At 36.4% G+C, this 72089-nt stretch overlaps 3 protein-coding genes and 1 long non-coding RNA gene across 6 annotated transcripts; 3 read left to right on the forward strand and 1 right to left on the reverse strand.

Moving 5' to 3' along the window:
- The first annotated feature begins 8408 nt into the window (after window positions 1–8408).
- Window positions 8409–13625, forward strand: LOC145124380 (E4 SUMO-protein ligase PIAL2-like). Of its 3 annotated transcripts, none has more exons than XM_079059703.1 (16): window positions 8409–8866; window positions 9086–9164; window positions 9293–9355; window positions 9514–9579; window positions 9750–9832; window positions 9924–9975; window positions 10072–10143; window positions 10235–10302; window positions 10384–10432; window positions 10545–10629; window positions 10707–10808; window positions 10907–10958; window positions 11905–11956; window positions 12051–12140; window positions 12909–13055; window positions 13139–13625. In XM_079059703.1, exons 1-16 carry the CDS (start codon window positions 8688–8690, stop codon window positions 13565–13567), a joined length of 1668 nt encoding a protein of 555 aa, XP_078915829.1. In that variant the 5' UTR covers window positions 8409–8687; the 3' UTR covers window positions 13568–13625. The 3 variants fall into 3 exon arrangements, with proteins under 3 accessions (XP_078915829.1, XP_078915828.1, XP_078915827.1); XM_079059702.1 differs by having other exon boundaries at window positions 8410–8866; window positions 10725–10808; window positions 12051–12167; XM_079059701.1 differs by having other exon boundaries at window positions 8412–8866; window positions 12051–12167.
- A 265-nt stretch (window positions 13626–13890) lies between these two features.
- Window positions 13891–15575, reverse strand: DECOY (decoy). Its single transcript, XM_079059704.1, is given in 7 exon segments — window positions 13891–14203; window positions 14205–14254; window positions 14338–14463; window positions 14535–14664; window positions 14754–14828; window positions 14903–14968; window positions 15278–15575. Coding segments are annotated over 7 exon segments (639 nt in total). The 5' UTR covers window positions 15448–15575; the 3' UTR covers window positions 13891–14181.
- Window positions 15576–34223: 18648 nt separating this feature from the next.
- LOC145123856 (uncharacterized) lies at window positions 34224–35431 on the forward strand. The gene is made up of 2 exons (XR_013715366.1): window positions 34224–34423; window positions 34509–35431. It is a non-coding gene; the product is annotated as an uncharacterized LOC145123856 (long non-coding RNA).
- Window positions 35432–37981: 2550 nt separating this feature from the next.
- LOC145126199 (uncharacterized) lies at window positions 37982–40516 on the forward strand. Its single transcript, XM_079061598.1, has one exon. It carries the CDS (start codon window positions 38141–38143, stop codon window positions 40382–40384), a length of 2244 nt encoding a protein of 747 aa, XP_078917724.1. The 5' UTR covers window positions 37982–38140; the 3' UTR covers window positions 40385–40516.
- Window positions 40517–72089: the final 31573 nt, after the last annotated feature.

A 72089-nucleotide genomic window follows, 5' to 3' on the forward strand; every position in this document is an offset into this window, starting at 1 on the left:
TTCCTCAGCAATCCTCCTGAATCCTCCAAGTCACTTCCTCAAACTGATGCACCCAAATCTCACTAATCTTCACTACTAACCCACTGAAACATATCCTAGGCTTTCCTAGGTTCCCAAACTCACCCAGTCCTCAGCTGCTGATAGATTCCCAGTATGTCAACTAGCCACCTCATGAATATAGCCACATGCAACATAGATCAGATAATCCTTCGAGTAAAAGATCTGTCCCTAGAACAGTTGGACTCAAACAAGAGCTGCGCAATAGGGTCAAATCTATCACTCTGAGATTATCCAGTCTGTGCCACATGTGACTTAGCATATTCACTTAATAGCTAGCTCACATTACAAAGAGTCCCACAAATCACAAAGCAAGCAACATTCAGACAATGGAAAATCTAACCAACATATTCTGATCAAATCATTCTATCCTCTAATCAGGAATCTATACATGAAATTCAAAGGCTCATACAATCAAGCATAATCTAAATAGGTCATCCTATCACTGACTGCTCAGTACTAGCACGCAAGTCTACAAGCACATCCAATAGGCATATAAGGCATCTTCCTAGATCCTCAGCCCTAATCTAGCACGCAGTTCTCATAATCATATCACAACATAACATATCATAACATGTATGGGTATCTTGGGGAAAACTTACTTGAGCTCGGCTGATTGCACGCATCACACACATTGTTCTTTTCAAAGTCCTTTTCTCTTTTCAAATTATTTTCAAACTTCTTTTTATAAAATGATTTTACTTTTGAAAATTTTCATACCAAGTCCTTAGTTTGAGTCCAGACACACCCGAGAGTGTGCCTGAATCCCTCAAACCAAGACTCTGATACCAACTTGTAACATCCCAAAATTCAAGGCTGAAAATTTCATTTTTAAATAAGTTATTATAAAACCATAAGTAATAAAACATCCATAATAACATCTCATGTCAAAAACCAAAGTAGAAATAATCAAAACATGTTATCATAAAACAATATCAGAGTGTAATCCCCAAGATCTCATGTGCGCAAATATAGTGTGATGCGCTGCGATCGAGCCGGCTCCTTTCCTTTGAAAACGAAGTACCTGAAACCAAAACTGAAAACCGTAAGCACAAAGCTTAGTGAGTCCCCCCATCATACCACATACCATACAGTAACATACATAGCCAAGCATATCTGGGTGCCGGCCTCCCCTTCGGTCTATTTCAACCGGATAGCTGCCTAGCATATCTGGGTGCTGGCCTCCCCTTCGGTCTCTTTCAACTGGATAACTGCCTAGCATATCTGGGTGCTGGCCTCTCCTTCGGTCTCTTTCAACCGGATAACGGGGACTATTTCACCCCTATCACTACCACATAATACATAACATAAACATACTGCTAGGCATGCATGGGTTTTGACGACCCCTTCGGTATCTTTCAACCGGTATCCGGGGACTATTTCACCCCTACTACTACTAACATGTATCACATAGGATCCTAGCACACAAACATAACAAATAAGAGCATACCAGATAATTATCATAAAGACAATTATCTAACAAAAAACTCCTACTAGTGGGTCCGCATTGTGGCCTTAGACCCACTTCTACTGGAAGGTAACTCACCTCACACTGCTAAAGTCCCGCAAACACAACCATAACTGCTGGATGACAGATTCTCGAACTGTCAATATCAAAACATCACCCAATTAATAATTGGGTCCCAACACATAACCATAAGTTATTGGAGTAACAGGCTACATTACCCCATTTTGGCTTGATTCAAGCCCAAGGCCCAATCCAAAGGCCCAAAAGTCAAACTAGGATCAAAGCCCAACATATGGCCCAATTTTCCAAATTGGGCCGAAACCTTTACATGGTCTTATTCAAAGGCCCAACCATTTAGTCCAATCAAAACATTTGGCATTTCTAATGGCCCAATATCTCATAATCATAAAGGCTCAAACTATGGCCTAATTTTCCAAATTGGGCCCAAACCCTCATATGGGCCTTACCCTAAAGCCCATCGGCATGTTCTAGTCCATATGATTATTCTTGGATGGCCCATCCGTATCCCAATCGTCAAAGCCCAATAGAAAGGCCCAACCCAAAGCCCAAGTGAAATTAGGGTTTTCACATAAAATGATGATTAGGGTTAAGTTTTCCTACTTAACCCATTAAGGACTTAATCTATTAAGTCCAATATTGACTTAGGTTGATTGCAAATGATTATTAATTAATATATTAATTTTAGTGAATAATTCAAGTGCGGGTCCCGATCAAATTCCCAAAATTAGGGTTTCACATAAAATGACAATTAAGGTTAAGTGTTTCTCACTTAACCCATTAAGGACTTAATCCAATAAGTCCATCACTCTACTAGATAAGTCATATGGTGTGATTGGGTGTAATTCACAATTCCATTCCAATGGCCCAAATGTGGGTCCCGATAAGTCCAATGCCCATATACCAAAATTAGGGTTTTCTAAACCCTAATTAGGGTTTCCAACCCAATCCCAACCCAATAGGCTCAATAGCTAAGTCCTTAGATCCATTAGGGTTTCATTAGGCCTATTAGGGTTTCACTAGTCGGGCACCACCCACTACCACCTCGGGTAGCGGTGGTCAACGGCGGCTCACGACGGTGGGCACCACCTCACGGTGGTGATTATGGTTCTTTTCATTATTCTTTTTGCTAATTACAATTACAAGGCTTTAATCCAAAAATAAATACACACACTAACTAACATAAACACACACACATAGCCACCCTAGTGGTGGCCGGCGGTGCACGTGGTAGTGGTGGCTTCCTTGGTTTTCCAGCCACACAAAACCCTCACACAACACCCACTCACAGCAAAATACACCCTCTATCTAATCACAAAACAACTCCAGTCACCCACCTGGTGGCGCACGGTGGCGGAAGCCACACGGAAAGGCGGCGATGACAGTCACCACCTCATGGTGGTGGCGACGGTTCTTTTGATTCCCAACTGAGCAACCCACTTCGCAAACACGAACACAGTAGCAGCAGCGGCAGAAGATGGCGGCAATAGAGCGGTCGACATCCGACCGGCGAAACGACAGGTGGCGGATGTGGGCTCTTCATGGCGGCGGCTGAAACAGGAGGAGAAGGGGAATGGCGGACGTCACGAACTTCGTCGCCAGCTTGGTCGTCGTCGGTAAGGAAGATGCGGCGGTTTGCAGCGGCGGCTATGGAGGGAACGGTGGTGACTTCGTCTTCTTCACGAAGGCGGTGCAGGGGCGGAGACGGCAGCTGTCGGGCTTCGACGATGCAAACGGCGGCTAATGCCGGTCGTTCGGTGGTTTCCGATCTCCACGGTGAAGGTGGTGGTGCGGCGACTAGAAGGTATAAAGTGGCGGCTGGGTGTTATCATTTAGGGTTAGGGTTTCTAATACACCTGAATATATATATATATATATATATATATATATATATATATATATATATATATATATATATATATATGGAGGCTGCATGAGGGGGGTGGCGGGTGTAACCCGTGTTCATCAAACTTTTGCCCATTTTAACCATATCGGCCCCTCCCCACTAGAAATATTTTCGAAACTAACCCAAAATTTACCATTTAAACCCTCAACATTAAAATCCATTACAATTTAGGTACAAAATTTACCAATTACACCCCTGCTTCCATAATTCCTCTCAATTTCGATCCCTAATTTACCAAACAGCCCCTTAGCCTCCAAAATATCTTCAAATGAAGTCCCAGAAATTACCATTTAGTCCCTGCCTTCAATTATACTTACAAATTAAGTCCGCATTTTACACTTTAATCCCCGCCTTCTAAAATTATGACAGTGAACTCCTCGAGACCAACATCTTGCGATATAATTATAAATTTTAGGGCTACTATTCATTCATTAATTTGTTTATTTATTTATTAAGTAAATGGGGTGTTACAGTTTAAACAATCTTAGACTAAAAGATTCAATCCTACAACGGTTGGACTTAGACAAGAGTTGCGCAGTAGGACCAAATCTTTTATCCTAAGATCATTTAAACCCTGTAGCATGTGACTTAGCGTATTCACATAATAGCTAGTTCAGACGCGAAAGAGTCAAACAACAATCTGTCAGAGATTCTATAAGAGATAAAACATCATATATCATGAAATTTTATCATATAATTCAAGAAGGTCCCTATCCCAATACTAGCATGTTGTTCTAACATATCAAAGCATAATCTCAAATAACTTCGTGGTAATTTGGGGTCTACTTACTGGCTCCGACTGATCGTTCACATCACATCCTCCTTGATTATTTTGAAAACCATTTGAAAATTGTTTGAAAAATCTTTTTCCTTAGTTTGAGACTGGATTCACACGAGTTTTCCTCCAATTCACTGAAACCAAGGCTCTGATACCAACCTGTAACATCCATAAAATTCATGAAAAATTTAAACTTTTAAGACCAGCCCATAAATCATCATTGTTTACAAAATAGTTTTCAAAACATGTTCAATATTAGAGTGTTTCCCAAAATCATAAAACAAAACACGATGAGGTGCACGATCATGCCTTCGCCTTCCCGCGATCCTCTACGGTACCTGAAACATAACCCAAAACTGTAAGCCAAAGCTTAGCGAGTTCCCCCAAATTACCAACACATCACAATGTCATAATAATAACAACAAACAACATGCATACAGAGCCATCAGTCTGAATGGAGCTCCCTACCGGCCTGCAGTCTACCTGGTACACTCACAGAACCTTCAGCATGAACGGTACGCCACATTCGACCTTCAGCCTATCTGGAGCGTTCTTCGGGCCTTCGGCCAGACTGGTACGCCATACTGGCCTTTAGTCTAGCCGGGACGCCCTGGGTCTATTGGCCTTCAGCACAAAGCAGGGCCGCCTGAACCCAACCACACATATACCGTGTCGACACACACAAACACACACACACACACATATATATATATATATATATATATATATATGTAACAGACAAGCATGAAAATAACCAGTCAGCAAACAACAGACAGATCTTACAGATCACTAAGCATAACATCATCCTATCTACCAGGATTTAGATCTAACAGATCACTATAGCACACCATCATACGATAAACCAAAATAACAATCTGAAGGGCCGACATTGGTGCCTTCGACCCGTAAGTACAGTGAGGAAAACTCACCTCGCAGACTGAACAGAACTGATGAGGTCCAACTCTGAAATTTCAGTTCTCTAACCGATACATGTTTCCACCAAGTCACCAATTCCATCAAGATCCCAAAATACCCTCAAGGTCCAACTTGGTCAAAGTCAACGGTCAATGTCAACAGTCCATGTTGACCCAACACGTCGTGTTCCCCTTGGCCACGCCATGTTCCGCGAGCATCCAAATAGTCGGGAAAACCTCATCCAACATGTCGTGTTGACTTGCAAACACACTGTGTTCGCCTGAGTTTCAACAACCTAATACATTCAGCTGCCTTTTCAACTTCAAGAGCTCCAAAGTTCAGATCTAGACCAAAATGTGATTAGGAAGGGTAAAGTTTCCAATTATCCATTGGGACTACCAAAAAGGTCCAAAAACCCAAATCACAAGCTTGATAATGCAAGGGCTTAACAAAAATACTATTAATCCTTAAGATCTAAAGTCCATCCTTTCCAGAAGTGATTCTAACACCTAAACCATTCCAAAGGTTGGTGCTTTTTATACATACATGTATAATGCATGTCTTGAAACCATATTAGGTCAAAATGAGGATTTATGACCTAATCTCATGCATGGAATCAAAACTTGGTTATATACCAGATCCAAGACATTACTAGGTCACCTTGACCTAGAGATTCATAAAGTTGAAAACTTTATGAGATTCATCCATTGCAACATACAAGAACAAGGAGCAAAAGGAAAAAAAACTCAAGATCTAACAACTTTAAATGATAAAAATTAGGTCTTGGACACTTACAAAGGTCCAGGAGAGTGCCAAACCGAAGAATGAGGCTTGCTTGCTAGATCTTTGCTTCCTTCTTCCACCTTCTTCCTTCTTTTAGCCTCAAAACACCAAACTAGCTTTACAAATAGGAGAGAAAATGATTAGGGTTTCTTTCAGGGATTGAGGGGATAATGGGGGCTGAGGGTGAACAAACCCTAGCCTTCACTTTCCTTTAAATAGGGAGAAAAACCTGGAAGATTAGGGTTTCATTCCAGCCGTCAACACGCCGTGTTGCTCAAAATGAAACCCACGCCTTCTCATATCTAGACATGTCGTATTGGTGCCTCCAACACGCTGTGTCCAAACCTTAGTTATACCCAAGGGTGCTACCACTTGACCAATTGACATGAAATAAAATTATAGGGATGACTTTAGAAGTACCTGAACATCAGGATGTTACATACCATTTCGAGAAACATTGGTTGTAAAAACCAATTTCTTAGATGTATATCTTGAATTTTACCAAAGGTTTTGATGTAGCCGAAACAAACTCTGTTTTTGTCTTGAATCTTTCAAAGAACGCCACCATATCTATTACCATTTCAAAGTCAAAATTTTTCGGTACTCTACCGAGATCCCTTTTCATATGATTTATCTGTCAAAGATACATAAAATTCAAAATAGTAGTCTAAAAAGTAGCTGAAGCTGCATTAATCGAGGATACACGACAGAAGGAATTGTTCTATTTCCAAACTTTACCTTCAACAAGCGTAGATTTTTTTCTTTTTTTTCCCCATCACGAATCATGTGTATTTATCGTAAGGCTGAGATTAATAAAAAAAAAGTCAAATCGCACCATCTCTGTAATAGGTAAATGCCTCTTTTTCTCCTGAAGTTGTCGGAATTATACGTAATAAGATATTGGCTACAACTGAAAAGGTTTTATCAATAAAATTTCCATTTATCCTCGATCTAGGCATAGGTAGCAATCCATTCTATCATTGTTCTCATTACTTCTCGCGGGAAAATAATCCCACATGGAAAAGAATTTTACAGTACGAAATAACATAAAAATAGATTGATTCTCATTAAAAAAACAAAAAAAAGATATAATTCTTCTATTCAAAAATTCAATATTCAAATTGCTATTTTTTACATTACAGGAATTGATAAAAACTAAGAAAGAAATATGGTAATCGGATTCGATTCCATCTTACTGGAATAGTCTACCAACGAAAGAAACTATTCTTATTTGATTGAAGTTATAGCTTAGAATAACCTCAGTTGATTTAATTATGATACAAAGAAGAAAAAGGATCGAATAATCATTGTATGATGAAAATATAATAACCGCCTATTTTTTTGTGTTGTGTACTTAGGGGTATACACTATACAATCAACTATAAAATTTGTTAGTGATATCCTAACTTTGAAGGATTGTAATTCACTAAATATAAAACCAAAAAGGATAAAATTTTATAGTCTAAAATCATGTACAAACTCTAAAGTACAGGTTGGAAAAAACCGCATGCCAATCCGATTTAAAACGAATGAGATATGCTTGTTTAAAGATTTTCAAAGAATACAAAAGTCTAAAAGTATAGCTGAAAAGCTAAAATATTTCAGCTTTGATATCCCAACTTTGAAGGATTGTAATTTATTAAACACAACACGAAAAACAACAAATTTATCGTCTAAAATCATGTACAAACTCTAAATTACAAGTTGGAAAAAACTGCATGTCAATCTAACTTAAAACAAATGAGATATGTTTGTATTGTTTGTTTAAAGATTTTCACTTACAAAAGTTTAAAATTATAGCTGAAAAGCTGAAATATTTTAGTTTTGATATACTAGCTTTAAAAGATTGTAATTCATTGAATATAACACCAAAAAAGATAAAATTATAGTCTAAAATCATGTAGAAACTCTAAATTACACGTTGGAAAAAACCGCATGTCAATCCGACATAGATTGAATGAGATATATTTGTTTAAAGATTTTTTTTAAATAATCCGGTCCAAAACCGGTTTTCACCTCGAACCGCCTGTACCGAACTGGTAAAAAAACCGGACCGGTTTTGATCAATTCCTAGAATTAAGAATCGGCCCGGTGGTCCAAAAAAAGGTCCATGTTCATGTCCGATCTACGAGTCTAAATGTTCACCCTAGGTTATAAAGACTAAATGTTTAAAGTTTAAACAAATTAACACGGGACATGACCAAATATATACAAAATATATATTAACCTTTCTTTCATGTTTTATTTATTTATTTTTTTGGGTGTGTAAATTTGTGTTTCACTGGAATAATATCCCCTACAATGACCGATATTCAAACCGTCTAAGGATTTGTTTGTTTTTTTTTTTTTTTGGCACAGCACACGGACAACACTTGATTCTTAGCACAGCACACGCACAATTCGCAGTTGTTTAGCTGTTTGTTTTTGTCTTTCTTACTTAAAAACTGCTGTTTGGCACGACCCTAGACCCTTTCAAACCTTCCCACTTTACTTTTACCTTATTACACTTTGCCTTGTTACAGCACAGCAGTCTATCTCTTCGAAAAAACAAACACCGCCTAAACCTCGAGCGATCGCTTCAACAGCGCTAAATTAGTTACCGCACTTTCGAAGCAAATCCTCAAAGTCTCAAGCACGGAACAGGTAATCTACGTGTTTTCTCTGAATTTGTACGCAATTCCCGCCGTTAACCGGAAACCGTTTTGCATCCTCTCGAAATTCGCATCAATCGAGATTCAGTGTGAATGAGGAACTGAGGAAGAATGTCAGAATTCTATGCGGCGGCGACGCCGAGCGCCAGCGTCAGAAGACAGATGGAGTATCTGAAAGGAAATGCGGCGAAGATTGTAGAAAACCACATAAACCAAGCTTCGGCGTATATTCGGACAGAAGATTCCGACAATCCGTTGGTGTATAGCAAGACCTGCATAACTTTAGGAAGGTTTTGATTTTTAACCACTGAATTGGTGTCTTTCCCTTATCGAACACTCAATTTTTCTAATAGATATAAGATTACATATAGTTACATGTGCAATTTTATCCATACACTGTTTCCACATGTAGAAATGATTGGGTGTTCGTTGGCAACTATCTCCGATCAACTTATAGTCATGACTAATACTTGTTTAATATACTTCAATTTCTGCTATTGGTAATGTAGCACTATCGATTCAGCTATCGCGATGAATGCAGTTCCATCATCATTTCATCTTCCCCAGCTACTTTTGATTGTTAGAGAGGTTAGTTGTAAATGTCATTGTTTTGTTACCGAATTATTATTTACACATTACACTGATTGTTCCAAATCGTCAGCTCTAGTCTTTTACATATATTTTGTGTTAATCACCTTACTTCTATGTGATTGTAGGTTTATAGGCGTAAAACAGAATTGCAACAACCATCATTGATGTTGCTCATGCTACCTATCAAGGTATACATGTCCATCAAATAACAATTCAGATATTCATTTCATTTTCTGAATCTGGTCAATTCAATGTGGTTGCGATTCATTCTGTGACTTCTATCTCTATGTATGTGTCTGACTACATAATGTATATTACATATTTATATATAAACATTTCCAAACAGGCTGCTTGTAAAGTTGGCTGGTTTTCAGATGGAGATAAAGCTGATCTCCTTATGATCGTAGAGGAGGTTGGTTTAAGTTCTTTCTTGGCCAATTTGGGTTACTGATTACTATTAATTTTTTTATATTCATGAAGTAATAACCCTATATATATTTTAACTAATTTGGGTTACTGATTACTATTAATTTTTTTATATTCATGAAGTAATAACCCTATATATATTTTAACTATTGCTAGGTATGCAAGGGGTTCTCAGACACAGAGAAAATGAGTATTGAGCCAACCTATGCACATTCTTGTGTTTCAAACATAATCTTAAGGTAATGGTTTATCAAAACTAACTAAAAAGAGTACATCTGCATTTTAATTCAATAAATGACATCCTTCCCATTTTGTGTCTTCCACATCCAGATTCTATCCAACAATGAAGGTGGAAAATATACTTACTTCATTTGATGTGAAGGTAAATATATGATATATCCAGCTATCCATTTTCAGATTAAGATCGTCTATAGTTTCTTATTATGCCTTTATAATGTCAAGTTTAATTAATTCACAGGCTGGATATGGGACTTTTGTAGTTGATTTTCACATCTCTCAGGGTACATTGCCTCGCAACTGTCGAAATTTGGTAAGCAAATAATATGCACCTAAACATGTTTAGCTTAAAATCAATCTTCAAGGTAAATTATATCACTTGATGTTATATTTACTTCTTACAGTGGCTTTTAGTAGCTCGAATGGACAATATGGATACAGCTGCATGTATTGCCAGCCCATCAAATGTAGAGTAAGATTACAAATTTTGTGGTTTTTAATATTTTCTTAGAATGGTTTTCTGTTCATTGTATTTCTATCTTTCCTTTTCTAGCTTTCTCATCAATGGTAAGGGAGTACCTAAGAGGACCAAAAGCACCATGGTAAACAGACTTCAAATAGTGGAAAACCAATTTTCATATCTTTAAATCTATGTAATCGAAATATACCCCATGAATTTAAGCACCAAAATTGCTGATGTAATATGTGTATTAGGGTAAAGGACCACAACTCCCATCAAATGTGACGAAAATGATAAAGTATGGAGTAAATTTACTACAAGTTCTTGGGGACTTTGATGGTATGCTTACATTTTTGAAACATATATAGTTGGCTTTTGTTTTTCCTAAAACATGCTGGCTTTTTATACAAATTCAGGACAATATATTATTGCAGTAGCTTTTATGAATTTAAATCCATCTCCTGATCTTCCTCCATTGAAAGATTATGTCCACACAATGTCTACTGTAGTTGACTCTGGTAAGTCAATCTTTCAAACATAATGTACATATTACAACATATTTTTTTTTTTCAAAAATATGATTCAGTAAACATATTTCTTGTCTTCCCTATATCAGATTGCAATGTTATTGGGACTTCATCACTTATTTCACTTGACTGCCCCATTAGGTAAGTCGGATGCTCCACTTTCTTATTGCTTACTAGACATTATGCTTTTGTCTTTGTTAATTTAGTTGTTAGTCTTAAAGTTTCTCAATTATGTAGAAATTTAATATAAAGATGAGAAGGAACAAAGTTTTTGGAGTATAAAATTTGGAAAAGAAAAAACATTGGTAATCTGTCTGCAGTTTTCTAACACCATAGTTTTAAGTTTTTTATATTGTTATAAATATAAAATTTTCTATTTTTCAGTTTTATAATCTTTTAAGTTTAAATCTACAACATTTCTTTTTTGGTTCTATTAGGTTGACATGTATTGTAATACAAGATGATATAATATCATGTAAAATGGTATAAAATCATAAAAGGTTGGGTAAATTATAAAGCAGTTAAATTTGGGGAAATTATATATATGACAAATATCATAAGGTGACTATGTTCATAACAAAATAGGTAAATAACGCTAAAACAAATATACACATTCACTAAACATATTAATTTGGAATGTTAGATAAAGTAAAAACTAAAAATACTAATTTGGAATGTTAGATTAAGTTTATCTTGTACCATTACTTTAGTTTTAAGGCTATAGTTTTGGGGTTAGAATGTTAGATAAAGTTAAAAATAAACATATTATTTAGCAAATTCTCGACCTTTTCATTTTTTTTTAATGTGAATTGTGACCCTTGATCGAGTTTGACCGAGTTCCCACCTAGAGAAGTTTGATTCAAAGTTAGAATAGTCATCTAAGAATAATATGTAACATTTGGGCCCATATTGCTGTCTATCCTATCTGTAATGTATATCTACTATATTTACAATTTAATTTTAGCTCCAAATTAGGGATCCTAGTATATCTGTTCTATTTATAATGTATAGTTTCTGATTTAGTTGTTAAAATTGAGTGGCTTTTATGAATCAGACGATCTTAACTTTGATTTTCCTTATATGACAGTAAACTTCGTATAAGAACTCCTGTGAAAGGGCATCTCTGCAAGCATCCTCAGGTGAGGTTTTAATAGTGTCTCCTTGAAGATATATTTTCTTCTTCTTCTTCTTCAAACAACTGAGTTTCTAACAAACTAACTGTGGCTACTGTAGTGCTTCGATTACAAGTATTTTATGGAAGTGAACTCAAGGTGGCCTACTTGGAATTGCCCTATCTGTAATATCCCACTTTGCTATCTTGATGTACGCATCGATCAGACTTTTGTAAAGGCAAGCAATACACACACACACACACTAATGCACATATGAGAAAGACCTTCACTTGATAATAAAAAACCTAACTACATTTTTCTTTTAGAGATAAATGCAATAAATAGCAATATAGTTTTTAATAGCATCCTACTTTCATTTCTTCCTATTACAGCATTGTACTTTGAAAATCTACCCAATTATTTATAGCAGTGTCATCAACACACAAATCAGTTTTCACTGCTATAATTAATTTTGGTAGATATTTCAAAGTAGAATGTTCTAACTTCTAATACAAAGAAATGGAAGTGGATGCTATAATCCTTATAATACAAATAAATGAAAGTACGTTGCTGTTTCTTGTATCTCTCTCTCTCTCTCTCTGTATATATATATATATATATATATATATATGTATCTCTCTCTCTCTCTCTCTATATATATATATATATATATATATATATATATATATAGGATTGATAACTATCTATTGTGTGCATGTAGGATTGATTGTGGACCAATCATTTTAGTTATTTTAAGAAAGTAATTAATGCATATTATATGTTGAAGATATAATGAGTATTAATTAAATCTTTAACATTTAATATGCATTAATTACTTTCTTAAAATAACTAAAATGATTGGTCTGCAATCAATCCTATATATATATATATATATATATATATATATATATATATATATATATATATATATATATATATAATTGATTTAACTGATGATGTTTTGAATGATTTTGTTTAGATGTTGAATGAGGTGGCAGAGGATGTTAGTGATGTAATGGTATCAGCAGATGGATCCTGGAGTGTTGCCACGAAAACAAAGAGCCAGACCGTTGAAAGCGTCACCCGAAATAATAATCATGTTCCTAATTCTTCTTTGCCTTCACAGGTTGTGTGAATAAAGACTGGACTGAATGACCATTTTAGCCTTGTATGTCACAACTCATGCTCCTTGTTATGTGTGTTGTACAGAGTTTGCATAAAACCGATGTTGGTTCAAGTACAACTGAGCAAGCTCAAAGTACAAGTTCCCCGCGTTCTGTTGCTCTAGCTTTCGGGCACCTAAGGAGAGGAGGAGAGCAACAAGACTACACCCATCTTGATCCATCTCAACCTGATGTTGGTACAACCGAGCAAGCTCAAAGTACAACCATGTCTACACCACCACCTGTTCGATCTCAACCTCAACAGGCTCCGCCACCTACTGGAGATGTGATGCTGGTTGGGAGAATGAGGGGGAGTTTGAGAGGTGACCAGCTGGCGGCGGCTAGAGACAGATTGCTTGCACCACCACGACAACCGCTTCTGTGGTCAAGACCAACATCAACTCTTCCTATTGCATTACTAATGCAATCAACCACTACCAATTCTAGTCATAACACTCTAAATCTCCCAAACTAGAAATGTCTTTTTTTTTTTTTTACTTCAACTTCAATAAAAAGGAGCTCTCTTTTGGCGACTTCTTTTATAAATGCTTTTAAGACCAAATATCCCATCATTAACTTCAAGTAAGATATAAATTGATGAGGTAACTTACCCGCAAGTCAATCAATCCACTTTTTAAAATTAGGCACAGGTGATGATTTGCACTCAATATTGATTACATGTTAATTATTAAAAAAAAAAACTAATACTGTTTTGTAAACTTAACGAGAGAACTAGAAGCCTTTTTAATAGAAAGCCACCAATATGCAGACAGATTGACTTGAATATAACAGATAATCTTAGAAAACGGATACAGTGGCTATATTTCAACATTCTTTCGCATCAAAACAAAAACCCGGGTTTTGGATCCTCTAATGCCGTACATAATTCATGCAGTTTCAAAAATACAAACCTACAACTAAAAACACATGCATATGAATTGATTCTGAGCATGAATTTCAACCAAATTATTGCACTGTTTAAAAATCTTTGACTTGGAACAATCTGGACCCTTGGATTCAGCTAGCTGATGATCATTCTCGTCAGGTATTCGCTATGCTCAGGAAAGTACTCCAACAACTCGTCCTTTGTTACCCACACAAAATCCTTGCTTTTGATATCCAACTTATTTGTTGCAATCACTTGAGATTTAAAGAAAAACCTCTGAAAAAAAAAACAAACAAATAAAATCCATAAGAGTCAAGAACACACTAAAAAGCCAACAAACAAAACCATAACTCACATACCTTAAAAGATGAATTATCCTTATTTTTCTCAGATGGTGGCATTGCAATATGACCCATTGGAGCATTTCCAACAAAGTATGTATGAGATAAGTCTCCAATAACAGATTCTAGTGCAGATTCTGCACACTGAAACAACATTTTTTTTTAATCAATACCACAAAATCGTTTCAAATATGCAAAGAAATTCACAGAATTACCTTACGTAAGGTCTCTTCAGACTTGTAAACTTTTTCAGGAAAGTGCCATACAGGCTGCCCTTTTGGACTACCATATGCATCACCATAAAGAAGAAGATATAGCCTTCTATCAAGAGCTCTTTGCAGTGACCTTCATAATAGTTGCACAAAATCCATAATTTAAGTTTAAGTATCAAAGAAAAAGAAGCAACTATAAGAAGCAATTACATTTACATGTACCTTTTATCATTGGTTTTGTCAGCTTCTGTGATCCTAGGAGCTGGTACGAAATCAATGTGGTATTCACCCTTACCCCTAATAACAAGTTAAAATGTTATGATATTGGAATTTAAAGTAATAAAGAAATGTAAACTAGTGTGCAAAATTACCTAGCATCAGATTTTTTAAGAAATTCTTCAGGGTATGCACGACGAAACTGCTGTCTCCAACGAAAGCTACATAATTTTGATGATGATATAAAAATTACTTGCAGATGAAAATGAAATGGAAATGAACAGCACAATCACAACGTTCTTTGTTAATTAAGCATACTAGTTTTCGATTCAAATCTGCATCGATTCTAACAAACTGAAGTAGTTTTCAATTGGTCCTCTGATTCTTACCGATTCTGCAAGTTAACAACTAATCTACTTTTTGAATCCTGAAATGCAGAAGGGAATCCTAATTTCTTAACTCAGGTGGTGACTTTTCTGAAAACAATGTGCATACAAATACATATGAATTTAAGGATAGGGATAACTAACGAGAATTCTTGAAAACCGTAGACGACGGGGTCGATTTTAGGAATAACAACCGGAAGCCTCTCAAACAGAACGGACGCTACGATCTTATCATTTTCAGATCCTTTTGATGATGTGCAATAACCTCGATTTGAAGCCAGAAATCGAGATAAGATTCTAGAGGATCTCTGCATACTTTCCTCTATGGAAGCCTCCAATTATCAACGCTTTTTCATACAAACTGGTTGAAAGATTATCGGAGATCGATTCAGTGTGTGGGGGTGAATCGGAGATTTTGCCTGAGAAGATGAAGACAAGGGTTTTAGAATTCGGGCTTTGTATCTGGGCCTATTCCAGCCTATTACTGAAAGCATTTTTGGGCCTTATAAAGTCGCTTCAATAGTAGCTGGAACACCGCTCCATTCCCTGTGGGTTTCTCTTCCTCTGATTCTTGATTTTGAAATGTATTAAGCTCCGAGTAGTAAAAAAAAATTAGGATCCTGTATTTTCATAGCAAAATAAAAATTAGGATAGGATCTCCACCCCTCAAAATGTAAAAAAAAAAGTATTTAAATTTTAAAATATAACATCCCAAATTTAATATATGGTACCAAAATTCGTCATCATATCAGGGATGTTTTAAAGGACATGGAATCTTGTTCAGGTTTAAACAAATGTATTAGAATGGAACCTTCAAATAACTGGCAAAAACATTTCAAAGTTTAAGTATATACATACTAAAAAACAATTATTTTTTTAACAAACTTAAAGGTTTTTATGTCATTATCTCTATGTCAATTGTGATCAAAATATTATATTCTACGATAAAATAGTGCTACAATGAAAACCTAGTGTTTAATGTGTGAAATTACACCGGATGTCCACCGACAATTATAGGATTCAAACTCATAGATGTCCAACTTTGATGAATGACAAGTTAAACGGACAAATTTGTTTTTATGATGTCGGTTTGTCGATAACATCATATAAGATAAAAAGATTATTAACCAAAGAGAAGATGACAGTAAAAAGCGTAGGACGGACCTAAGCCACCCCCACAAAATTAATAACCACTTCTAAAAAATTTATGCATTTTCCTAGTAAGTTTGCAAATTGTCCAATCAAAAATATTAGAAATAGAAATAAAATATTTAAACTTAAAGTTTAGAGTTTTGAACTTTTTATAAACCCCACCAAACCTATACGATTTCATTCACAATAATCTGCATAAATTCCTTTGCATCTTTTTGTTTATATACTAACAATGTGTACACTCATATACCACATGCAATGTGCGAGATGATTTTTTTTTCCTTTTTTGTCTTCATGCCCTTTTGTTTAAATATGCTAAAAGATTGTAGATAGATAATATATTAACTTTTTTCAGTAAAAACAGAATGTTAAAATACTAAAATTTGCATCAAATAAATAATTTGGTCAAAAATTGGCTTCGGAAAATATGGAACCATTGAAAAGGAATTGCCCCCATCAAAAACAATTCCTGGGTCCGCCCCTAAGAGAGCGATACAGGTTTGCGGCAGCGGACACAATGCAATGGTAACAAATAATCATGTGATTTTTGTTAGGGATGGAAACGGGGTAAGATTGACCATCCATGTCTCCGTCCCCGAGTCCCTAACATCGACCCCATCCCCGATGGATGTGGGGAATCAAATCTCCTCCCCTTTAGATTTTAGGTTTATCCCTGACTCATCCCCGACCCATCAACTTAATAAATTCAACTTACGCAAAAAATAATTTGAAGTTTAATAAGTTCTCAAAAGGGTTAATGCCATAAAAACCTTCAAGTTTGCACAAAATTGTCGGGTTTACCCAAAGTCAAATTTGTGTTCGTTTTTGCCTCAAACTTGCATTAAATGTTGCGTTTTTACCTATTTAACTGGTTTCCTTTTAATGAGTCGGTTACCACTTGCTTAGCTGGAAGCTCATGAACGTCGTTTGGGAGAAAACCCAACTCCGTTAGGGACGTTAAATTGTTACATCCTCATCATCCCTCTATATCGCAATCACTTTTCACCTTTTTGCATAGTGTCGATTGAAATTATGTATACACAGAGAAAAGCTTTAGAAAAGAGGGTTTTCTTGGAGAAGATTAGGATAAAATTGTTGTATTAATACAGGAGGGTGTAATGGTTTCATCAGACGAAGGGTAAGCTGACCCCTTTGATGGCATACATGAGCCATTTCATGGCTTGAATGAAATGGATTTTGAGCTCCATGACATTTACATGGACCACGAACCAAAGGAAGAATGTGTGACCTCACTTGATAAATGTAAGGATATCTTCCTAAATGTTCTATTAAGCGATGAAAACCTATGAAATTCTAGTATGGCAGATGAAATCAGAACACAACTGTACCATGCTACTGATTGGCAAAGAAAATTATTGTGGATGCTAGGAAAAACCATTGTGGATGCTAGGAAAAACATTGATGACAATGCTTGAAGAAATAAGGATATACATCATGGATAGGTTTGCTCACATGATTGAGGAAAGCACTAAATGGAATACTCGTATATGTCCAACAGTGCTAGAAAAGATGAAGCCTTTTTGGAAGAACATGAGGTAACATTCTAACATGTAACTTTTGTTTCAATTTCATGAGGTAACACTTTAACATACTAACACTGAACTTGTGGATGTAGGTTCTAGTATATAATACATAGTCAACAACATGTGTTTGAAGCAAGGAGAGGATGTGATAGCTACTTGGTGGATTTGGATGGAAGGCATTGTACCCGCAGGTTATGGGATCTAGTTGGGATACCATGTGTTCATGTCATTGCAGCCATCAACTATATACAACAAACACCTTATGAGTATATTTTTGATATGTTTTCCAATGATAAATTCCTTAAGTGTTACTCTGCTAACATTAGTCTAGTGAATGGTTCAAATCTATGACCTCAAACTGACTTCATAAAGCCCCTACCACTAGTGTTAAGGAGAATGCATGGTAGGCCAAAGGTCAATAGAAGGATAGATAATTGAAAATGAAGGAAAATTTGGTATAGGAAGAGTACAAACCACAAGAACTGTAAGGTGTCGTAAGTGCTTTGAGTATGGATATAACCAGAAGGGATGCAAGAATGCAACCATGGAACCAGTTCCTATGCCACCAAAGAAGAAAGGAAGGTCAAGGAAGGAACAATGTGAACCCACTCAAGCATCAGGTGATATGCCTGAGAGGCAGGAACCAATTCTAAAGCCACCAAAGAAGAGATGAAGGCCAAGTAAGGTGCAATGTGACCCAAATCAAGCTTCATTTTCTAAATATGTTAAAAGTAAAAAGAAGTTGGGTATTAAAAGAGGTTGTGGTATTATAGCAGGTAGATTTCTAGTTGATGAGTATGTTGGTATAGAAGTTCATGTTGAAGGTGGGGGCTTTGAGGAGTAAATGAAAGATTTTATTGACAATGAAGATATTGACGATGACAATTTGCTTGACATGATGTGCACTTATGAAGTTGTTATTAGCCAACCAAAGGATAATTATGAGTGGATGCTATTCTCCAAGGTACTAATGAAAAAAGTTAATATGAGAATGAGGGTAATCATGAACCTGAATTCACTGAGGGTGATGCAAGTGATGTTCTACCAGAGATGGTGAAGTTGAATCTAGAAAGTGCAGCAGACCTACTTGAGGCAGGATATAACATGTCAGAATTAGAGAGCATGAGAGGGGTACAACTTGAAGTGAATGATATGCCACCGGTTGAGATGGTTAGTTTCACTGCATCATTTTTATATGTTGATGGTATAAAACTATTTATATCCTTTATTAATAAGTATTTTTCTAATTTTGATTAACAAGATGTAAATGAAGCTGAGGATATTCCGTATGTTGTTGGTGTGATGGAGGGAAATGAGGGTGATGGAGCTGTTGATGGAGTTGGGGAGGATGATGGTGAGGGTGATGGAGTTGTTGATGGAGCTGGTGAGGGTGATGGTCAAGATGACGGTGAGGGTGATGGTGAAGATGATAATGAGGGTGATTGTGAGGATAATGAAGCACATATGGAGGGAAATGATGCTGATGATGAAGGGTATGTAAAACTCATAAGGACAAGAAAGCCCTCAGAAAGGATCATCCTGTAAAAGCTGGAGAAGCCTTGTTTTGACAAAGATGGAAAGGGTTCCACATCTAGCTATCCAGTAGATTTGGAGTAGTTATATTGGTATATGGGGGCAAAAGTGGGGATGGTATTGTTGGGAAATTGTATAGGTAGCCCTTTTTAGTACATGTTTTGGTATACACCCACTACTTGCAGCATGTATCCATTTGTTTAGTGTTACATTATGGCTTGCCTTTTTTGGATATTTTTCAGGCTTTTGGGTACATGTTTTGGTATACAAAATGGATGGTTGCTACATGGTATTAAAACTTATGTAATGGAGGATTTAATTAAGGTTAATAATGGATGTCCCAATTATGGTAACCATGTTGTTTTTTTATTTTCTTATGGATGTTAAGGCTTTTTGGTAGGCATGTTGTTGTTATAATTGATTACCATTAATGTGACCAATTTACCCTTACATTTCATTACTATATAAGCATTAACAATATACTTTCATTGTCAATGTAACCATTGTACTTTACCCTTAATATCATACCATTAACAAATAAATAACATTATCAAGAGATCAAGTGCAACATATACATGAAATAGCAATTAATTACCATTAATATTGTTGGGTTTTTTTGTTCAAAAATAGTTTCAAAAACTAGAAAAATATAGCAACGGAAGACTTTAATTTTTGAAGTAACATAAACATTTTATGCCCACCAAGGATCTTCTTGCAAGTTATAGAAAGATTAAACACCAGCCAAAGGAAAGATGAAGAAATAAGAACCTTTGTAGTTATTTGGGTCCTCTTGGGAGGCTTGGAAGTTGATGAAGAATGTGGAACCTTTGAGACACCAACAATGACTCAACTTGATGTAGATGCTAGTCTAAAACTCTTAAACTCTTAAGCTTGAAGTTCATAACCAATATGAACTTCAAGAAAGCAAAAGATATGCAAGTAATCTTCAATAACTCAAAGCAAAGAAGAGATGGAGAGTCTCCCATGGAGCTCTCGGCCATTAGAAGAAAGAATGAGGCAAGAACTTCAGGAGTGGAAGCCTCATATTTATAGTGTCTAAAAGTGAAGTTATTAACCATTAGTTTCTTCAACTTTAGACAAACTTGTCTCCATGTCATAAGTGTGTTTCCCATGCCTTTAAAGCATGATTAAACAAGTCATACACTTTATTATATATATATATATATATATATATATATATATATATATATATATATAATTTTTTCAAAAATTATATATATATATATATATATATATATATATATATATATATATATAAGTCAACCTTTTATAAAAAAACTCACAAGCCTTTTATAAAATATAAAGTTTGTCTTTTAGGAAAAAGACAAAAGGATTCAACTAGTCCAAAAGTTTGTACTTGACTTATAAATCATATCATATGATATATATTAAGTTACTTGCTAATGAAAATTATTATTTCCATGAAATAAATAATTTCCAATTTAATTATAATAGTTTTATTGAATATTTATTAAAATTAATTTCTAATAAATAATCAATTGTATCAAGTTGTTGTTAGTGTGACCCATTAGTATCATATGTTATTTAGCAATATCACTTTAATATGACTCTTGAGCATACTAGATCTTTCAATCTCCCACTTGCGCAAGACTCATATTAGATTGATATAGACAGTGGTGAACGTCTAGCAACCTTTCACTGCCCCTAATACCATACGACTGTTTGTGCCATTCTATCAACGCCCAATTCCCAAAAAGCTCAAAGCTACAATTAGTGTATAGTGTAAGTTTATCAGTTATCCCTTTGCTACACACATCATGTTGAACATGAGATTCGGATCTCGATCAATCTCATTAGTCGTTCAACTTTTGGTAAGTCACCTTAGATGTCTTACTCTCAACACATAAGAGGAACAAATCCCATCTTGACTACATAAGAGCATAGTTCACACCATACCTGAAAAATGGCTTTTATAACTACCCGGTTAAGGAACAGCATTTGACCATTATCAAAGCATAATACTCCCTACACTTAAGTCCCACTATGTATCTCAGGTGTTAAAGATACAAATATAGTAACTTTTAATCAAGTATCATTCACGATAGCGATTCATGAGATGATCTTGATACGAGCCAGTTCAATACTAGTTCTCTGACAAGTACCTATGAAACTTGGTTACAACCGTTGCCTACTTTCATCTAGTGAGAGTCAACCAACCCAATTCATATTAGTCTTACTTTATAATTGCTCCCACAATTATAACCGACTATGAACTTTTAGAATAATAACATTATTCATGGATTAAACATGTTAATATAGAACACAACAAGTATTAATGTGATGACTATATCCCAATATATCATAACATTATCTAATAGTTGTTGTTATAATGTTCCAATATCCAAATACTAAATCTAAATCAAAACTCCATTTCTAGAATAATAAAGTCTTATAGCTGAAGTGTGACCATTCATACTTAGCTCAAAAGAATGACTTTATTAATGGATCTGTCAAAATTTAATTTGTGTGAATTCTGTGAATACTATCATCTCCATACTTAACTTTACTCTTGGTATAGTTAAATATCTTGGAGAATATGATTGGTGTTCTTTCATAACATAGAGTCTCTTAGCTTCATTAAGTATACTCTCGAAGTCACAAAGATTTCTATGTGGTCCTCGAATGGCAGAAATCAACATAGTTTTTCAATGATCTCATTCATCCAATCATATTTGAATTCAACTTCAAAAGTAGTGTATTATTATTTTGTAGTAGATTGTGTCATTATGTTTTTCTTGGACCTCATTCCAACAAGACTTACTCTTCATTCCATCAAGATGTCAAAATCCAATTATAATTCATAATTATTTATATCTGTTTAGAAATTAGCATCTTATGTAGATCTTTCCAAAAAGATCCTTTCTAAATTGATTGTATCATATACATTCTCTTAGTTCTTCTAAAGTACTATTAGAATGCTCTTTTAGTCATCCAGTAACTTAACCATGTATTCATTTAGTATCCTATGACATGCTTACAACATGATCAAATACCATGTCCTTTGCATAATATGGCATAAATGATGAATTCATTTGCCAAGCAAATAGAATATAAATCATTTCATCTAGTTCAAGCCTATGAGCTATGTACTTTTGAGGCTAGGTCAAAATGATGCCATATAACAATGCTAAGAATTCTCCAAAAGAATCTTGTGTCTTGTTCCCTTTCAAGATATTGCCAATATATGTATAAGGACATGAAACTTTTAACATTCGTTTTATCTATCCCTTATAGATTTTACATTCCAAGAATGTATCATCTTCTTCCTAAGTCTTTCATTTTAGAAACACTTTCCGAGTTAAGGTGTAAACGACCTTGCTTAGTCAGAATGTGATTTCAAATGATTAAGTATGTCTCACTCATACAAGATTAGGATCTTCACTATGCTCCCACTAGTTCTTAGTAAACACACATGTTCTATTCATTTTGATATAAAAACACACCTTGTGGTTTTACATAAAATGATGATTTTAACATTTAGATGTTTGCTTTATATCCACAATTGGATCTCAAGCTCTACACATTTTGTTATGATAACTTGGATTAAGAAAACCTCTAGGCTAATCTATATAGATATCTTCTAGTAGATGTCTATTAAGAAAAGCGGTCTTTCTTGAAATCTATTTGCTATATCTCATATTAAGAATATGAATTTATAGCAAACAATATCCTTATTGATCTAGTCATAGCTAATTGTGGAAAAGGTTTGATCACAGTCAATGTCATGAGTATGATGAGGACCATAGTCAATGACATGAGTATGAGAAAATCCTTTTATAACAAGTCTTGCTTTAAATGTTTATGGTTATCCATGTAATTTATTCTTTCTAGAAGAATCATTTAGTCCTTCTAGCCTTTCTATAGAGACAAATTTTAATCAAGCCCATACTTGATTCTTATACATGGATTACATCTCATGTTCATGACTCTAAGTCATTTATCAGATTCAAAATCTGACATAGCATCTTGGTATTTGATGGATTTTCCAGAAACCATCAATAAAATATCATCAATGAGAGATTCCATATTTCTCAAGTCATAGATGAATTCTACCATTAAAACGAACAATTTGTGTTTGTGAATAGCTATTATTCAATTTTAACAATCCTTGTTAAAACTAGTACCAACTATTACTACATAAGGTTATGGTTCTTGAGCTACTTCAAGTTCCATGTACCTCCCACTCGCTTTGTTATTAGAAGCTTGCTTTCTACTAACTTAGCTTACACAAGAATAAGAGGGCTTATTCTTGGAGGGTTTGCATATAATAATCTAAGCCACATTTAGAGTATTATACAAATATGCATTTAGTAGATTTTGGGTTTGGAAGCTTTAGTGCAACATCGACTTCAAATCCATAAAACATTAAGTAAGATGAAGATGGAGCCCTTCCATACTAAATCTTATAAAATGTTTAATCTACTTACTAGTTGGTATTTGTACTCAAGGTACAATTAATAGTGTTATATGTGTTATTCCAATAAAAGGAGGATATTTCTACCGATTAGAAAGCAAATCATATCACGTAAGATTTAATTCATCCTTTATTATCATTAAGGCCTTAGATGGTTCTTACCGGTTTGCATCTCAACCTTTTGAAACCTTCAACAAAGATTTCACAATTATGTTTTACCATGTAAAATATAATTAAAACTACTATAATTGTTAATAAAGTTGATTTGGTATCTTGTGCTTAATCTCAGACATTCATTAGAAAGGAAGTCATACACCAAGTGTATAGTTCCTTAATTATTTTCTCTACACCTTAATGAAAAATATCATTAGGAACCCTTTACATATAAATAAGGTTCACATATGTCAAATAAACTACATTATTTGCCTTCAAAGATCCTTTTCCTGAAGTTGGAATATGTGAAGGTCATTTATATAATAAAGATAACAATATCAAAGATTAGTTTGATTTAAAACAAGTTTAAGTCAAAAGTGCTTGCATATAGAACCTAATTTTATTTATAAAATGTTGATATTTACTTTATAATTCTATTAAGAGATCTAGTCTCATAAATAGAAGTTAATCATTTTAGAATATGAATATTATCGTTATGAAAAACAATTGAGTAAATTATCAAACATTTGAATAAAATAACTGAGACATAGATTTAGACATGCTAAATTAAATCATACATTGTTCCAAAACAAATATTGTTTTACATTACAAGTAATTTATGTTCCAAGCATAAATAATAAACTAACTTCGAGAGTGTAGTTCCAACTTGATTGTGCTCAACTGGTACTCTTCAATAAATATTTGCAAGCCATTTACAAATATTGGATTAGCATTTAAGTACCAAGTACCTAAGTGTTATATGAAAAGTATGAGTTCTATCTAGTAGATACTAGACGTACTAGTCTCTTCCAGACTTTCTTTTCAAATGAGAGGAGTAAATCCTCTTTTAGTGTCCAGTTTCTTCACAAAAGAAACAAGATCCATCTATGTGGACTTTAGTAGATTTCTTGGCCTTAAAGGTGTTCAGTCCATAAAACATGGGCCTCTTGGATCACTAGGTGACTCTTTTAGCCTTGCATTATTCCAATGTTTAAACTAGCTTTAAATAAAATATCACTATATTTATTGGAATATTGTTTGACCTGTTATATCATCAGATATATGTTTAAATTATCCAAGACTTCCTAGAAGTCATGAATAAGTATTCCTAGCTTGATGTTAGAAACATCTTTAGCATCACGGTGATGCCTTTACTAGGTATCATGTTCAAGCTCATTGCTCAAAGAAAATAGTTTAGGACTAGGACCTTTAAGTGTATATAATTTCATATCTCTTACGAGATTGTCTCTTAAGACATGAACTCATTCATTGAAGTTGTATCTAGTGAACGTTATTTTTCATTAAGTCATTAAAGAAAATGACAATCCATGATAATGAGAATGAATTATATATCTACAAAATTTTAACAAAATCTTTAATAATTAATACCCTTTTAGTTTCCAAAAACATTAATTATCAAAGTCTAGTATCCAAGTTGCAAAACAAATAAATGGTTAGGTATCCTTTATCCCATCCATTTGAATTCAACTCGATAGATATCGATTATCAGTTATATCTTACCATATAATTCTTAGATATATGGGATCGCTAATAACAAATTTAATTAGATATGTTTGATCCCATTTATGCCTCGGAACTCTCTTGCTTAGGTATCGTTTATCACAAAAGATTTCCGATCAAATCGTCTAATTTGAAAAACTTGTGTAATCGGCCTATAACTTGGTTATAGAAATTGCGAATACACCCCCGACCATCAAAAGATAACACTAAGCGGTTATGTATCATTTATCCCACTGGTGCATACAAGAGACGTGCGAGTGTTCTTCAAAAGGATTGCATAGATTTGAGGTTTGTAAAAAGGGTTTTTATATGTTTTATAATTCTAGTTAAAAACATATGATATCATGGTTATTACATGCATATAATAAACCATTGTATTAATTTTCAAAAGAAAATCACTTTTAAAGGTTCTATATAAAAAACTAGTTTTTATATAATTTGACGCAATTCAATTTTAATAACCGGTATTAAGTTTGAATGCATTTGAACCTTTTATATCTTTAATAAAACTTCATTTTATTACTTATATATATGGAGTTTGTATAAGTTATAAAAAATCACCATTTTTAAACTTATAATGGAGTATTTCAAAATTTATCGTTATTATCGATTTTATAAAACAATAACTTGTTATATCTTATGTCCAATTTTGAAACTCAAACTCCATGTGATGTTTAGTTTGTCCAAAATTATTTTAGCATGTGAAAAACTAATTTATCAACCACACATAATAATTGCATAAAATAAACAACACAAACATGCATAAAAAGATATGTGTATTAACATAGCCAACTAATGACATTTTGTGAGCCAACACAAAAGTGCCAAGTCCATTCCTAAAGGGATATTTAAAGGGACCAAAACTTCTTGTGATGTTGTTGAAGAAGCTACCACTTAAGTAAGCACCCATTGCTTGCAAAAGATTGGAAAAACTCTTGAAGGCTAAAATTCAGCAACTGTCGCTAAAAGCCAACAACCCTTTGTGAACAACATTGACGACACTTTTCAGAAAATGTCACTGAAAATCTTGCACACATTTTAGACTTGAAAATTGCTCTTTGTCTTCAAAAATGGTTCCAACTTCATTTCTTGTTACATTTTTGTACAAATAAATTATTTCAAAAAAAAACTAATTTATTACTTTACAAAAATAAACAAGACAAAATTACATAAATGGTCCTCATCGTTGATAAAATCGACCAATTATGGTCCTTATGACGAATTCATAACATAGATGGTCATTGTGGTTTCAAAATCTTGCAAAGATGGTCCTTTTGACTAACGGTGTTAACTTTTTCAGTTAAGTCCTATGTGAAATGACATATTTGTCCTTCCTGCATAGGGACCATTTATTTAATTTGTTCCTGCCACTGGGACCATTTATGCAATTTTCTATATTATTTATTATTGTTTCTATTTAATTTAATTATACATTTAAGGATTTAGATTTTTTTAAAGATTTGTTTAAATATATTGTTTAATGTGTTATATATATATATATATATATATATATATATATATATATATATATATATATATATATATATATATATATATATATATATATATTCAATAACATATTTTGATGTTTTTCTCAAATAATTTTTTCTAATTTTTTGACGGTATCTTCGAGTACATTTATTAATGTTTTTTTTTGATGTTTTGTTGGAATAATTTTTCTGTTTTTTTTTGAAGTTATGTTCGAATACATTTTTTAACAATTAGTATGTTTATATTTGTTAAAGGATTCCATAGCTACTGTAATTATAATTCGTAACTTAATTCACTTTCAATGATGTTTTCATTTTTCTTTTTTCTTTTATCAAGTTATATAATAATTATTTTTTAATTCAAGTATTTAACTATATAACATATATAAGGTTGTATAATTATTTTTTTCGTAAACTTTTTTATAAACATTTTTATAAAAAAGAAGTGTAAAAAGTTTGTTAAAGGTGAACAAGATTAATACATATAAGGTAGACATAGGCTAAGCTGAGACTGCCTCATAGCCTTGCCGAAAGCGACCAGGTCATTTCACATTGAATTTAAATGTAATGTTTTCGAGTTATTTTTTTTTGTTTTTAGACATTTGTGTATTTTTAAGCCATACAGATTTCAATTAGCCTATGATTAACTCGATGTTAATATCATTTGGTACTGATTATTGACACATCATTCTATGTTGATTCTAAGTTAGGATGAGTTGTGTCTAGCGTGAGAAAGTGAGTAGATGTTCTTTCTACATTGTTCTCAAGAAGATAAACCCTATATATATTTTATGTCACGATAACAACACCCTAAGGACCCTGTATACTATTAATACGAGAGAACCGACCAAAATTAGGGAGAATTCAATTGACTCAAACTCCTCTGTTGTCACATTTAATGACACTGTCACATGATGATCGCCCCCTACCCTACCACGTCAATAAAAACAAGTGTCTATCATAACTGAATGGAACTATGAAACATCTATTTCAGTTTTTAGATTGATCTCTATCCTTATCCTTTTCCATGCTTCCAAGATTAGAGTGTAAGCCAAAATACATTTTTCAGTAGGTAAGATGTTAATGATCTTAGTGATATTGTCATAATTACACATATATTTTGGGCGATATCATGTACGTTATGTTATGATTTTATTGTGAATATGGAAAAAATATACTTATTTTGCTTGGAAATTATAAATATGCAGTTATTGCAGGAAGTTGCAGAAAAGGAGCGAAAATGAGCACAAATTGGGAGTAAAAGTTGAAGTTGGAGCTAATCAAGCAAGAAGCTGGAATTTCATACACTTGTGTGTCATGACACATCTATATATGCGTCGTTCCGAGCTGCCAGTTACAAGAATCCTCAAAGTAAATTGCAATGTGTGGTGTGTCTTCCTTATATATGCTTCGTGTCAAATTCGGTCGGTAGAACCACGATAAATAGGTTTTTTCCATTGACCTAAATATCGAATCTGCTGATTAAGAGGTTCAGAAGTCAGAGAGTGGATAAAAGCTATTTTACAAGCTGGAGGACTTCATTGGATCAATGATATGAGGAATCAGAGGTTGTAATCAATAGGCTATCTTCGTTTTGCTTAATCATTATGTTTAGCATAATTAATTTGATTGCTTTGTGTTTTGTTTCTAAGATTATGGGCTAAAACCATATTATTTCGCTTATATGTAGATGAACCTTGAATACCATGTGTTGATTTTGTGAATAGGCTATTGGGAGTTGTTTAATCTATTGTGTTTTTTTAATCAAATATCCATATGTGTTTCTATTTACATCTATATGACTTATTGTTAAGTTTGCATGATCTAGAGGACCAATCTGATTATGTATGCTTGAATCATAGTTGTTCATGACCACTGTCAATTATGACTAAAGATAGACCAAATCTTAGGGACTTTAATATGTATGAGATACATTAGATGACCATTCTATGCATATCATGATCATTAATATTAATTACCATATTAAGTCCTTTATAATATAAAATTAATAACTAATTTTGGGATTACTAGTTAACATGACCATTGTAATCAGAGTCCTTAATATCATGGTATTAATGAACGCACCAAGAGATCTAACAACTTAGGAATCGGTGAACCATGACTAACATCCATTGCACTTTTACATGAATCAACCATGATTGCAAAGGAGAGTCAAATCTAAGTGAAAGTACTTCTTTATTCTTGTTTCCAATATTTGCTTTCTGTTTGTTCTTGGGTTTGAACTCAATTCCCCTTAATTACTATTGTAACTTATTCTATCAATAATTGAGTTTTCTATTCTAGTTCATTCTCGTCCCCAAGTGTTCGACAACTCGTTCTTACCCGAATTATACTATTGTGCGATTTGGTATACTTGCCTAGTTGTGTAACAATCCATACATCCGATAAAATCGATTACAAATTTAAAACCGATTAATAAATTGCACATCACTTACGGTCTAGTATCCTTTGATACACCCCAAAAGTGTTATGCCCTTTCATAAAGTGATACTCACCCACAAACACAAAAATTGTCTTTCAAAGAACACAAACGTTTCCAATTTATTAGCGTTCATCAAGCTAAAGAGGCAATGGGAGCTACCTAGGATTTGACAACTAGGTAGCGGTAAAAGGAATAGAGGAATACTAGGCTCATACCACTCACCATGTTGGAGATGTTGGTAAAATGGCCTCAAAGATCCTCAAGAATCCTCACAATAACAATAATAGAGCGAATAACTAGACACAAAATATACGTGGAAAACTCCAAAACCGGAGAAAAACCATAAATGTCTATAGATAAAGATCTATTATATGATAAATTGTTACCTATTGTTACGGAGAACGGTGTGATCAACAATAAAAGCAGGTTTCTTAATCAAGCCATTCAACTCCCTTGAAACCAGTATACACCGGATTACTGACATAACATGAAACCATTTGATAATTTTCAATTCAATATGAACGTCCATTTTTATTCTACAAGAACACAACCAATTAGCAATCTATGATGATAGTTATGGTAAAACATGGTAAAACAAGGAGACTTTTCGGGGCTTAAAAAACTTGATTAATCAACTTACACATACATTACCATGGGTCTAACACCATGTTGTTAGGTGCGTCGTTACATCTAAACAAATACATTTCATTGTTTGGTAGACTAAAGGGCAACATAGGGAAGCATGATCGAATCATCATAGACACAACTTAAAAGACAATGCATCTTTGTGTAAGACACATAGTAGTCAAAATTTGGAAAATATAAAAATTAATAACTAAATCGTAGTGAATATAAGTGCATAAAAATAAATTTAAGTAAAAGTTAATAATAATAGATATTTTAGTTCTTTTGTGACTCTCCTAATTATGCAATTAATAAAGATGTGGTTGTTTAGTAAGCATTCTATCTAAGCTGATATTGAAAACTACTAATAAGCTCTAGCTAGTTCTCTTTTACCAAGTGATTTAACAAAAATAAGTTTTCTGGGTTAAACCTAACTTTTTACTAACTAAATCAAACAAGCTCTTAATTAAGTTAGAAAAGCAACATTAAGATATGTGTAACAACATGTTAAAATTTTGGTTTTTTAGATTAGAACCGTAACACATCCATGAGTGGAACAATGTCGATGTAACTTGATTTGTAATTAATATCGTGATAATAATTTTTTTTGGCATATGGTGTTAGCGAATGCTCAATATATCTTATAAGGATGCAAATTTGATCTACAGATTTGGGTACCCGCCCTAACGGGGCGGGTATTACTCGACGTAACGGGTAATGGGGCGAGGACAGGTCTTGATTTTCACACCCGAAGCAGGGACAAATATTGCACTATCTGCCCTATTTAGACCCGATATATATCTATACAACATTTAATATATTTATTGGGAATCATACACAGGGCTAACTACATATGTCCAAACTGTACCGAGTTAATAATACTTATTGACTAGGGGATGACCCATGGCCTGACCTAATTATCCTTTTACCTAATTGTCCCCTATAAATATAACATATCCTCCTTGATGGACAGAGACTTTTCCTTAGACCTTTCACTTTTAGACTTCCCTTATATCTCTCCCATCTCAAGGAATTAACCTCCATCATGCCCATATACTCCCCCGTTACACCATGATGGTTCTCTCCGGCTAGGAGAAACAATCTCATCTCACATACCGATATAACTTGATTGTCAGAGTATGCTCCTGGGGCACAGTCCATGGGGCGGTTCTAACGACTTTGTAATATGATGGTAGCTAGGAATCACGTCGGGGTCTCGCTAACGACACCTACTCCAGATCCTCGTTTCGGATCCGACACCAAGACCCGACGACATGAGCTGATATCACATCATTATCAAAAACATAATGACTTTTATGAAGTTTCCAAAATATAATGACTTTTGTGATAGTTATCCAAAATATAGTGATAAAAAAACAAATTAAGATAAAAAGATGTATCTAAAATGAGTATCGGCTAAACATACCTTAGTTCATAAAGTTTGTTACATGTTAGTTTTTATATTGATATTTATTTTAAGGTCTATTTTTTATACTACAAAAAGGTAATGAAAAAAAGGATGTATTTTTTTTAACTATATATTGGTAGAGTAAGAGAGGGTTTCATTCAAATATATATCACAATGCATTGGCTTACACATGTATATATCACGTTGAAGCTTAGTAACTGCCTTCAACCTTTTTGGGTGAGACAAAATTAATTTTTTTTTCCTTGCGAGTTTAACAAGTGAATGAACGCTGTCTGTAAATGCGTAGGAACATAGAAACTGCGTAGGAACATAGAAACTGCCTTCAACCTTAAAGATGTTATCATGTCATGCATTTTCTAACAATTAAAATTTAACATATTTATCGTCGTCTTATATTAAATTCTAAAAATATTATCATTTACAAATAGGAAAATGTGGTTAGTGATTAATCAACTATTCAAAACTTATAAGTTAGTCATTGTCAACTATTTAATATTTATACATATTTACCCTTCCTATATTAATTGAAATTTGAAAGTGTTTATATTACCAATCAAATATTTACTATAATACTCCATCTAATGATACTAAATATCCAATTATATTACACACTTACAAATAACGTTTATTCCATGGTTAAAACTCATGAGACAAAAGTTGTAATTTTGTCCCATCCAAAAAGGTTGAAGGCAATTTCTAAGCTTTAATGTGGTTTATATATATATATATATATATATATATATATATATATATATATATATATATATATATATATATATATATATATATATATATATAGCCATTGCATTGTAATATATAGTTGAAGACAAACCTCAAAACAAATATTTAAAGCCTGTATAAAAAATAGAGTTTAACAAACTTTATAAACTAGAGAAAAGTATGTTTACCCGAAAAATTCATTTTGGATACGTTTGCTATCTTGATTTTTTTTAAACGCTATATTTTAGATAACTATCACAAAATTCATTACATTTTAGTTTTTTTTCTCTAATTTTGACACCTAGAATACGATGTCACCAAATAGTATCACGTCATCATGTCACGTCAACAAGCAACTTGGTTGACAAGTCAAACAATCAGAATTGTAACTAATTGGTAAACGGAGTGTCCTGTGTCCAATTTAAAACAATAAATAAAACAGCGTCAAAATTAAATTTTCGTATAAACTTAGTAATTTTTATAAAATTTGCCTATTGTATAAAAATAGTATTTGAGCCCGCGTTTTGCCGCGGGTTTTTACGTATGTTTTTCTTGCGTGTTAGGCATGTGAATTGAGTAAATAAGTATAGAATATCACAACTTGAAAAAAACAGTAAAAGTTTAAAAGAAATAAGCGTTGGGTGATTTATCAAAAGTTGAGAGGAGTTTACAAACTATTTTTGTAAGTTTGATGATTTTTAAATAATCTCTAAAGATGTAGGGGACATAATTATTAAAAGTAGTACAATACGCATTATACAAAGTAGATGAGGGAAAATCATATTATATATATATATATATACATATATATATATATATATATATATATATATACTACTACAGGGATGAGAGATAAACACGGAAGTTAAGAAAACGAATGAGTTAAGAAAACGAATGAGTAACAGTAACATCTTACAAAGTTAAAGGTTGAAGGAATCAAAGTAATATTTTAAAAAGTAAAGGCGTGAAAAATATCATTTTACAGAATATAGGGGTTGCAAGTGATGAATTATACAAAGTTGATGGATTGAAGTTGCACTTTAACGCATTGATATACTTTTACATTGTACATTAGTTAGTTGTACTATTAACTACATTAATGTTGTGTGTAAAACGAAGATCTACATTTTGTATATATTGATTATTATAATAACTACGGGGACGGGAGATAAACATGAAAATTTAAAAAATGAAGGGGCGAAAGTAATATTTTATAAAGTTGAAGGTGGAAAGGGTGAAAGTGATATTTTAAAAATTAAAGGGATGAAAAATATCATTTTACAAAATAAATGGTTGCAAGTGATGGATTATACAAAGTTGAGCGATTAAACGTGAACTCCACACATTAACATGCTTGTACATTGTGCTTATGAATTTGTGTAGTTAGCTACGGTAAAACCACTCACAACTTGAAAGTTGCAAGCCCGCGCATTAAGAATGAGAATTGATTAAAGCACCACAATTTTTTTTTGCATTGTCATACGTATATGATAATTTGAAAAGCCACTTCATAAGATATTTACAAATGGAAGAATAACCCATATAACATTAATTGTTTTGAAGCAAATGTGTTTCAATTTTTTTTATGAAAAGCTTGGAAAAAATGGTTGAAATATGTTAAAAAGATGAGTGTTCGGACAAACAAATAAAATAATCAATTAACATTTACATGAAAAATGTAATAAATAAATTATAAATAAAACAAAAACTAAAGTTAAAAGCACTAAAATTTTAAAAGAAAGTAAGCATAGGGTGGCTTCTATAAAAAAAAGAATAAACTTAGATGATTAATGTATAAATAAGAAAAAGATAAGGGCTATCTTCGTAACTATAAATTCAATCAGAAAATTGGAATTTAACATTTAAAGATATTTAATTTTATTGGTGTGCGCAAAATAGTAAAACCCATGTAATGAAAATGAAAAAGGAAAGTTAGCTTGTTTGATAAAGGGAAAATTATATCTGACCCGGTCCAATATATTGATTCGGTGAGTAAATGTCTGATTCGGTCCTTGATAAAAAAGAGGCTGACCGGAAGATTTAATGCTTTATCCCGCTTCTAACCCTTAGAAAAAAACACGCCTCCATTTTGCTCCATCCTCTTCCTCTGTCTCTCATCGCTCAAAGGGAAAATTGCCAAGCCTCTACCCTCCATCGTCCTCTTCTATCAGCTTGCTCTGTATGCCCTCCATCATCGCCGGATTTCTAGCCTCTGCATCTCGATAGTAAGTTGCGTGTTTTTTTTTTTTTTTAGTTTTTTCTGAAATTAGATGACAATGAAATCTGACAAGAAATCATATATGAAATTAGCATCTTGCTGCACTTGTATGATCTGAAATCGGACATGAAATCAAGCTTTTTCTGTTTTTTTTCTTCTGAAATTGGACACATATCCATGAACAAGTACTATCAATGGAGGTCGAATATCAAGAGGGTTGCTTTCCTTTTTAGTTATTTCTCATATACATTCTTCTTGGTATGCTTCTTTTCTATTAACATAACATATTTTAGTAAAGGGTTTCATAAACTTTGCATTATTCGAGATTCATGAAATTTGTATAAGATTTTGACTTCTTACCTATTGTGAAGTAAAAGACTAGTCGGACAGAGAATACTCAAGAGTATTGATGTATTGATGAGTTGGATGAATTGTATAGATAATTTCAAAGTCAGTATTGTGCAAATATATTCCAATTGGTTAGTTGGATGCATTGTACAGATAATTTCCAATTGAGTCCTTGCATAACTTATGGCCAATTTTGATATTCATGTACTATGGGATCATTACTGCCTCTTTATGTCATATTTAGGCTATGTAATCCTCAGTAAAATCTGAAACCATTTTGATTTTTGCATTCATGCATGTCATGCTTTAGAGTCGGATACATCGGAGGTAATCGAGTCGAGAGCATCTGCTTATAGCTGCTGAAACCTTGTATTCTAATGTTAAAAAGGGAGTATTGAAGGTTCATGTTAATCACAAGTATCCTCTGTCTCAAGCAACCCAATCTCACATTGCTCTTGAGAGTTGAAAACCAACGGGTTCGGTTGTGTTGATCCCAGACAATGAGTGATTCCCTTCATGTTTTTTGTTTTTGATTTATTTACTTTTTGTTATTTTTGTCTATGTAATTCTCTTGTGCATTAAAGTAAAGACTTTTTTAGAATGTGGTATGAATTATTGGTCCACTAAAGTTTTCAACCGTCTAATATATATTTTAATGGTTTGAATACTTTATCGTCATTATACTTTTACTTTTTCTAAATTACATATTTGCACAACTACATACGTATTCTCATTATATATATATATGTGATAGAATAGTTGTGTTTTTGTTATTCTAAAATGGATGAAATTATCCTTTATGTACAGATCTGGGAAATTGTTGTGGTGAAATCATTCGATCAATTATAAAATTGCATGTGTATATCAAGCCAATAGTCCATACAAAAGTTATATATCTTTAATTTTTTTTTTAATTTTTTACTCATGTTGAATGTTTTATAGAAAAAATGCAATGTTATAAATTAAATGGTGCATCATAAAGGAATTATTATAAAAAATATTGTTTGAGGGTAATACAGTCATTTAGCACAGTCAGTCAGATGTAGAATCAAACAACAAGTTTCAGTCAGAAGTTAACTCAGTCAGAACTTCAAACTCAGTCAGCTTTTACCCAGTTAACTCTAACCCAGTTAGCAACTATCAAACGACCCCTTACTTGTATAGAGGAAGAAGGGATTGTACAATATGCATTAAAAACTATACTTTTAGCTAAGTAATTTATAGAGAGCAAAGATAATTTACCTTTTGTATATATTTATAGTTATCAAAGAGTTGGGAGTGAAAAAGTAAAAGTTGGAATGAAAAAGTAAAATATTGATGACTTAATTAGTCAAGGTTTTGAAAACCGGACCGGAGACCGAACCAGTCGTTTTACCGGTTCGATGGTTCAGGTGGTCCAAGCGGTCGGACCGGTCTTAAAAACCGGAAAAACCGGATGATGTCATAATTGTATTTAATTATATAAAAAAAATACAAAAAATGAAAAAAATAAATATTTTTTTAAATTTCCGGTTTTGACCGGTTTTACCGGTTCAGCCGGACTTGTTTTTACCGGTTTTCACCGGTTCACATGAATACCAGTTTTTGGCATTTAAGAACCGGATCCGGGACCGGAACCGGTCGAACCGGCCGGTCCGGTCCGATTTTCAAAACATGGTAATTAGTAAAAGAAAGTTACTAGAAAAATCTTTTGAAAAGCAAGTTGATACTTAAGGGGTATTTGAGATTGGTTTTCAAAACAGTTTATTGGCTTATTGGGTTTTTGAAAAGGCAATAAATCAAAGACAAAACTGCAAATTTAGTCCTTGTGGTTTGCAAAAATCTTTGGATGGGGTCCAAAATGTTTTCAGCTTGCACAGAAGGTCCAAAATCAAGGTTTTTCTGAGTTTTTAGTCCAAAAAAACTTGAAAAGACGATTATACCCTTTTAATTTCTTTTTTTTTATTTTTTACAATTATTCTAATACCATTTTGTCTTAAAAATAAAAAGAAAAGAAATATATTATCCCCCACCCACCCATACGTTTTTTTTTTCTCTCTCTCTCGACTGCAACCCCTCCTATTGAAGAAGAATCATCCAAATGCTTCTCATGCTCACTGTTGTCGATGGATCGAAGACAACAACCCCCGATGAGGTTTTGCTGTCGATGGATCGCGCCGAAAAACTGACCATCTGGGTTTTCAATTTTTTCTCGATTTATTGTGATTGTATTCAGTCTAAACCATATTCCATTTAGGGGTTCCATAATTTCACTGCAATAAGACGGTTTGCATAGAAATTGAGGTTTGGATTGACTCAAGTGTATCGAGATTTTGAAAGGTACATCATTGGAAAGAGGGTTTAATAGTGATTCCACTATTGCTCCATGTTTTCATCCTTCTGTCTGCGATCCCACCACTGCTACATGTCGGAGCTTCCACCACCGATACATGTCTAGAGTTATCGCCGGAGTTGGAGAACTCGTCAGAGGGTCTTGAATCCAGAGATGAAACCCTAGTAATAGTCGGAGAAGCACAACTCAGTGGCACGAAGAACGGAGAAGGGGAATTCGTCGATGGGTCTTTAATCTCTGATGAAAATACACTGTGTGTGAGAGAGAGAGAGAGAGAGAGAGAGAGAGAGAGAGAGAGAGAGAGAGAGAGAGAGAGACGTAAGAGAGATAGAGTTTTACCTATTTTATTATTATTATTATTATTGAAATGTTAATAAAATGTAAAAAAAATGTAAAAGTAAATAAATAAGGGTATAACCGTCTTTTCAAATTTTTTTGGACTAAAAACCCAGAAAAACCTTGATTTTGGATATTCTGTGCAAGCTGGAAACTTTTTGGACCCCATCCAAAGATTTTTGCAAACCACAAGGACCAAATTTACAGTAATGTGTTTGACAATCTCAAAAACAATTTTTAGAATGACTTTTTTATTAACTTCAAAAAACTAATTTTAAAAAACATATAAAACTTGGTTTTTGAATATGCTTTTGGCGTTTTACCCAAAATTACTTTAAAAATGAGTTTTTAAATAAAACACCTTTTAATTATTGACTTATTCATCATAAAAGTTAATCCAATCAATTTTTAAAAATCTCATTTTACCATCAGTAAACATTTTTGTCTTCAAAAAGCACTCCCAGAAACCCTCCTTATAACCAAGTTGATTGTCATCGAATTTTTGGAAAAATAACAAACTGTTTATCAATAAACTACGGAAATAAAGCAACTTGTGTCTTGTGAAGTATCAAAGTGTAAGGGTTTAGACTTTAGAGTTTAGACCAATAGATTTGATGATATCATCACACTCGAGCTTTTATGGGGCAATTGAAGAATCGACACCCAAATATTTATTCTTTGACAGTATTTTCAGTTTGATCCACAACAATGAAGACACCAATCTCCGCATCGAAACGATACGTTCATCGCCTTCTTAAACCCCATAAATATTTCACGACCACCCATCTCCGCCGCCTCTCCGTTGCACCTGATTCAACGCAACCACCTTCACAAGAAGAATTGACGGAAACCACTATTACCCAGCTGAAGATCACCGAGGATTGGACAAGCAACACCAATCTCCACCACCAACTCCTCTCTCTACCCCCTCAATCTCTCATCAAAATCGCTCGTCACCTCGAAACTTCAAATAAAGCTCTTAAATTTTTCCATTTCATTCATGACAACCAATCTCCGTCTCTTTCTCAACTACCGTTACCTTCAATATTCCAAACTGTTATCGAGCTAGCAATGCGTGAAGAAGATTCAGTTCCCCTTGTTGATTTATTCAACCTTTCCAAGGAACTAAAGGTCCCCCTCACCTCCAACTCAGCAATCCTGTTAATTAGATACTTTTTTCATGTCAAAAAGGTTCAAGAATCTCTGCAATTGTATAATGAATTAGAACCAGATGCGAAAAACACCAATGTGAGAAACACATTACTGGGTTTGTTGTTGAGATCTAACAAATTTGAGGATGCACACAAGCTGCTCGATGAAATGCTTCAACCAGATACTAAGTTTCCCCCCAACGAGACTACATTAAGCGTTGTCTTTTCTGTGTTGCTTCGATGGAATTGTGGGAAAGACGATGAAAAAATTCTTGGTTTGATCCCAAAATTTGGAATACATGGTGTGTTTCCCTGTAATGTTTGGTTAACTCAATTAATCACTAGGTTATGCAGGAGTCACAGAAATGATAAAGCTTGGGACTTGTTGCATGGGTTAATAAAGTTTGGCAAACTTGAAGCTGGACCATGTAATGCACTTTTATCAGGGTTGTCAAGAGAGCGAAACTACAAGAGGATAAATCTTGTATTGAATGAGATGAAGGAGAATAACATAAAGCCAGATATTGTCACCTTCGGGATGTTAGTGAATCACCTGTGCAAAGCTCATAGGGTAGACGATGCATTAGATATGCTTAAAAAGATGAAGGAAGGAAGTGATGGAATCTCCATAAAACCAGATGTGGTTCTTTACAACACTCTAATCGATGGTTTATGCAAAGTGGGAAGGCAAGAAGAAGGTTTCTTGTTAATGGAACAAATGAAATCAGAACATAATTGTGCTCCAAATGTTGTAACCTACAACTGTTTGATAGACGGGTTTTGTAAATCAGGTGAAATCGAACGTGCACACGAGCTTTTTGATCAAATGAACAAAGAGAACATTGTTCCAAATGTGATTACAATAAACACTTTGGTAGATGGAATGTGTAGAAATGGAAGAATCAGTAACGCAATGGAGTTCTTTAGAAAAATGCAAGAAGAAAAGGGTATAAAAGGAAACGCAGTTACTTTTTCTACATTGATTTCTGCTTTTTGCAATGTGAATAACATCGATAGAGCAATGAGACTGTTTGATGAGATGGAGTCTTTAGGGTCTCCTGATGCACTTGCTTACTATAGTTTAATTTCTGGTTTGACTCTAGCTGGAAGACCAGATGATGCTGCTTTTATTGCTTCAAAAATGAAAAAATACGGATTTTTACCGGATCTTTTAACCTACAACACTTTAATCGGTGGATTTTGTAGAAAAAAGAAACTTGACAAAGCGGTTGAGATTCTTAAAGACATGGAAGATTCCAAGATCAAACCTGATTCTGTCACCTACAATACTCTAATTTCATACTTCACCCAAAATGGGGACTTTGAAACTGCTCATAAGTTCTTGAAACAAATGGTAAAAGACGGAAATGCCCCTACAGTAGTGACGTATGGTACTCTCATCCATGGGCATTGCTTGGCTGGGAATCTTGATGAGGGTTTAAATCTTTTTGAGGAAATGCTTAGAACATCAAAGGTTGTTCCTAATAATGTCATATATAATATATTGATTGATTCTCTTTGCAAATGTGGGAAAGTTGATGATGCTCTTTCATTAATGGATGGGATGTTAGAGAAAGGTGTTAGACCAAATACTACAACATATAATGCGATGCTGAAAGGGCTTTCAAGTAGAAATAGGTTGAAAGATGCAAGTAGGCTTATGAATCAGATGACAACTCAAGCTTGTAATCCAGATTACATTACAATGGAGATTTTGAATGATTGGTTTTCTGCAATTGGTGAAGTTGACAAGTTGAAGCAATTTGTGCAAGGATTTCAAGTGTCTTCTTCTGCTGCTTAATACTATTTATTTTTTTTTGTTAAATTGATTATGAATAATTATGATTTTATCCATGTTTTTTTGAGTTCTATTTATGTTCTTTAAAATGCCGTTGATTTCTTTTTTTGAGGTTTTAAAATGATTCTTTTTGTATTTGGTTGACCTTTTTCATCTTACATCATTATTATTAGTTGGTGGCATAAAGTTCTCTATTTGATGCAATTGGTGCTACAAGTAGAAATGCTCGTCCTATAGAATCCTCACTTATTCTTTGTATTTTAAGAAAATATCTACAAAAGAAAAAAAAGAACTTTGTGCATCAAGATTTCTTAGTTTTAAGAGTGGAGTTCTTATTCTTTGTATTTTCATGATCTTTCTTTTAAATTTCTGCTTGCTCACCAACCATCTAGCTATATGAGTACACATAGTGTTAGAATCTTTTTATACACATACACACAATAATAGTTATATGTAACAAAAAGCAACACGGTATCTATATGGCATGGTAGATTTTATAAGGGAAAATGACTTGTTAGGGTAATTATCTTTTCGTCTTGTTTACGTTTAGACAATTTTTTTTGTACACATTTGACTATTTAACTTGTTAAATGTGTTAACATATTATCAGTGTCACCTGTTATAGCAGGTGAGGATGGTAATATGTATAGCAGGTGACAATGATAATATGTGAACACATTCAACAAGTTAAATGATTAAATGTGTACAAAAAAATTGTCTAAACGCAAACAATTTTTATTTATTTATTTATTTATTTTTACAAATTTCGTAAGACTTTTTATAATTTCTTACAACATTTTTATGATATTTTTTTCTTATAGGTTTTTCTAATACAATGTTTTAAACTTTGCTTATAACTTCTTTTTAACTTTTTTATTCTTTCATATAATTTTAATACAAGTGCTTTTAAACCAAATATTTTAAATTTTCTTACAAGTTTTTAACCTTTTTTTTCATACATTTTTTATGACTTTCATACAATTATTTCTAAACTTTCTTTTACAACATTTTTAAAGTGTTTCACAGATTTTGTATGACAATTTAATACTTTTTTATAACATTTTAAAATACTTCCGTTAAATACAAGTCTAAAACTGTAATGACGTAAAAATTTCAAACAATTTTTCTCATTTTAAAAACAAAATATGTCTCATTTCATCATTCTCAAAATCACATGTGTCTCAAATGTCAACAAATAAAACATAAATCCCAGAATCATAAAACCATCTCTCCCCAGTGTGTACAATCATGCCGATGCCTTGCCGCGATCCTCGGAACTACCTGAAACACATATCACATAACACGGTAATCATAAAGCTTAGTGAGTTCCCCAAAATACCACACACCGCACAACAACCACTCGAGGCTTTACTCAATAAGACCCTCTGCTCAATGTGTCTCAGTGGCACCCTCCGGTTCCACAACTCAGATGGACCCTCTGGTCCCTCAACTCAGCAGCTCAATATAATACACAGTAAATATATCATATAACAAATAGCAGGATATCTCAATACACAGCTCATTCACATAAGACTCTCTGGTCACACATAAAATTACCACTCAAGGTAAGTATAGCGAGAAGACTCACCTCGTCAGATAGCTAGTAAAAATCTGATGCCCGAACTCCTCGATCTAGCCTCCGTCTATCACAAGGATAAAATTTCTAATTAATACACTCCTTACATTCTCATTCCTAGAAAATGGGTGGAAGATCATTCCACCCTTCCCTGACCTCTCTTAATCAGTTTGACCAAACCCTAAGGTCAACTGAAGTCAACTCCAGTCAACAGTCCAATATTGACCAGACTCGCCGAGTGCACTCGTGTGACTCGGCGAGTTCATGCGTATCCTCTGGATTCCCCTTAAGGCCTCACACGACTCGTCGGGTTAACCTCCAACTCGACGGGTAATCACTGGGTCACGAATCGCGGGGCAAATCCGACCCGACTCTTCGAGTCATCTCATGGACTCGGCGAGTCGTCTCCATTGCATCACTCATATGGCCTTCTGAAGTCAGATCCGGAACTTTAACTCATAGATCTGGCCCTCTAGCATCCAAAAGTTACGTAAAGGTCTGATCTTGGGGTTCATGCATGGTGTATATTGCTCTATATACCATTTTGGCCCTCTTAAAGCTTCATAGCTTCAAAACCCCAAGGTTATCTAGACATGGCTAGCTACTTTCTGGTTCTCTGGACCTCACAAGGTCCAGATCTAAAGAATAACTCGAGAAAGGGTTTGGATGCACCCAAAACCCCATCAAAATGGTGATACAAGCCCTAACTTAACAACCAAAGGAAAATTTATCCAAACACAAGGAAGGTAAGAGCTTATACCCGATATGAAGCTTGAAGTGAAGATGAAACTGATCCCCCCAACTCTCCTCTGAGATTCTTGCAACACCCTTGATCCTCTTCTCAAAGAAATGACCTCAAATTAGCCTCTTTCCTCTCTAACTCACAAATGACTTTAGGGTTTCTCTCAAGGGACGAAGACACTGATGGGAAGGGGCCAAGGAGGCCATAAGTGCCTTTAAATAGGCCCAAGCCCAGGAAAATTAGGGTTTTCTCCTCCAGCGCTGACTCGTCGAGTCGGCTCTCTGACTCGTCGAGTCCATTCATTTTCCACGTCACCAAGTCGCGATCCTACTCGACGAGTTGAGGCGCCAACTCGTCGAGCCACTCCTCGTATCTCAAAATAAATACTCAATTTATCATACCTGGAAATCCGAATGTTGCAATTCTCCCCCACTAGGATTAGACTTCGCCCCCGAAGTCATGCTCCTCAAATAGCTCTGGATGCTGCTCTCGCATCTCGGACTCCGGCTCCCAAGTCATTTCGGACCCTTTCCGATGTTGCCACTGAACCTGAACCATGGGCACTTCTTTATTTCTCAAAACATTCACCTTTCGATCCATAATCGCGATTGGTCTCTCAATATAATTCAGGCTCGCATCAACCTGAATATCCTCCAATGGCACGACTGCTGTCTCATCAGCTACACACTTTCTCAGCTGGGACACGTGGAAAGTATCGTGGATTTGGCTCAATTCAGCAGGTAGCTCTAAACGATATGCTACCTTACCCACTCTAGCGGTCACCCTGAAAGGACCGATGTATCGGGGCCCCAGCTTGCCCCTCTTCTTAAATCATATTACCCCTTTCCATGGGGATACCTTCAGGAGAACGAGATCTCCAACCTGAAACTCAAGTTAGGATCGTCGCCTGTCCGCATAACTCTTCTGGCGACTTTGAGTCGTCAGTAATCTCTATCTGACCTGCTGAATCTGCTCAGTCGTCTTGAGCACTATCTCAGTGCCACCCATCACTCGCTGCCCCACCTCTCCCCAACAGATGGGGGTCCGACACATCCTCCCATAAAGAAGATCAAATGGAGGCATGCCGATACTGGAGTGGTGGCTGTTGTTGTAAGAAAACTCTGCTAAGGGCAGGTATGTGTCCAACTTCCACCGAAGTCCATAACACACGCTCGAAGCATGTCCTCGAGCGTCTGAATCGTCCGCTCACTCTGTCTGTCTGTCTGTGGGTGGTAGGCTGTGCTGAAATGCAATCGCGTTCCCAATTCCTCATGAAACTTCTTCCAGAACCTGGAAGTGAAACGCACATCCCGATTGGACACTATAGATGTCGGCACCCCATGTCGAGCCACCACCTCCCTCACATATATCTCTGCCAGCCTCTCAGCAGAAGAGCTTTCCCCGATAGCAAGAAAGTGAGCGCTCTTCGTCAACCGGTCCACATACACCCAAATCGCGTCGACACCCCGCGTGGTCCTCGGCAATCTGGTGATAAAATCCATAGAAATTTGTTCCCATTTCCACTGGGGAAACTCCAGTGGCTGCAACTTGCCGTGAGGACGCTGGTGCTCGGCCTTAACCCGACGACAGGTCAAGCACCTCTCGACTACCCACGCAACATCTCTCTTCATGCAGGGCCACCAATAATCCCTCTTCAGGTCCAAGTACATCTTAGTGTCCCCGGGGTGGATAGAGAATCTCGATCTATGCGCCTCCTCCATCAGCGTACGCCGCGCTCCGCCTGTATAGGGCACCCAAATCCTTCCTCGGAAGGTCAAAAGTCTTTTGCTGTCCGTCACAAACTCGGACACCTGCCCAATCACCCGCTCCCTCTTGCGGTTCTCCAGTCTCACGGCCTCCACTTGGGCCTCTCGAATGATATCTAAAACTGGGGTCATCACTGTCATCCTCATACACACGTCTCGGATCGGAGCACTCTATGCTCTATGGCTCAGGGCGTCGGCTACCACATTAGCCTTGCCCGGATGGTACAAGATCTCGCAGTCGTAATCCTTCACCACATCCAACCATCTCCTCTGTCTCATGTAAAGGTTGGGCTGATCCATAAGATACTTCAAACTCTTGTGGTCCGTGTATATGGTACACCGAACCCCGTACAGATAGTGACGCCAAATCTTGAGGGCAAACACTACTGCCCCCAGCTCCAGATCGTGGGTGGGATATCTCGTCTCATGAGGCTTCAATTTCCTCGATGCAAATGCTATTACATGCCCTCTCTGCATCAGTACCGCACCCATGCCCGTAATAGATGCATCATAATAAACCATAAAATCCTCCATTCCCTCCGGAAGGGCCAACACAGGAGCCTCACACAATCTCTGGCGTATGGTATCAAATGAGGTCTGCTGCTCGGGGCCCCAAGTAAACGCAACGCCCTTCTGGGTCAAACTGGTGAGAGGGACAACAATCTTGGAGAAATATCTGATAAATCTCCGATAGTATCCGGCCAGTCCCAGAAAACTCCTGATCTCGGTGGGGGGTCTCGGTGCTTCTCATCTCATAACTGCCTTGATCTTAGCCGGATCGACCAAAATACCATTCTGGTTAACGAGGTGTCCTAGGAAATGGACCTCTCGTAACCAGAAATCACACTTGGAGAATTTGGCATAAAGCCTCTCCGTTCTCAATACTCCCAGGACCTCTCTCAAATGCTCCTCATGCTGCTCTCTAGACCTCGAATACACCAAAATATCGTCGATGAACACAATCACCGAACGATCCAACATGGGTCTACACACCCGGTTCATGAGGTCCATAAACGCTGCCGGTGTGTTGGTGAGCCCGAAAGGAATCACCACAAACTTATAGTGCTCATAACATGTCCTGAAGGTCGTCTTCTGAACATCCTCCTCGCGGATTCTCATCTGATGATACCCGGACCTCAGGTCGATCTTGGAAAACCAAGACACCCCTGCAACCGATCGAACAAATCATCGATCCTCGGAAGTGGGTAACAGTTCTTGACCGTCAACTTGTTCAACTCCCGGTAGTCGATGCACATCCGGTGTGAACCATCCTTTTTCTTGACAAAAAGGATCGGGGCTCCCCACGGTGAGCTACTTGGCCTGCTAAACCCCTTCCCCAGCAGCTCCTGCAGCTGCGAGGATAACTCTTGCATCTCCAGAGGCGCAAGGCGATAAGGTTCCTTGGCAATAGGCGCCGCTCCTGGCACCAAATCGATCCAAAACTCTACCTGCCTCTCGGGAGGTACTCCCGGCAACTCCTCAGGAAAAACATCTGGAAACTCGCACACTATTGGGACCTTGGAGATAAAGCTCGATCTCTCTGCAGTAGCCCGTGTATCCATCACATACGCCAAAACTCCCATACATCCCTGCTGTAGACTCTGTCTCGCTCTGGCGGCCGAACAAAATGCCGACCCTGATCGGGTACCCTCGCCATATACTGAAATCACTCCCCCACTAGGGTCTCGGATGGTCACCAGCTGACGCTCACAGTCGACCATAGCTCCAAATCGACTCAACCAGTCCATGCCCACGATGACACAGACATCCCCCATCGCGATCGGTACCAGATCTATCAGAAACTTAAATCCGAAGATCTCAAGCTCACATCCACGAATCACATCAGAAGCAAACACCGCGTGCTCATCGGCTATGAAAACTCTCAGAGGTAGACTCAACGCCTCTCGTCGGATACTGATGTGACGACTAAATGCTAATGATACAAAGGATTGACTCGCACCCGAGTCAAATAACACCAAAGCAGGCACAGAACTCACAAGAAAAGTACCTATATATAATCACAATATAAGCACATAATATCTCAAAAGAATATAATAAGAACACGTACCAGCCACTACATCAGGTGCTGCACGGACCTCCTCCGCTGTCAGCTGAAAGGCTTTCCCACGAACCCTCGGTGTCTCGACCTTCGCTGGCCGAATCTCAGTAGCACGCGCATAAGTAGGTACAGATCCCTGGGCTAAACCCTGCACGAGCTGATGGCACTCGTCCTTCCGGTGGCCGGTCTGGTTGCAATGAAAGCAAACCGAAAATCCCTTGGGGCAATCATTTGCCATGTGCCCCTCCTTGCCGCATTTGTAGCAAATCCCCGAATGGCAAGAACCCTCGTGACTCTTACCGCACTTGCCACAAGTGCGACCCTTCTGGTCCCCAACTCTAGAATCAGCGGGCTTGGCCCGCTTCGTCGCCGGCTGCGACTGAACTGGTCTCCGGTCCCTCCCCCGGGACTCCTCCTCCTCCTCCCTGGTCTGCAACTTGAGCTCAATCTCCCTCCTCCTAGCATTGGCCTGAAGCTCGGCCAATGTCCTGTACGATGAGTTCGCCACGAACTCTCGTATGTCCCTCCTCTATATGCTCTGATATCGGCTCACACGTGCCTACTCATTGGACACGTGTTCAGGACATAACATCGCCCTCTCATGGAACATCCTCAAAATCTCAGTTACTGATTCCGTCTTCTGCTTGAGAGACAGAAACTCCTGGGCCAAACGTTCCCTCTCCACCGGGGGAACATACTCATCTCGAAACATCTGAACAAACCTCTCCCATGATATAGCCGCATGATCTGTGGGGGTAAAACCGGCTGTCACAAATTTCCACCAGTCCTTCGCTCCCAAGCGAAGATGGTTCAGCGCGAACCGAACTCTCAAGTGGTCGGGGCATGAACATGTGTAAAAACACCCCTCTACATCGGAGATCCACCTCATCGCAACAATCGGGTACCGAGTCCCATCAAAATCTAGTGGCTTCGTGTTGCTGAATTCCCGTAATAGCAACGCGTCACCTCCCTGAGGCCTAGCAGTGGCGACGGCTGCAGTGGCTGCGGCAGCAGCAGCCTCAGTGATAGCAGCGTATCGCTCATCGAACGTCTGAATCAAGGTGGTGTTGATAGACCCAAACATCTCTGGAATCTCTGCTCGGATAGCTGCAGCCACCTCCTCGTGGATCATCCTCCGTATCTCCTCATCATTGCTCCCACTGCCTCTAGGGTTGTGGCGTGTCCCCACCATGATGTCTCTGAAACACAACACACACTCATCAGAGACTCGCTTGAGCATACTTACACTCGACCACCTGCCCCTACTTGTTCCTTAGCATCCAAAGGATTCTTACTTGGACTGCTCACTGATCCGGTGTTTCCAGTAGTACGGGCCCAATACTACCTTCTACACCACATCCGTGTTCAACCCAAGTCCTCCTCCTCGAATCCCAATAGCAAGTACTCTATACCTATCAAGGTACTCTCACAGTAGTCCTCTCATGGGCTCGCTCCTGCTAAGTACTCATACTCAAAACAAATCACTGATAGGAGAAAACCCTAGGATAAAGCATCACAAATCAGGCCACCCTAGTCCTAATATATGAGTTGTCTAGCCTATTCTCTAGCATGCATATATCTCATAAAATATTTCATACACAAAAATGAGGGTATTTTGGGAAATCACCGCTCGACTCTGGCTAATTGTACACACTGCTCCGATTTTCTCGTTTTTAGAAAAAATGATCTCTTTTGAAAATCTTTCTCAAATCCTCAATTTGAGTCCAAACACACCCGAGGGTGCATGCGAATCCATCAAACCAAGGCTCTGATACCAAATTGTAACGACGTAAAATTTTCAAACAATTTTTCTCATTTTAATAACAAAATATGTCTCATTTCATCATTCTCAAAATCACATGTGTCTCAAATGTGAACAAATAAAACATAAATCCCAGAATCATAAGACCATCTCTCGCCAGTGTGTACAATCATGCTGGTGCCTTGCCGCGATCCTCGGAACTACCTGAAACACATAACACATAACACAGTAAGCATAAAGCTTAGTGAGTTCCCCAAAATACCACACACCGCACAACAACCACTCGAGACTTTACTCAATAAGACCCTCTGGTCAATGTGTCTCAGTGGGACCCTCCGGTTCCACAACTCAGATGGACCCTCTGGTCCCTCAACTCAGCAGCTCAGTATAATACACAGTAAACATATCATATTACAAATAGCAGGATATCTTAATACACAGCTCATTCACATAAGACTCTCTGGTCACACATAAAATTACCACTCAAGGTAAGTATAGTGAGAAGACTCACATCGTCAGATAGCTAGTAAAAATCTGATGCCTGAACTCCTCGATCTAGCCTCCGTCTATCACAAGGATAAAATTTCTAATTAATACACTCCTTACATTCTCATTCCTAGAAAATGGGTGGAAGATCATTCCACCCTTCCCTGACCTCTCTTAATCAGTTTGACCAAACCCTAAGGTCAACTGAAGTCAACTCCAGTCAACAGTCCAATATTAACCAGACTCGCCGAGTGCACTCGTGTGACTCGGCGAGTTCATGCGTATCCTCTGGATTCCCCTTAAGGCCTCACACGACTCGTCGGGTTAACCTCCAACTCGACGGGTAATCACTAGGTCACGAATCGCGGGGCAAATCCGACCCGACTCTTCGAGTCATCTCATGGACTCGGCGAGTCGTCTCCATTGCATCACTCATATGGCCTTCTGAAGTCAGATCCGGAACTTTAACTCATAGATCTGGCCCTCTAGCATCCAAAAGTTACGTAAAGGTCTGATCTTGGGGTTCATGCATGGTGTATATTGCTCTATATACCATTTTGGCCCTCTTAAAGCTTCATAGCTTCAAAACCCCAAGGTTATCTAGACATGGCTAGCTACTTTCTGGTTCTCTGGACCTCACAAGGTCCAGATCTAAAGAATAACTCGAGAAAGGGTTTGGATGCACCCAAAACCCCATCAAAATGGTGATACAAGCCCTAACTTAACAACCAAAGGAAAATTTATCCAAACACAAGGAAGGTAAGAGCTTATACCCGATCTGAAGCTTGAAGTGAAGATGAAACTGATCCCCCCAACTCTCCTCTGAGATTCTTGCAACACCCTTGATCCTCTTCTCAAAGAAATGACCTCAAATTAGTCTCTTTCCTCTCTAGCTCACAAATGACTCCAAGGTTTCTGTCAAGGGACAAAGACACTGATGGGATGGGGCCAAGGAGGCCATAAGTGCCTTTAAATAGGCCCAAGCCCGGAAAACTTAGGGTTTCCGCCTCCAGCGTTGACTCGTCGAGTCGGCTCTCTGACTCGTCGAGTCCATGCATTTTCCACATCACCAAGTCGCGATCCTACTCGACGAGTTGAGGCGCCAACTCGTCGAGCCACTCCTCGTATCTCAAAATAAATACTCAATTTATCATACCTGGAAATCCGGATGTTAGAAAAACGTTGTATTAAAAAAATTAAAAGTTTATAAAATTCTAATTAAAAAGTTATTATAATTTTAAAACATTTACATTATATTAAAAAATTTTTGTCTTTTTTATTTGCTACGTAATATTTTCTTTTTAATCATTTTCCTCCTTTCATTCTCTTTAAGGAAAAGATTATTATTATTTTGTTAAATTCTAATTTTAGCAGAAGAATTCCCTTAAAACTGTTGCATATACAAAAAAAACTTTTGAGTAAGCATAATAGTGGAAATACTAGAAAACGTATGCGATATGTTGCTTAATTGGCTCAATTTGACGGAGTAGAGATATTTGGCTTTTCGAAAAAATTCTTATGTGATTCGGTTATTATTAGAATAACTCTACTATGATTTGGTTGTAGCATCATTTTTCCTTGCTTTTTTCCACCAACTTCTTAATGTTTCTATTTCCTTGCTTTTACATCCATAATCATTGGGTTGTAGAAAAAGTAGAAAAGAACACTGAAGTGGCATCTCTCCAACCATTTAAGTTTTAAATAATAAACAGAATAACATATGGATACCTTGGACTTCTAGCACTAGCTAGAAGGTTCACTTGTACCTCTTTGTTCCCCATAAGGCATGGGATATATATATATATATATATATATATATATATATATATATATATATATATATATATATATATATATATATATATATATATATATATATCAAAGGAAATACTTTAATATGTAAAAGTTCTCCTTTGCTTGTGTTAAATGATTTCGTTATTCACTAAAATACTATATTTTGAGTCTCAATATACCTAGACAACAACATTTTTAATTTATATTACAAAAACAATCATTAATAGGGTATAACATAGCCTAATAGCTATGTACACCTTTTTTATACGGAACTAGTTTATATGTACTGAACACACACACACACATATATATATATATATATATATATATATATATATATATATATATGCCGAACTAACATATATACCGAACTTAATATATGGGGGATGGAAAGTAACGAAAGAAGTACGATGCAACGTCACAACAGTAATATAATACATAGGAACTCTAAATATACAACCTGTACAGGAATATGTGATTGATGGGTTCTCGTACCAACAAAGAACAGCCGGTTAACGGATAATAAGTACGATAATATGTACCTTCGGGCATACAATAATATATGCGACAAGATGGTAAGCCTGATCGGTACATAAAGAGGTCGACACCTTTTTATCTCTACTATAAATATGTGATTCAATTCACCTCCAAGGTACATAATACTCCTTCACCCATAAAACGACCTAATTCCTATCGTTTACTTATCTTTCGAACTCTTCACTGACTTTATCATCGGAGCGTTGGCCTCGGATCACCTCTCGGTCACCAGCTTACGGATTGTTTGTATTTTCCAGGTCAATTGAAAGATTAGAGCTAACACTTCTAGAGTAATCAATGGAGGACGAACCCGGTGGTGCAACAAGTGGCGTCATCCGTGGGACCTCGCTACAAATGGTCGACGTAAACACACTAGTAGCTAATGTGAGTTCCGTCACGAGAATGTAGAACCTATAAGGTCTAGGGGAAACACCGTTGATTACCACTGTGGTAAGATACAAGAACGCGACGACATGGGGGTTTAGTTGAAGAAGTAGGAGCGAGTCAGCAAAGCAAAACAACGAAAGAATTGGAGTTAGAGGATTTTGATGCATTTAAGAGCTTCAGGTCTATGAGAAGACTGTAGAAAGAAAAACAACTCCATAAAGAAAAGGAGTGGGATCGAGTTTATGTTATATCTGCCTACCTGTTTAAGGCAATTCATGTACTATATTATCATCTGTAAGAACCTTGTATTAAAACTTCAATATGGAATACAATTGCTGTTTGTTTATTGTTGTACTTGTATATTCAGTTTACTTGTGATCCATGAACTAAGTCGCACACCCCGACATGTTCCGCCGCCTCGGGTGAGGGTGTGACAGATTGGTATTAAAGCTAAATTGGCTATAGAGAACTCATATCCTCGAAAGTGGAATACAACTATAGCTACATGCTCCTAATAAAAGTATTATTATTAATTACACTACTTCCCGACTACTTACGGGAGAGGTAATTGGTTTGAACTATTGCTTGGGTTGTTGGATTTTAGTACGGCTATATAAACTCTTACCCGCGATGAGAACACTTAATAAAATTCAAACATACCTTCAACTGAAACTACCAACTCAACCCTTTAGGTCAAACGCCTCGAATAAGGTTAATACCGTACATAAGCCATACCACAAATAAACCTGGAACGCATTCCTACGTTATTTATGGTCGGGACGGTGCACAACCAACCTTGAGCACAGAGTTTGACAGACTACAATGATTGAGAGTTTTAGAGTTTGAAGAATGTTCTCAAGATTCGTTGCAGATACCTAGTTCCTTATAATCCTTATATCAACCAAAAAACACTTATACAGTTTTAAAATATTTATACGTTTAAAAACTCATCACTAACATACTTAAAATTTTCTAACCCTTTTATATAGATGGATGGATTACCTGACGACCACCCAGATTTGATGGATCTTGCAGATCCAGAGGAGCTTCATGAGGTCGCGATATAGTTAGCAGGAGACCCGTACTTCCCATAGGGCTTACCGATGGACCCAACTGACCTCTCGGAGGAGGAGGCTCCTTCGGAGGATGAAGAGGAAGACGATCTAGAAGAAGTCGAAGAGTATGAGGATGAGGGCATACTACAGGATGCTCAAGACATAGAAGATGACAGTTCCATAGAGGATGAGGAGGGACTCACTAATAAGGAACCTGCCCCTCCTATTCCACCATCCTCTCCACATAGGCCATACTATCAGCCACACCGCCATTATGGAAAGAGTCCCCTACTGATGAGGATCCCGAGGATGAGTGTTCCTCCAGTATATCACTTGGACACATCCACTTACGTTTCCCAACCCATTAGTGGCCATAAGAGGAAACTGACTTTGCCCCATGAGCCAACTTGGCTCATTGACTTGTCCGGAAAAAGGAGTACTACTGATGATCCTCCAATATTTGAGATAGGCAAGTCTTCTCAGGCTCCTCCATATGTACCATTCAGGGATGATCCTGAGAATGACCCGATCCCTTGCCTGGTGACTCAGGGCGACCGATTATCTGATAGAGTCCAGTCTTTGGAGGAGCTCTTTATAGCTTCACGAACTACTTCCACGAAACTTGAGTAGAGAGTCGGAAGACTCGAAGAGGAGGAGAAGGATGACACAGTGGACATCCAGATCCTCTACCTTCATAAGGGTGTGCAATTCGCACCGAGGCGAACACTTTGGGTGCTCATTTTCGAGCCATAGCATACCAGACTCAAATTGCAGAGAGTCGGATGGATGCAGTTGAGCACCGAGCGGTCATTGCTGAGCAAACGCAACGCCAACTTCAGGTGCAGTTAGATAAGGTGGCTCGCTATTTTATTTCACATTTTAGGCGATAGAACTTTCATCTAGGGTGGCTTATGCCCTAGGGTAGGGTTAGAAATTTTGGGGAATAGCTATTATATTGCAAGTGTTTATCACTACCTGTTTAGCAAATGTTCTTTTGTAATGCTTTTCCATATCTAACCTTACACGGTTGGTTCTTTTGTAACCACTGTAACCGAAAACAAGCAGGTCTAATCTATGAAAATATTTTCCAATATTTGTTAAATGTTGGTACTTATTATCTGTATTGCTTGCAAAACACTGTCATTGCTCAATTAAGAATATCAGTTAAGACTCTCACTTTATAATTTGGAAATCTGTACGATTTCAAGAACAAATTACACTAATACACTATCATAAAATACAACTCATATGTACTTGTTTATGACCACATGGTGTAAAACAACTTAACGTGTCAGTCTAAACATATTAGGATGATGCCTCCACAAAATAGTCTACGAGTGCGTCCACCTCCAACTCCCAAAGTCACTCCAAAAGTTGCACCAATGGTAACCCTAACTTCGGGAGAAACTCCAAATTCCTGAGGAAATTCAGTTGAAACCCCACCAGTTATCAATCCCTCAAATCCACAATTTCAAATGGATCCCACACTAATGCAGACCCTGCTTGCACAAGAGATTGCCACAGCCTTAGCTGCATATGAGGCTGCCTGGAACGAAACTTCTGGGAATAATAGAAATGGTGGCGGTATTCCGGTTGTTAACCAAAACAATTCCATATCCTGTTCATACAAGGATTTCATGGCATGCAAACCCCGATCCTTCTTCGAAACGGAAGGAGCTGTCGGTCTATCCGGTTGGATAGAGAAAATAGAGGCAGTGTTTCACATCAGTTCTTGCACTGAGGACTACCAAGTCAAATATGCTACTTGTACACTAATGGATTCCACCCTGACTTGGTGGAATAATCATTCCAAGTCCATAGGAATTGATGCAGATTATGCCATGGGCTGGGAAACTTTAAAATAAATGATGATTGAGGAGTACCGTCCTCGACAAGAAGTCTAGGCTCTGGAGCAGGAGCTTTGGAATCTTACCATGAAAGGATCAGAGGTGACTGTCTACACCTCCTGATTTAACAACCTTGCAAACCTTTATCCAGGGATGGTGAAGCCGGAATAAAAAAAGACTGAAAGGTACATTTGGGGATTAGCTTCACCAGTTCAAGGTCTAGTTACTGCATCCAGACCCACTACCTTTGATAGTGCTAAGCAATTGGCCTATCACATGACTGAAATATGTATACGTTGATGTACCATGACCCCACAAACGGAAAAAAACCAGACTGGGAGTACGAAATGGAAGTTCCATGGAAAGTCAAAAGGGAACTCCAAGCATCACAAATCCAAGCTAGAACATGTGGCCGTTTATGCCCCAATCACAAACACTCCCACCCATCCAAGCGCTACTTTGGGACTTTACCCCATTGTACCAAGTGCAATTTCCACCATGTCGGAAATTACATGGTATGCAACAACTGTAAATTGAGATGTCACACCTCTAAGTACTGCAAAATGACCCTAAACACTACGACCTCAACAAATGCTGCAGGAGGAAGTTGCAACTGCTTCGAATGCAATCAACCAGGACAGGTTAAGAAGGACTGCCTGAAACTGAAGAATCAAGGTGACACAAGAAGAGCATTTGTGATTGGTGCTGGAGATGCTCGCCATGAACCAACTGTGGTTACCGGTATGTTTCCTATCAATAATATTTATGATTTCGTATTATTTGATACTGGTGCTGATAGAAGCTTTATTTCCTCTAAGTTTATAAGTATGATAACCCATAAATCATGCAAACTTAACGAAGCTTACATGGTAGAAGTAGAAAACGACCAGTTAGAAAGCACTTTAGAAATACTCATCAATTGCCTTCTCACCATGAATAACCACGTCTTTCACATTGACCTAATGCCCATGACCATTGGAAGTTTCGATGTAATCATCAGAATGGATTGGTTATCGCCTCATTGAGTGGAGATTTTATGTTACGAAAAGTCCGTTCGACTACCTTTACCCAAAAGCAAAGCCCTTGCGATTTACGAAGATAAATCAGGAAAGAATCTAGGAGTCATCTTTTGCATGAAGGCGAGAAAGTGTTTGCAGAAGAGATGCCTCGCTTTCTTGGACCAAGTGGTGGATATGCAGGGCAAGGGTAAGGAAATCAAAGACATTCCGCAAGTGTGCGACTACCCGAACGTATTTCATGAGGATCGACCTAGAGTACCTCCAGTCAAACCGATCGAATTTTGAATGGATCTAATCTCGGGTGCAGCACCAGTGACAAGATCTCCTTATCGTCTAGCTCCATCAAAAATGCAAGAACACTCTAGTCAACTCAAAGAACTTCTTGACAAAGGATATATCCGGCCAAGCTTCTCACCACGGGGAGCTTAGATATTGTTTGTCAAAGAGAAGGATGATGTGAATCGACTATCGAGAGTTGAACATTCTCACCATCAAAAACCGATATCTACTCCCGATGATCGATGACCTGTTCGATCAGCTACAAGGATCCTGCTACTACTCAAATATCGATATGAGATCCGGTATCAACTCCGAGTTCAAGAAGCAGACATTCTAAGGACGACATTCAGGACTCGGTACGGTCACTACGAGTTCCTGGTTATGCAATTCAAACTGACCAAAACGCCAGCCGTATTCATGGACCTTATGAATCGGGTGTGTAAACCCTATTTGGATAAATTTGTGACCATGTTCATTGAATACATATTAATATATTCAGGAACCAAGGAAGAACATGGCCAACAGTTACAATTAATTCTATAACTGTTAAGAAAGGAGAAACTTTATGCAAAGTTCTCTAAATGTGAGTTCTGTATTAAAGAAGTGAATTTGCTTAGCCATGTGGTCAGTAGCAAATGGATTCATGTCGATCCTGCGAAGATCGAAGCTGTTAAGGATTGGAAAGCACTAACGACGACAACAGAAGTATGCCGATTCCTAGGGCTTGCAGGCTATTATGTCATTCCCCCCGCCGAGGCGACGGAAAATGTCGGGCTGTGCGACTAAGTTCATGAATCATAGATAAACTGAATATATATCACAAGTACAACAATAAACAACACATCATTTGTATTCCATCTTGATGTTTGAATACATGGTTCTTACAGATAATAGTATAATATATGAATTGCCTTAAACAGGTAGGCGGTCATAATAAAAAGTAGTAAACTAAATTTCCTGAGATCACTGATTATCCGTCGTCTGAATTTTCTTGATTACGGATTTCCTGAGAATACATGTAGTTTTGAGGGTCAACACAAGGTTGGTGAGAGTCACAGGTTTTCTGCTAGCCACAATAATAATACTCTTAAAAATGTTTCAAAAAGTATTTTCTTTATAAGTAAACCATATTTAAATAATCTTTGAAAAATCCAAACAGTGTCTTGACATAAGTAATTTCATGCTTAAAACGATTTTTAAACGAACCAAGTTTAGAAGTTGTAGTAAGAGAGAGAGAGAGAGAGAGAGAGAGAGAGAGAGAGGTTCGAGTTAATGTTTATAGTGAGTCCTATAACCGAGCTATATGATTTGAGTGTACCCTGCTACAATGCTTCATTGGACATTGCAGTAAAATTTGTAGACACCTATCACCCGCTTCGATTGATCAGTCGAGATTGTAGCTAGCAACCGCAGGTGGGGATGTCAACCCCGTATAGATCTATACATATGTATTTCGCTCCTAAGATTAACGGTTATAGTAGTGTGGGTATGCTAAGTATTTAGACTCAACTAATGAATAACGTCTCATTAAAAAGCCATTAACTAAAAAGTTTGTGAATAACTCTCAGCCCTAACTTAATTGTGGGTAAGTTCTAGGCATAATGAATTTCATGACATCAAGTTTATAAAAGTAGAGTATGATTGACATGTGAGTAAAGTATAAGGCACTAAATTTTATAATGAAGTGTGTTTATTTTATAAACTCTATAGTAAAAAGGCATATGTTATTTCAGTAGTTGTATTATTCTAGCAACATAACATACTAGAATATTGAGGTTTAAAACGATATTGTTTACTTATTATATAACTGTTAAACAATACTTTTCAACTACTATGCACAGACGAGGGCCAGACAGGAAACTCCGGAGGGCACGACCAATTTAGCAATTAAGCCGTTATGAAATCCAACAACCCTATGTGATCCTTCAAACCAGATTCCCCGTACTGTAAGCAGTTAAAAGGTATTGTAATAACATTTTTGTATAATATATAATACTTGGTACATGTATTCTCTCCCAAAATAAGTAAATACAAAAGAGGGTCCGTAACACTCACCTTAAAGAGTGGTTATCGGGTCGTCTTGAAAACCGGGATGTGTTGTCGTGAAGTCGTGATCTCCAGGATTAATTTGATTTCCTAGAAAATTTCGATATAAATTAATATTTGGGATTGATTCGGTATTTTGACTAAGTATAATGACTTATTGAATAATTTTTTCAAGTTTTGTTAATTCAAAATTTATTTAAATAATTAATTATTTAAATAAGTTTTATCTAAAATTTAACTTAATATTTTCCAAAATTTTATTTTAAAAATTTATTTAAATTAAAATTTTATTTAATAATTTTCAAAACTTTATTTAATTTAAGGTTTATTTAATCTAGATTAAATCAATACATAAAAAAAGAATTTTATTAAACTTTGTATTAAAATATTGGGTTTATTTTGCAAATAAATCATAAGATAGGGTTTAATGTAAATAAATAAAATGAAAGTTTAAATCTTGGACTTGATTTAAAAATGATTTCCAGATGAGGGGTGAGTTGTAGACATTTAAAATGGAAGTTTATAAGCTTAGGACCTATTTTGTAACAAATTTTGGAAATGGTGTTAAATACAATTAATTTGTATTCGAGTTTGGAAGGAACAAGAGGCATCACCCTCCTGTTCGTCGAAGTTCATGCACCCAAAAAAATTCATAAATGGCTCCTGTGATTCGTTTTGATCGAAGAAATGCAAAGAGACCAAAAATCAAAATGTTAAGGGGGTGGTGAAGGGTACCTACAACAGGTGGATGTGGTGGATGGCGGTGGTGGTAGTTGATTTAAAACAGCGGCAGTGGAGGTGACAATCGGTGGCGTGAGGCTACTCTGGTGGCCTTCTTCTGCCTCCTTCTTGCTTATTTCGATTGGGAATACGTAAGGGAGGAGGGAGAGAGTTGTAGGGATCGAAAACAACAACAACCAAGGGTTGGGGATGGTGATCTCCGATGATGGCAGTGAATGGTGTGGTGGTTGGGGGTAGTTCCTGATGTTGTTTTGCCTCCTGTTTGGACTGAAATCGATAGGGGGAAGGGGGGAAGAGTGGGGAAGGTTTTTGATAGGAGTTTTGATCAATGGAGGCTGGTATAAGGTGGTGGAAGTGGTAGGTTATGGTGGTATACTGAGAGAGATTGAGAGAGGTTTAGAGAGAGATTTTGAGAGAGGTTGAGATCAAGGTTGAGAGAGAGGATATGGCTGATATTTTTGAGTGTGGAATAAGATTCTAAGCGTCTCTATTTATAGTGTTAGTGATGCTAGAGGCTCTAGAGGGAACCATGCTTCATCAAGTGTTCTTGTACCATTTTGGAAAGACTTCCACACAAAGAGGAAGAAGGAAATGGTATGGGGAGGGATTACCCACATGGGCAAGGCCAAGGGGAAAAGAAATCAGATTTTTTTTGTCTCTTGAGTCACATGTGGGCCCCACATAGTGCACACCTTATTAAATGCACAAAACCTAGGTTGTTTTGGTGTATCAGGATCCATGCATCGAGAATTTTTTTGAAAAGTGTTGTTAGATAAAGTTTAATTCAAGGATTCCGGAACATCAAATGGATTAATTTTTGGAGTTACGGAACTCCCGAAAATTGCGTTCGAAGTTTCGCGTCTAAGTAGCCGTAAAGTCCGTTTTTCACGAATTTTGTAAATATTTTGGTTAAAAATATTTCGAGTATGAAATTAAATAATAGACTACAGTCTGATTCGAAAAACGCTCTCGAAAATCTCGTCGACAATGCGTAGGTGTCTCAACGGGTCGATTCATTTTATGCGATCAAAGAAAAACGAGGTTTACTGTCTGTTTTCTTAAAACTGTCATATCTTTTTGCATACGAACTCCGTATTGGACGTTATTTATATTTTGGAAACAGGGGAACATGTACTATAATATTTTAATGTTTGATTTACTCAAAACTGCTTAATGCAAAATTTCAGTTTTTCAGAAACATTAATCAGCGTTGCAATTTGAGCGGTTTGATTCGGTTGACAGTTTACACATTTGGAAATAAGGTATCATATGATATTATATAATAATTGAATTGAACTCGTTTATTTTACATTAAATGCACTAAAACTAAATGAATTAAATTACAAACAAATTTACTGTAATTTAGTCGTTTGGAGTCTATGCCCTAACTTCCGATATATCATATTACCTCCCCGTTAAGGGAATTTCGTCCCGAAATTATTAGGTTCTTGGCTACTTTGTGCTATTATTAAGACTTTTCACTAGTGCAGGGAGTATCTATGAACAAGTGTGGATACTTCTGTTTCATTTGGTCCCCGCGCTCCCAAGTAAACTACGGCCCTCTACGAGAGTTCCATCGGACGTTTACTATAGACTTGCGACTTTTCTTAAGTCTTTTGATCTCCCGATCCATGATCTCTACTGGTTCCTCTACAAAGTGAAGCTTAGTGCTGATCTGAATCTCATCAAGTGTGAAGACGAGGTTCTTATCAGCTATACACTTCTTGAGATTACACATGTGGAAGGTGTCGTGAACTTTGCTGAGTTCTTGAGGTAATTTGAGCTTGTAAGCTACCGGACCAACCCTTGCCAGGATTTTGAATGGTCTGATGTAACGGGGGTTTATCTTTCCTCGTTTTCCATATCTGATGACGCCCTTCCATGAATCAACCTTTAGCAGGACACAGTCTCCTAGTTTGAATCCCAATGGTTTACGTCTGTTATCAACATAGCTCTTCTGTCAACTACGAGCGGCTTTTAACCATTCCTTTATCCGAACAATCTTTTCCGTTGTTTCTTGAATGATTTCCGGACCAGTAAATAGTGTATCCCCATATTTTTTCTAGCTAGTTGGGTATCTGCAACTTCTTCCCAACATAGCGGACAACGACACTTGCGTCCATACAGGGCCTCTAATGGAGCAGCCTTTATGCTAGTGTGGTAGCTATTGTAGTATGAGAATACAACCAACGGCAAGTGAGTGTCCCATGCATTACTGAAGTCTATCACACAAAAATGGATCATGTTTTCTAGGGTTTGTATCGTCTTGTTACTTTGTTCATCTGTTTTGAGGGTTATATGAAGTACTCATGTCTAGTTTGGTTCCTAAGGTGGTGTAGTTTGTCATGTTTGGCTTAGATTGTCTAGATGCTTATGTAATAACCTTATTTCTCTGCATTAGTATGCATCCTAAACCTTGGTGTAAGGCATCACAGTAATACAATGTCTTCCACTCCCTTAGGAAGAGACAAAATTGGTGCACTGCACAACAATTGCTTTAATTTCCAGAAGGCAGATTCTTGGTTGTCTCCCCAATCAAACCTTTTGTCTTTTTGGGTTAGTGAGGTAAGAGGCTTGGCTATTTTGGAAAAGTTCTTGATGAATCTCCGATAATATCCTGGAAGCCTTAGGAATTGGTGTACTTCGTTTGGTGTTGTAGGTGCTTTCTAATTCTTAACCGCTTCAATCTTTGAAGGACCGACATAAATCCCTTTACTGCTGACCATATGGCCGAGGAAATGCACTTCGTTAATCCAGAATTCACATTTAGAAAACTTTGCATAAAGTTTCTCTTTTCTTAACAGCTCCAAAATTAAACGCAAGTGTTGGCCATGTTCTTCCTTGGTTCGTGAGTATGTCAATATTTCGTCGATGATCACGATCACAAATTTGTCCAAGTAGGGTTTACACACTCGATTCATAAGGTCCATGAATACGCCTGGTGCGTTGGTCAGTCCAAATGGCATAACCAGAAACTCATAGTGACTATATCTTGTTCGGAATGTCGTCTTTGGAATATCTGCTTCTTGAACTCTAAGTTAATGGTAGCCAGATCTTAGCTCCATATTCGAGTAGTAGCAGGACCCTTGCAGCTGGTCGAACATGTCATCGATCCTCGGGAGTGGATACCGTTTCTTGATTGTGAGCTTGTTCAACTCTCGATAGTCGATGCACATCCTGAACGATCCATCATTCTTTTTGACAAATAATACCAGAGCTCCCATGGAGAGAAGCTTGGCAGGATAAACCTTTTGTCGAGAAGTTCTTGGAGTTGACTGGATAGTTCTTGCATTTCTGATGGAGCCATATGATAAGGAGATCGTGCCACTGGTGTTGCACCCGGGATTAGGTGAATTCGGAATTCAACCTATAGTAAAAGTCGGGATTAGGTCACTTCGTGGAGGAACCGGTGGAGATCATGGATTGAGAAATCAAAAGCCTCAAAAAAGCCACATACCTATAGTAAAAGTCGACGAAACTCTCGTAGAGGGCTGTAGTTTACTTGGGAATGCGAAGATTAGATGAAACAGAAGTACCCGCAACTGTTTAGTTGTAATAGTGTGTGTGTGTATATATATATATATATATATATATATATATATATATATGTATATATATATATATATATATATATATATAATAACGGGAAATCTTTGTATACTATGTACATTTACATATCAACCCTAAAAAATGAATGTTAAACAAACTTGTTTGGGATGAACATAGTGGTAGAAATCGTGTCAAAGATTCCAAAAATATAAAGAACGCCCAATTACGAGTTATAACGCAGAAGTTATGACCTATCGAAAATCCGCGACAAAACCGGCAAACCACTGTTTAATGTAAAAAGTGAATTTTCAATAAAATGCTTTTTAGCCTTAACTATCTAAAGGAAAGTTATAGTATACGTTAAACCGAGAGTATCCATTAAAAGAACGACTAAATCTGACTTCGTATAAAGAAGTTATGATTTTTCTAAGTTTCGACACAACAGTAGACAGCTAAAAACTCGAAATAAAGATCGAGTGATTGTTAGCTGACACAACCTAAACGAGATCGAAGATCTTATCAAAAGAAATCCAACGACAAAAAGACAGACAAAAACAGATGTCGGATGAAGAAGTTATGAATTTTTAACGGACTTTTCCTGTCCCGGCCTGTTAAAAATATAACTTTAAAAATAAATTCAAAATTAGCCGACGGAGTCTAAACGAAAGTTGTAGAGCATAGTCTCACCTACGTGTGGATATAAAGAATGTAAAAAACGGAGCTTGTATGCGAAAGTTACGAATTTTTGAAGTTGAAGAAAGGTGAGTATGCCCAGCGTACATGAGTACGCCCAGTGTACTCGGAAACAAGGCCTCGGATTGTCCACGTCGCCTCTTTCTTCGCATGCAACACGTATCTTGCATCATCGACACGTCCGAAGCCAGCTAGCAATTACGCCCAGCGTACATAAAGTTTACGCCCATCGTAATGGGACTAGCCTCGACGCGTGCCTCGTAGCTTCACCACGTCCGAAGATTGGATAAGGCTTGAACTAGTACGCCCCGCGTACAAGACGTACGCCCAGCGTACTGAGGTTTTTAGTAGTACGCCCAACATACGTGAAAATTACGCCCAACGTAATACTCGACCTCAACCCCTTATAAATAGGATGCGAGAGCTCCGGGTTATGTTTACCAAAATCAAATACTCTCTCCACTCAAACACTCTTTTAAGCCCTTCTAACTACCTCGACGCCCTGGTGACATATCCAAGCTCCGACGAAAGCCCGGAGCCTCGAAATTCTCAAAAAGCTAACCTCTTTCCAGTCGAAGTGCTGCCCGAGTAAAGCCTAACTTTTCATCAAATCGTCACTCTTACCAAGTGAGTTCATACCCCCGTATTTTCATAGTTTTTACTGTTTTAAGGGGTGAGGGGGGGGGGGGGTGGGGTGGGGGGGGATACAAGTCTAACACAAAGATTTTGTGTTACAAACTAATGGTTTCAAAGATTGTGTTAAAATGACATCAAGTCATCAAAAATATTTCAAAATGTTAAACTTCTTTTAAATGGTTTTATAAACTTATATTTTTCCCCATATATATATATATATATATATATATATATATATATATATATATATATATATATATATAAAGTTTAAAAGGTTTAGGACTCATAGCTCACTTTGGTTCTTTTTCCTTGTTTGGATGTGGTATTATATGTAACGGTTATTTGTCCAAATGTCATTTAAAGTTTACTTATATATATTTGTATATGTATATAAATATAAAAGTTAATTCGTTCAGTTCAAATACCCTTTGTAACGTGTTGAGCAAGGGGTTGCATTCATGAATAGTTAGTATCAATTCAGAAAGTACATATAAATTATAATAGGTATAATTTATGATTCATAGAACATTAAATCACGATTCAAGTATACTAAAATACACTGTTTTACAAGAACAAAGGTTTGATTCAAAACTAATCAAGAGTATACATCTTTCAAATACTAATTCAAGGGCATACTATCAATTATTCATTTTAGAATGATTGGGTTTTCATAACTATTATACATGTAACGTCTATATGCTTTTTATGAGTCATTTGATTCAGGTTGTTTAGTTCATTTAAACAACATAGTTAAAGTCCTGACATTATAACCATAATCTCCAGTCGGAGATCGAAACAATGTGTGTATAGATCTATATTGGGATTGACAACTCCGCACTCAGACTGCTAGCTACAGTCAGGCATACACGCCTACGAGTGACAGTTGTTATCAACAGTTTTAGACGCCTTCAAAGCGTTGGGTCAGGCCATCTAGTCTCAGTATGGTTATAATAACTCATTAAAAAGGATATTAACAATACGTTAGTGTGTAATTAACTAAACGTAAGTACATTTTCAAAGTACCAGTTTACCATGATACAGTTTTTACAGTATTACATCCCAGTATTCAATAAACAGCTGGTTAAGCCAGACACACTCTCACTTATACAGTTTATACAAAAGTAATTCAATAACAGAACATTGGTTTACAAATAGAACGGTTTTATGTGATTAAAACTACTTTTCATTAACAGCAGAAAATATAGGATTTTCTGGAACAGTTTACATATTCAAGAAACAAAAAACATACTTTCAAACATAAATACTTATGTACTCACTCAACTTTATGTTGATACTCTCTTTTTAAATTACTTGTATTCTCAGGGAATCAGTAGACAGGTACTCCCCGAGCTTTTGTGAAGATGGTGCTATTTTGAGTCATGTCTTCTTCTTTTGTATAACTATTTTTTCTCATCAGTTTCAATATACAATGATTGAACACATGTAAATATTTATACTTTTTAAATTCAATGGTTGTTTGTACTTTGATTACTATGATGCATGTGAGGTGATACTACAAATGAAGTCCTGCACCCCCGGACGTTTCCGCCGTCTGGTTTGGGGGTGTGACAAAATTCCTTTAACGGGGAGGTAATGTGACATCCCGTAATTTAGGTCTAAAATTATAGACATTCAACTCACCGCAGATTTCTTTGTAACGTGACCTATTGATCTTTAATACATTTTTTGGAACATAAATAGTCATTAAAATTAAAATAAGATATCAGACGGTATCTTACTTCCGATTGTGAAAAATCTCAAACGAAACATGCAACACAAACTATAACCCTACTTAATACGTATGAAAAACAAAAATTTCGTATTAACCAGTTGTGAGAAAAGCAAACACTCTAGTCTCGTAGCACACATGTTCACCTGAGTCCGGAAATAAAAAGAATGTCCAAAACAAAGTTTGTATGCAAAAAATACGGTCGTTATAAGAAAACAAACCAGTATAATACTGACTTTCTTAAAACCACATAAACCGTTTTGATCTGTTGAGGCACTTGCACACCTCAGATGGAAATTATGAGAACATTTTTAGACACAGGTTATGGTCTATAAAGTTTTTAGACACAGGTTATGGTCTATTATTTGATTCCATACTCGAAGTATTTTTAGCAAAAATATTTGTAAAAGTCGAAAAATCGGACGTTTCGGGTCAATTAAACGCGATTTCCCGGAGTTCTACAACCTGAAAAATTAATCCGTTTGGGTTTAAAGAATACTTGAACTCAGCTCTATCATTTTCCACTTTCGAAAAAAAATATTAGACGTCGGGATTTTGGCATGCAAATCTAGGATGATTTTTGGGACTTTTTGAGAAAGTGACATCACCATGATCACCATGCTTGCTTGAATGAGGAAAAAAATCAGCCACTTCTTCATTCTTCTCCCTTGCCCACGTGCTCCTCCCTATCTCTCTCCCTTACCCTTTCACTTCATGGTACAAGACATGGTTGTCTTGAGTGTTGGACTCTCCATAGAAGCATGGTGTTTGGCATGCTTAGAGACATTGCTAGACACTATAAAAAGGAAGCTTTGGCTCTCCATTTCAATACACAAAACGCAGCCAACATCTCCCTCACTCTCCCTCCCTCTCTTGTTATATATATATATATATATATATATATATATATATATATATATATATATATATATATATATATATATATATATATATATATATATATATATATATATATATATATATATATATATATATCTCTCTCTCTCGTTAAACACCCCATCGTAGCAGCCCTTCCACCACCAAGAACCACAGTCAACCACCCCCTTTCTCCATCCTATTACAAATATCAATCACCACCCAAGCACCTTCGACCACCGTCACCTGCTTCCTTCCTTGTTGATCACAGCCGGACAAAAATAGAAGCAATGAAGCTGTCAGAGCAGCTCCGCCACCCCACTGCCACCTTCTTGCCTTCAGAACTTCACCTCTTGGCCACCACCATTAGCCACCATTCCACCACCTTTTTGTGCCATCATGTTGTAATGCCCGTGTTTCTAGGCTAGACATTAATATTGACATTATAGTCTTGGTTAACCTTTGTGACTCATTTTGGAGAAATGAAAAGGAATTATGTGAAAATTATGTGTTATATGTGTTTTATGCTTAATTATTAGGATTTAATTAATTAAGATTAAAAATGAGCGTCGAAAATAAATATTAGATAAAGCCGATATTTATTAAGAAAGTTGTAGTGGTCGTGACAAGGATTATGGATATATAAAGAATGCCGAAATCCGAGTTATAACGAAGAAGTTATGACCTGTCGAAGTTTCGCGACAAACCGGCACGGTGCCGAATGTCGTAAAAAGTGAGTTTTTGATAAACTACTTTTTGTCCTTAGTGATCTAAACGAAACTCGTAGTATTCGTTAAACCGAGAAGTTCGATAAAAAGAACGCCCAAATCTGACTTCGTATGAGTAAGTTATGATTTTTCGAAGTTTCAGCTTAGCAGTAGACAGCTAAAAACTTGAATTTTAGATCGAGTGATTTTTAGCCGACACAACCTAAACAAGAATCGAAGGTCTCGTAAATAGTAGCACAACGGTAAAAAGTCTGACGAAAACGGACATCGGATGAAGAAGTTATGAATTTTTAACGGATTTCCTGTCCCGGTCTGTTAAAAATAATAATATAAAAATTAAATTCAAAATTAGCCGATGAAGTCTAAACGGAAGTTGTAGAGCATAATTTTACCTACGCGTGCATATAAAGAACGTCAAAAACGGAGCTCGTATGCGAAAGTTATGGATTTTAGAAGTTTTGGCGCGAAAAACGAGAAAAATTGCTAAAACCGAGAAATTTCGCAAGGTGGACTTCGGCCACCTCACCCTCGCTTAGAATGTGCCACGTGCCCGAAAAAAATGCTGAGTCATCTGAGCTTCTGAGCTGATCCGAAGTGGTCGACTGAGAAGGCGACACGTATCCTCTTCCCTCGTGTCCGAACCTTCGCAACATGCCACGAATGCCCCTACTTCGGACCTAGACCTCGGTCCAATCACAAGAGGCCAACAGCCCCCTCGCATGCGCAGCCACGTGCGAGCCTATGTCCTGCGAGCCTTGGATCTTCGCCACCTGGAGGCTTCTCAGCCGTCCGATCCGAAGCTCCTCCCTATAAATAGAAGGCTGCGAGCCTTCTCGGATTTTTTTTAAGAAATTGCCACTTTTAGCCCCTCTTTCCATATTTTCTTCATTTTAACATCCCCCGAAGCCCCGATATCGATTATAACCCCCGGAATACGTCACAAAGTGCCCGAGAAGCCCGGAAAATTTATCTTTTCGGTTTCGAAGCCCGACCCTCGCAGAGCCCGGTTTCTCAATAAAACTCCCGGTTTTATTAGAAACGATCGTTTTAGGAAACAAATTGCTGCCCGATTTTCATTTAATCAGGTGAGTGTGTAGTCACTTTCATCTTACACATAGATATGAAGTATTTTATATAAAATACGTGCTATGTGTATATATATGTTGTTTGTTTATTCGAGATGTGTGTTGAATGAATGTTTTATACATGTTTAAAATGATTTAAAATGTATATATATTTTATCTTCGAATATGTTGGGTAAAACATGGGTAGATAAAGTATGAGGGATAAAAGTACAGTATAGATGTATGTTAGTAGCTATGAATTTAGTACAGTATAGATGTACGTTGGTAGCTATGGATTTAGTACGTTGGCAGCTATGGACTTAGTGCCTGTTGTGTAAACCTTGGCGACGATGTGGCTTAATGCATATTTGACATAAATTGCTGAGGGAAAAGCAATGTTGTCACCCCGATGTTTGTTTTATTTGACATAAATTGCTAAGGAAATCAGTGTTGTCACCACGTTGGTTGTTTTATTTGACATAAATTGCTGAGGAAAGCAATGTTGTCACCATTTTGATTGTTTTATGTCAGGTGGTCTTATTTGACATAAATTGCTGAAGAAAGCAATGTTGTCACCTTATTGGTTGTTTATTTGACATAAATTGCTAAGGGAAAAGCAATGTTGTCACCCCGGTGTTCATTTTATTTGACATAAATTGCAGAGGAAAGCAATGTTGTCACCCTATTGGTTGCCTTATTTGACATAAATTGTTGAGGAAAGCAATGTTGTCACCTTATTGGTCGTTTTATGTTAGGTTGTCTTATTTGACATAAATTGCTGAGGAACCCCCGAAGCAATGTTGTCACCCCTAATGAAAATCCTTAGGCTAGGTCCCTTGTGATAGTTGTTTTAGGGACGTAAGGTGAGGATGACGGGAATGGGTAATTAGGGTTGTTTTTGGTTGATGAAATTAATAAATTATTTGTTGATTGATAAACTTAAAGAGTTTATTATTTATTATGGGTTGAAAACCCTATATGCTAACCAGGCTTCCAAGCCTAACCCACTCAGCTTTTTATATTACAGGTAGTGGACCCCGAGCATAGCCGGATGATGATGATGAGTGATTTTTGGATTATAGGCCAATAGTTATAAATGACTGTTGTAAGGCTTATAATGTATTGTTTATGCTTTTGATCTGTATCGGAACATAACATCCCGAGGTTTTGATATAAAAAGGAGATTATATATTTCTTAAAGAAAGGTTTTGACAAACTTTAATCATGTTTTGTTTTGGGGACCAATTCCGCAACATCTTTTAAAAAGATTTCTCTGATTTTATTTCAAAGAGCATAAATTAAACCGGTCTTTTCTGGCCGAGAAATTAGGGGATGTCACACATGTGCTGCCATTTTCTGTGAAAATTCCAAGTCCCAATATCTAGTTTTTATTGTGTTGTGTGAAGTATTTCAAGTCCAAACTTGGGTTATATTACGTTGCTATTTTGGTGCTATCCCATGGTGTCTCTCGAGCTCGATCATATTCTTGAATCTAAACCGAGTTCACGCTTCGAAAGTGAGTGCTTACAGCCCCCCCTTTTTTTATAGTTTTTATATATTTCGGGGGGGGGGGGGGGGGATACATGTCATTACATATATTGTTTATGCAAAACACTAAGTTATCATTTTATGTGGAAAACTCTATCTAGTTTATAAAAGATTATTTTGTCTAGTAACATATGAATTACATATAAAATAGTCTTAAACTTGATATATATGCATGTTCTATGTTGTTCAAAATGAAATAACCAGTCAAATGAACACATGCTACTTACTACAAAAATGTTATGATTTTAGGTGATAATTGCATGTCATAAATCAAATGTTATAAAAGTTTATCACCTTTGTAGTATTTCAAAACTTTTACCATGCATATACATATATATATATATATATATATATATATATATATATATATGTATATATAAGTTATAAATACTATAACTTAGACTTTATACATGTACTTGTGTTCACTACATGGAGACTTACCATTTATTTAAGCGAGTATCGTACACTTTCACGTATATATTTATCAAACATACTCGGCTTTTATAAACTTTATGCAACATAAATCCTTTTACCTAGTGACTTATCCTCATATAAGTTAGGACTGAGAGTTATTCGTATACATTAGTTAAGGGATTTATAGTAAGATGCTATTCATTATCTAAGTATAAACACTTAGCATACCCACATCACTATAACCGTTAATCCTCAGATCGAGATACGTACGTATAGATCCATACGGGTTTGACACCCCCACCTGCGGTTTCTAGCTACAACCATGACAGTCAAGTCGAAGTGGGTGATTACTATCTACAGTCATTCTACGACGTCCAATGAAGCGTTGTAGGGGGTACTTCAGTCACATAGCTTGGTTATAGGACTCACTATAACCATTAACTAGATCTCTCTCTCTCTCTACAAACCATGGACTTGGTTTCTTTCACTTCAAAATAGTTATAAGTATGGTTTTACTTATGGAGAAAACACCTTTTTGTTTTCAAAGTTCTTTAAAGGCTCTTTACAAAATCACTTTTAAGTATAGTTTTACTTACAAGGAAAAATACTTTTTACACATTCTAAAAGTATCATTACTACACTAGTAGAAAACCTGTAACTCTCACTAACCTTGTGTTGACCCTCAAAACCACATGTATTCTTAGGGAGTCACTAAACAAGCACATCAGACGATGGAATAGTCATGGATTTCAGGTGGCCTAGTTTTCTAGTTTTTTTATATCTCCCTACTGTTTAAGGAAATTCGTGTACTATATTATCATCTGTAAGAACCTTGTATTAAAACTTCAAGATGGAATACAACCAGTGTTTGTTTATTGTTGTACTTGTGCTATATATTCAGTTTACCTATGATCCATGAACTAGGTCGCACAACCCGACATGTTCCGCCACCTCGGCCGGGGGTGTGACAATATTGTATGTTTAATCCGTATTACAAAATTGATAATAATAACTTGTGAGCTCGGGAGCTACATTTAATATTGACATTGTTTATAGTCAATTGGTGTGATGAGTTTTTGATATCACTATTACGCAATCAGTTTTCATGTATTTCACTTCTAAAAACAATGTTATTAGAAGAAGCCTAGTAATTTGTTAAAGGATCTATAGTTTTACATCTTTACATATCTTGTAAATGTTTGAACCTACTCATGTCTCAATGTATTAGTTCTAACTATTTTTACTTTCATTTGTTTTTTATTTGGTTGAAGAAAAGACATGCAAGCAACTTAAAAGGCATGGAAAAAATAGAATCTCACGGCTTAGTGCATGAGTTATGTTTAGGCGAAGAATAACGCTCAAATGAGGATATATTATCCATTTTGATAAATTCTTAAAGTATGTTTCCTAAACCGTACAAACAAGTGAAGTTGGTACGGGGGCATTCAAAAAGTAATTTGTAAATTCTTAGAATGTTGCTGATATTATAGATGGATGTGTGTGAAATTTGGTTGCTTGATTGAAGACCTTATTCTTGGATTTTGGTGGAGCTTGAGGAAAGAGGAAGATCATTTTGGTGCAAGGAAGCAAGGAATCAGCTTGGATCCATAATATCCTTCAAATTTATGAGTTGTTAGAAGTATAGAGCTCTTATCTTTACCTTTGTTCTTCTTGATGCAAGTATAAGTTCATTTTACTTGATTTTGGTGCCTTCCTTGGATCCTCTTGGAGTTCGAAGAACTCTAGATCTTGAGATTGATTTCTAAGGTTAATAAACTATTGTTGAATAAGAAAAAGAGTCATGTTTGGAGTTCCTTGTGTCAATTCTCAAGTTATAACCTCATTAAGGACTTAATGGACATAAAATTATTGATATTGACTTATGGTGGAGTTCAAATGGATAAAGTTGGAAACTTTATCCATTAAGTCATTGAAATAGAGTATATTCAAAGTTATGGGCTTAGATCTGTCAGGTTTAAGCTCTTAATGAAGAATATAACTTTCTGCCATTTTGCACGACGTGGCAGTGGGCTTGCCATGACGTGGTGGTTCTCATCTTCGCGACTATTTGGTTCTGATGTGCCCACAACGTGGCCAAGAGGCCTCCACGTCATAGTGGGGGTTGACTTTGTTGACTGTCGATTTTTTGACCAATCTGACTTTGGTCAAACTTACGGGAGTTGGGTTATTGACTACGGTTCTACCTTTTCTTGGTGCCAGTCGCTTTGCGGGAGAAATAAGTGAAGGGAGTAAGCGTGTTGCTTTGTTTCCTTGGGTCTTCGATTCAGGAGAGTTTCCTCACTATACTATGTGTTACAGTATGTTTTTTTGTATGTTAGGATATAGTAGTAGTGTTGTGCTAGTTAGAGTACCAG

The sequence above is a fragment of the Lactuca virosa genome, chromosome 7, assembly GCF_052849685.1.
Source record: "Lactuca virosa cultivar CGN04683 chromosome 7, Lactuca_virosa_CGN04683_v6, whole genome shotgun sequence".
In the NCBI taxonomy this organism is placed as follows: Eukaryota; Viridiplantae; Streptophyta; class Magnoliopsida; order Asterales; family Asteraceae; genus Lactuca; species Lactuca virosa.

Bases quoted from the DNA above. Each gene is read 5' to 3' on its own strand.
- LOC145124380 (XM_079059701.1), top strand. From the start codon at position 8,688: ATGTCAGAATTCTATGCGGCGGCGACGCCGAGCGCCAGCGTCAGAAGA. The intron at 10,809-10,906 runs GTAAGTCAATCT...TCCCTATATCAG, and splicing joins GTCTACTGTAGTTGACTCTG to ATTGCAATGTTATTGGGACT. The intron at 13,056-13,138 runs GTTGTGTGAATA...TGTGTTGTACAG, and splicing joins ATTCTTCTTTGCCTTCACAG to AGTTTGCATAAAACCGATGT.
- LOC145126199 (XM_079061598.1), top strand. From the start codon at position 38,141: ATGAAGACACCAATCTCCGCATCGAAACGATACGTTCATCGCCTTCTT.